The sequence below is a fragment of the Marmota monax genome, unplaced genomic scaffold, assembly GCF_021218885.2.
Source record: "Marmota monax isolate L192 unplaced genomic scaffold, Marmota_monax_Labrador192_F-V1.1 WCK01_AAM20220418_F8-fsc00174, whole genome shotgun sequence".
Classification (NCBI taxonomy): Eukaryota; Metazoa; Chordata; class Mammalia; order Rodentia; family Sciuridae; genus Marmota; species Marmota monax.
In genome coordinates, this window is record NW_026694860.1 from 2,766,194 (window position 1) to 2,838,282 (window position 72,089).

Consider the following 72,089-nt stretch of genomic DNA (forward strand, 5'->3'; position numbering starts at 1 on the left):
GGAAAGACAGTAGAATGAATCAGACATAACTCTCCTATGTTCATGTATGAATATACAACCGGTGTAACTCCATATCATCTACAACCAAAAGAATGGGAAGTCATACTCTATGTAAGCGTAATATGTCAAAATACACTCTACTGTCATGTATATCTAAAAAATAAAAAAATAAAAATAAAAAACACAAATAGATGCTATTTCTTCCAATTTAAGTTATAGAAAGGTTAAGTTCCCATTAGGAGAATGAGTCCAAATGCATCTGATTCCAAATTATTTTCCTTTTCCTCTTTAACTGAAGGCCTCCAGGCATGAAGATACTGTCATTCGGGAACTTCCTAAAATCTCTTTAGATATCATGTTTTTCTTTATTTTGGTAATATTTATCTATTTATTTATTTATTTTATCATGTTTTTCTTAAAACAGAATCAACTTTTACAGGTATTCTGGTAGATCTGTCAAACTATGTGCAGAATTTTATTTGTGTATACATAAAACATATTTACTATATAAACATAAAACATGACTATATTTATTCGCATTTCCCCCTGGGAATAAAGTTAATGGCATAAATAAAATTTTTAAAGAGACTATAAAAAAATTCTTTTTTTATTTGTTCTTTTTAGATATGCGTGACATCAGAATGTATTTTGACATATTATACTTATATATATTATACATATTATACATATATATAACTTCCCATTCCTGTGGTTGTATATCATATGGAGTTACACTGGTAGTGTATTCATATATGAATATAGGAAAGTTATATCTGATTCATCTGCTGTCTTTCTTATTCCCATCCTCCTGCCCTTCTCTTTATTCCCCTTTGTCTAACCCAATGAATTTCTATTTTCCCCCCTTTATTATGTGTTAGCATCTGCACATCAGAGAGAACTTTTGGCCTTTGGTTTTTTGGAATTGGCTTATTTCATTTAGCATGGTAGTCTCTAGTTCATACCCATTTACCAGCAAGTGCTTATTCTTCTTTATGGCTGAGCAATATTCAGTTGTGTTTATATACCACATTTTCTTTATCCATTCATCTGTTGAAAGGCATCTAGGTTGGTTCCATAGTTTAACTATTGTGAAATGAGCTGCTATAAACACTGATGTGGCTGCATCACTGTAGTATGCTGAGGAGTGGGATAACTGGGTCAAGTGGTGGTTCCATTCCAAGTTTTCTGAGGAATCTCCATATTGCTTTCCACAGCAGTTGCTCCAATTTGCTGTCCCACCAGCAATGTACTTTCCCCCCCACATCCATGCCAACATCTATTGTTACTTGTATTCTTGATTATTGCCATTTCTGATGGGAGTGAGAATCGAAGTGTAGTCTTAATTTGCATTTCTCTAATTGCTAGTGATGTTGAACATTTTTTTCATATATTTTTGTTGGTTAACTGTACTTCTGTAACGTATCTGTTCCATTCCTTTGCCCATTTATTGATTGGGTTTTTTGAAAAACCAAAATCTTAAGAATTGCTATTTTCAAATACCTTGCCCATTTTTACCTCTTTTCCTGCCTAGGACCTAATGACTTGCTTATCACTATTACTTCTCTAAAACAGTAATCTTTGCTTATTTAAGGTTTCACTTTCTGCAGTTTCAGTTACCCATGGCAAATCTCAATTCCAAAATATTGAATGAAAAATTCCAGAAATAATTTTAAGATGCACACTGTTTTGAGTAGCACAATGAAACCCTGTGCATCTCGTCTGGGACTAGAATCACCCTTTATCTAGCATACTTGCAGTGAATATGCTACCTGCCTTTTAGTCACTTAATGGCTGTGTGAGTTATTAGCTCCACTGTTTCAGTACTGTGGTGTTGTGTTCAAGTAACTCTTATTTTGTTTAATTGTGGCCCCAAAGTTCAAGGGTAATGCTGCAAAAGAGGCACTAGGATATAAAACAAAGGAAGACAGATTAACTGGTGTTATGTGGTAATGCCATAGGACATGCAGGAAAAAACAGCATATATAGGGTTTGGTACTAAGTATGGTCTCAAGCATCTTCTGAGAGTCTTAGAAGATATCTTCTGTGGATAATGGGGCAACCCCTATAACAGAAATGGCAACTTGGATGATGACAACTTTGTTTCCCTCCCCTGAGCATTGCTTTCACTGCATCCCATCAGTTTGGGAAGGTTGGCATTAATTCATTAAAATTTTAGTGTAAGTCACCATTGAAGGCTTCTTGTCCTGGGCTTTTTATGTTGGAAGTTTATTGATTACTGATTCAATCCCTTATTATATGTCTAATCAGATTTCCTAGTTTTGAAGAGAGGCACAAAAAGGTTTCATGGTAACTTTTTAGGTAGATAGTTCACTTAAAATTAAGGCACAAATGTTTACTTGGGGTCTTAAATGATCTTGGTTTGTGTTTTCATTAATCACTTCATTTGGGTAATTACTAGATATTCACCTAGTGTCTGTGTAACTTATACACACACAATATTTTTAAAAACTTAAAAAAAAGAAATTCCAATACATTTCCTGAATATTTTTCTCCTGGTTATGTGATATAAGTGGGTAGAGTTTTTTTCTGTACCCAAAATTAATCACCAGGACTTCCTTTACATAATGAGTCTGAAGGAGTCTTTGTAAAGGGGGAACATTCTAAATTTTAGCACTGAGCAAGCTCTGGGCCTTTCAGGGAATGGACACTGGTAATACAAGGGTGTCCTAGGGAAGGAATAGCCTAAGAGCTTTTGGTGTGTTGGTGAGTGGGTAGCCCCTACCAAACCCAGCAGCCAAAGGTACCAGGTAAGGAGAAAATCTCTGAAAGAGTATTGATGCCTTTCCCAACAAGTGATGCTAAAATTGGAGGTTCAAATTTAGCCATAAATTTTAACTGTTTTGTTAAAGCAATGCTCTTAGACTGTATTACTCCTCTCCATGATTGTACCTTCAATCACTCACCACCTTGGGTCTCATTTTTTTTCTATGCTCAATTTCAATATGATCAATTAATATTAAAGTTCAATGGTGATTTCTCTAACATTCCAGAAGAAGAAAACAGGTTAGGGGTGATGAGGCAATGTGATTCAAAGCAGGATCCGTGCTTTTCCTAGAGATCACTAGGGACAGGGTGTATTTGTCAAAAGAACAGAGGATGGAAGGAAGGGGAGATTGGGGTGTAATCTGGCAACAGGACCTCAATTCTCCACCCAGTGGAGTGCTTGTGCTTAAATGGAACACAAGTTTTTAACCTGCCACACCTATGTCACTTTGAAGTAGAAAATTATTGCGATTTCATTTTTCACTTAAACAAATGTTGGTCGCAGTACCGTTAAGCCTGAGAATGAGAAATCGTCAGGGACGGGAGTTTAAATTACATAATGCTGTAAGTGGGAACAGATGTACCTTTTCCTCTAAACTCAGGGCCACACCTCAGAAGGCTATGAGGCCCAGAAGTCAGAGCTCCTGTGCATCCGCGGGCAGATGGGCTGTGATGCAAATCACTGAAGTCCTCACAGACCCCTAAGATTATTCCGGGAACAAATACACTGGATCCAAGCTGTGCAAAGATGCAAACGTACTCTAGGCTTGCACAGTGAAGGCCGCTTGGCAGGGTGCCAAGCAAGGTGCCAGGTTTAGGTCTCCTGAAAGTAAGAGTGGGGACTGTTGAAGCTCCTCTTCCCACTGAGAGGAGTGAAACTTTCTGGGCTCTTTCTGGAAGTTTGGGTTGTGAAATACGTCCCAGCGTCAGCATAAAATGAGGGAAAGGGAAGGAGAAGGGGGAAGTAGGGCGGGGAATGGGACTCCCTAGTTCTGGGCGTGACGGGCTCAGGTGAGGAAGTGAGTTCTTAGGGAAGCATCTGCCGGGACAGCAGGCAGGTGGAGGAAGCCAGTCCCGCCTCCACCCGCCTCCACCCAGGGGCTGTCTGAACTGTACCAGTGCACCGCAGGGTCCCCGCTCTGACGTGCAGGGACTGGGGAGCTATAGGCCTCCTCCCCCGCCCGGGTGGCCCGGGTCTCCAGCCCCGCCCCGCCCCGCCCCGGGCTTGGGGCTCAGCTGGGGAGCTGGCCGAGCTGAGGGTGCCGAGGTGTCGCGGCCAGGAGCATGGCAAAGGTCCGGGAGCTGGAGGACGCCTTCCTGCAAGCTCAACCTTCGCCCCAACTCTCCCCCGAGATCCAGGAGGCGTGTTGTGTGCAGCTCCTGGACAAGGACTTGCTCGTCTACCCGGAGGAAAGAGCCTACCTGGTGGCTGAAGCGCAGCCTCGGGGCGAGCTGGGCAGCCTGGAGAAAGGGGAAGACCCGGAGCTGCTGGGGGGAATTAAATCAGGTGAGTGCTCGGTCTTCTCCCGCACTGAGATAGGTACGAGGATGCATTCTAAGGACATCCAATAACAAACATAAACACGCCTTAAAATGCATACACATATAATGTTCTGTCCAAATCATATTTCCCCAGGGAAAGTGTCCACTAGATATTGTTAATCTAAGGGATTTTTGCATAACTCCTCTGTCCTTCCTATAGGCACCCCATTCGAGGCAAACGTTGAGAGGCAATTTAATTGATTGTATATCCCTTTCCTCTCCTTTATCATTCCTTAAACTTGCGATCAGAAATGCATTTAAGCAACGGTAACTTTTCTTCTGAAGAAGAGGATGCAGATAACCACGACAGCAAAACAAAAGCAACCGATCAACACGTCTCTCAGAAGAAAACCATCACGCAGATTATGAAGGATAAAAAGAAGCAGACTCAGCTCACGCTGCAGTGGTAAGACTGGCCCCAGGAGTATACTTATGCACCTGTTGAAGTTGTTTCCACAATTTGTTTCTCTCTGAAACTTTGAGTAGGCAAATTTAAAAGACGGAATAGGAATTTATCAGATTTTTTTTTCACTGACCATTTAACATGGAGATAAATTCTAGTACAGATGAAACATCAGCTGCTCCACATTATGGACTAAAATGATAATTTCTTCAAATGTAAGCAACAATGAAGGTTTTTATGACTTATGTACTTAAATGCAATCTATTCAGTCCTCATATATTTGTTATTTGGCAGTTTTTCTTTTTTAATTTATAAAACATGATCCTTAAAAAACAGCTTAAAACATAGAAGGATTTTAATGTTGCCCAAATACATAATATTGGCCCTAAGATAGACAAATGTGTTTGAAGTAGAAGACTGAAAAATCAGGTAAGATATTACTATTAACTTAAACAAATGTTCAACTATTTTTATAGCACCTGTCATATGTGATTTATTATAGTGAAAAATCACAAGTTGGATTTTGTTCAAAATCTCTTAAAATCAGGAGTTTATCAGTAGACTTTCTACATATAGAGAACATTTTCCTAAAAAGAAGAGCTCTAAAGTAAAAATAAATATTGTACTTATCTGCATAGTATAAAAAAATAGAGGTATAAATTATCTCCCAAATTCCAAGCAATAAAACATATAAATATTACTTTTTTACTGATTAGTTACGTAACCTACCTCTCTCTCTTTCTCTCTCTCTCTCTCTCTCTCTCTCTCTCTCTGTATGTATATATATATATATATATATATATATATATATATATATATATATATGGCTTAGAAAAACACAACAGAAAAAATAGAATTTAAAAATACTAGCAATTTGTACTTTTATTTATTTAAATGTTAAATTACAATTTGTAATTTCTGTGATTATTTGTTTGTACCCTTTTAAACATTTGAAATATAGACCATATATTCCTCTAAAGTTATATTTTAACTACTGGAATTGATATCATGATTTCTAGTTAAGAATATACTAGAGCTGCAAACAATTGAGCTAATTATCTAGAATGTTTAAGACACAGTTATTTTCACAGTTATTTCAGTTATTTGGGATGATTGGGGCAAAAGTGTTTTGATTTCAGATATATTATGGAGGTGTTTTGATGATTACTCTCATTTTTTCAGTTCATATTGAGTGACTAAAAACATATTTAAACTTACCCCAAATTACTATTGTACTAATGTCTAGGATTACTCTGTATTTTGAAGACAAAATAGTGCTTACAACAATATCAAAATAGATGGAAAGTGGTCATAATATATATGTTATTAGATATAATTTCAAGTAGCTACATAGTTCTCATAAAAATATGCATATTTTTAAAACTGTAAAGCACTGTCCTTTTATTTGAATTTTCAACTATTCTAAAAAGTGTTATTCTTTAAAAAAACCTGAGTTACTGATATTTTTAGATTTTCATTTAAGGTTATAGATTATCTTGGTAGTATTAGAACTGAAAATCAGTGAAAAATCTGACTAACTTTAATTTTCAATGATAATTAGATATTTGATTTTATGTGTGCAAATTAATTTGTTTTGAAACACTGCATCTTAGTTTTGGAGTTTTTGATCCTCCTCCTCCTCCTCTTCCTCTTCCTCCTCTTCCTCCTCCTCCTCCTCCTCCTCCTCCTTCTCCTTCTTTTATTCTTCATAGGAAAATTGGTTTCTGATACTTTATCTGTTCAGGGAATACCTCCTTGAACTTTTTCTAAAATATTTAAATTAGAATTATTTAAACATTTTAAATATGTTAAATCAGAAAACTTGAAGGATTTCATCCTCAACATTAATCTCAATGCATACTCAATATTTCATTGTTATTGTATTATAAATAATTGTGATTTTGCTATACATAAATTTGGCATTAGTAAATTTAACCCCAAATCACCTATTGAAGTTTTAGAAAAACTTGGAATAGAATCTAGAAGTTCTAATTTCTAGATTGCTGTTCAGGTAGTCGTAACACAATATATTCATATTGCATTTATTTAAAAATGCAGTTAATTACAAGTCAAAGGGAATTACAAGTAAATTTTATCTATATATGTATATATATATATTTATGTATATTTATAATAAGATTTTATGTATTGTATGTTATGTTTAGAGATATCCACTGAGAGTTATATTATATTTCAAAAACACTTGGAGTTTTAGATAATCATAGTATTAGTTACATTTAAAAAGTATAAGGATGGAATAGATCAGTATTATTTCTGACTTAAGGGAATTGAATTTACCCTTATGAATTTCACAAGCAACTGCATCACTAATCTTTCCCTGGCTGTTCAGGATTCAGAAGTAGTTTGTGAATGAAAGTAAGGGAGTAGAAGCATTTGCCAACCTGAAGTCTGGCAGCCCTTTCATGTTGAGAATGTTCTTTTAAAAACCTGTCATCTTCAATTTCGCCACTGGTATTTGTATATCAAAGAGTAAATCATGATGAACAGAGAGGTGATTTGTATAGAAGTAAGACCTAATATTTGCAATGTGGACTAGGTAGGAGTGATTATACATTAGCCGTGATATTTTAATTGCACTAGCAGATGTTCACTGGGGTTCTTGCTCTTATAATATTAATCTTTGTGATTTGATTGTTGTTGTTGTTTTTTTTTTGCCTTAAAGCCACACAAATTTATTATCTCACAGTTTCTGTGGATTAGAAGTCTAGGATGGGTTATCTTGCTACTCAGTTTGTTGTCTCACCAGGCTAAAATCAAGAAGTCACTTGCTGAAATCTCATCGGAGGCTCTGGGTTTTCTTCAAATCTCACTGTTTTTTTCAGAGCATTTATTCCTTGCTCCTATTGAACTGAAGTCCTCAGCTCCTATTATTGTTAGTTATTATTTAAAGTGTTATTAACCAAGATGCAGTGTTTCAAAACAAATTAATTTGCACACATAAAATCAAATATCTAATTAATAGTGAAAATTGAAGTTAGTCAAGTTTTTCACTGATTTCCAGTTCTAATACTACCAAGATAATTTATAACTTTAAATGAAAATTCTAAAAATATCAGTAACTCAGGTTTTTTTTAAGGAATAGCACTTTAACTACTATCATTCTCTGAGAGGTGGCCCTCTTCAAAATATAACAATATGCTTCTTCAAGATCTTCAGGAGTTTGCTACTACTTTGGAATTTTTATGTCTTCTGTCTCTGACCTCTAGGCCTTCTTTTTAGAGCTTACTATATTGGTCAGGCTCATGCAGGGTAATCTCAATTAAAATTTTTGTTTATACATAATAATTGTACATATTTATGAGGTATAATGTGATGATTTGATTTGTGTGTACATATGGTAGTGATAACTCAGGATAATTAACATATTCATCACCTTAATATTTTATCATTTTTTTGATGAGTACATTCAAATTCCTCTCTTACAACTATTCTGAGATAGATAGTGAATTATTGTTAATTATATTCACCCTGATATGATTTTTAATAATATCCAAAATAAAGGAAATCTACTCATTAACTCATTTGTATAGTCTGTTTTCAAAATAAGCATTAAGTCATTGAGAAAGGAAAAAGAAAAGGAGTAATAAAGAAAAGCTAGGAAAAAAAGAAAGAAAGAAAGGTAGACCTAATTCTTTTACTTTTTCCTTAGGCTTGAAGAGAATTACATTGTGTGTGAAGGAGTTTGCTTACCTCGGTGCATCCTATATGCACACTATTTAGATTTCTGCAGGAAAGAGAAACTAGAGCCAGCTTGCGCTGCCACCTTTGGAAAGGTAAATGGCATATGTTGATTATACTACCTTACAACTAACTTTGTGTTTGATAGACAATATGGGAACAAATTTATCTGAGGAAGTTCCTTTAGAAAATGTTAAGACATTCATTTTACAACCATAAGTGAAATCTCTTAAGGACTGTGTTTGAAATTGCTATATAGTAATACCTTGATTTTGAGTTATTAGAACCCTGGCTGTCAAAAGATCTAATGTAAACTTCAAGTAAGCTCCATTTAACAGTAGCATTTTCCTTCAAAGAAGTATGCATCAAAGAGTGTGGTATGGCTAGTGTGGAGAAGCAAAATTAAATGGAAATGTTGATGCAATTAGCAGTTGTCTTTATTATTTAGGTTGTTTAAGCATGAGTTTTTAATAGAATTGTATTCCAATACCTAAATAGTTTTTCTAACTCTTGATTTCACTTGAAGTATGTGTATACCCGGTACGTGAAGATTTTATGATGGGATTGGTTAAATTTCTCTAATTTAAAAGCATTCCTTTTTGCCTACTCTGTATGGTTTCAATAGGAACCTATGGAACTGACATTACTATACTTACATATCATTGATATCATTTTGAGAATCAGGAAACAGTCTTTTGGGAAAGACTTGTTCTTTGAGATCCTTATCTTGATCTGTTTCCTGAGAACTAAGCTATCACAGAAAAACTGTAAGAGCTTTGGGTTTCAGATCTTATATATCTAATACAAAGTGAAATCCAAATTCTAACATATAGAGGGACTCATTGTCCAGAAAGTAATGAATGCTCTGGTCTAGCTCCTCAGTTTAAAAAAAATAAATAAATTTTTTTTTAAAATCCATCTGTTTATGGAAGAAGTATGATATGGGACATGTTAATACAGTGGCCTAGGTTCTGGCCAATAGGGTGACTAACTTGTGAAACTTTCTGCAAAGCCCTTAATCTTGCAAATGTAGTTCACTCAGCCTATAAAATGGGGAGGTTACTGGGAAGACCACTTACAGTATCCATGTTAGCATTACCATTTTGTAATTCTGCCTTATAGCAATAATTCTTAACCTAGGGTCATGGCACACCCTGAGAATCTGATAAAAACTGAATACATAATTAATACATAACAAAGAAATTAACACATAACAAAGTTTGGCATGGAGCCCTCTGAACTTCATAGACAGATCTCATAAGATCCAGGTGTCTCTTCAGTGTTGCGATGGATATTTAATTGTGGGTAATTCCCTAGATGATGGAATTATTATAAAGAAACCCAAACCATCCTGCTCTGTGCACAAAGAAAGTAATAATTACTTTGGTAGTAAGTTCAAGCAAAACTAGGTACTGGCAGGATCTGCGTTTGCAATTGACACAAGGGCAATAGAATATTTTAATTAAAAAAATATCTTCCTGTTCTGATGTATTGATGTATATTAATATGTATATTACTTTTTCCAGAGTATATATTAACTTGTAGCTCCCTTGGAGTTCAGCATTTACTTCCTTGAATTAATTGGTTATGAGTGGCTTGCATTAGAAACCCCAAACTTTTTAAAAACTAAAGTACTTTTCTACCCTTTTAGACAATTCGCCAGAAATTTCCCCTCCTAACCACACGGCGGCTTGGAACAAGAGGCCATTCAAAGTAAGATATAGGTGAACTATAGATTCTTCCCTTTTACATGAAGATGTAAAATAAATATTGTCTTTACCAGTGGTAGAACCAGGTATTTACTTTTTAATGAAGCAGACTTTTACAAACTCTAACACAAAAAAGTAGATTTATAACATTTAGAAATAATATTATAATAAAAATCGTAATATATTATTAATTCTTCTAAAAAAAAGTTAGATGAATCATTTTCATAATATTGATGCCTTTACTGAAAGAACCAGTGTCACAAAAGAGTTATGTATGACTCAATATAGTGACTAAATGGAATCCACAGGCTCCCAAAGATACAAGGTCAAAACCAGGGGGTGAAAAAACTATCAGTAGAAAGAACATCCCTCAGTGTAGGTGATGCTCTTCCTCTAGCTTTCTTTCCAGACCAAAATTTCTTAATATATCCTTTCCACTTCAAGACAAATGACATGCACAAATGGCCTCTTGGGTCATCTCTTAATGTGAATACAAAGATAAAGTGTCACCTATTCTCCATCTTTGTATCTTTAGCTTTTTATTTCTTTTATGGCTTTTGCTATAAAATCCTAGTTGCAGGTTCTTGTTCTTTGGTTATTCCCTCTGTTCACTGTGTTTTCCATTTTATCCTTTCTTGTAAATGTAAGCATGTAGAGATCTTTTTACACTGGAAAAAAATCATCTCAGAACTTCTATACCCTTTGCCATTTCTCTATTATTATTTTTCTTTATTATTTCTTGAAAGAGTATCACCTCACTTGTCTTACTACTGGTCATATTCCTCTGTCCTAGTCCATTTTACCAGAACAAAAATCCAATGGCTCATTTTCACTCCTACTCATCTTAACCTTTACTCTTGCCTAGTCTTTGTCCTTGTTGCTAATGCCTTCTTTTTTAAAAAAAATTTACATGACTTTTTTTTCATTTGTTTTAATTAGTTATACATGACAGTAGAAAAATTTTGACACATCATATATAAATGCAGTATAACTTCTCATTCGTCTGGTTGTACATGATGTAGGCTTACACAGGTCGTGTAATCATATATTGCTAATGCCCTCTTAAAATAAGTAAATACAGAAACTTTCCCTCTGTCCTCTCTGTCATGGCACTACCCAATTCCCCTTCTATCACTTTTTGCTTGTCCACTGTCTCCTGTTACAATGTCTAGTTATGTGATTCTAGTCCGGTGCTGAGCCACAGAATATTCATATATCTAATTGAAATGTTGCTAGTAGCCACATTAAAAAAAGTAAAAAGGAACAGATGAAATTAATTTCAATGAAGTTTTATTTAACCCACATATCCACAATGTTTTCATTTTACCATGTAATCATAACTAAGGAGATATTTTACATTTGTTTCATGCTAAGTTTTTGAAATCTGGTATATATTTTACACTGCTAGTACACCTCAGTTCAAACCTGGCTGCATTTCAAGAGCTCAGTAACCACAAGTGTTTAGTGGGTGCCTGACTGGCTAGCTTAGCTCTAATTATTTGCCAAGAAATAAGTCCTACTTTTCAAATTCTCTTGAACTTGTCTCTCCTCAGTCCCACTTTTATAACCTGACTATGACTCTGTCTTTCTAGTTCATTCAATAGGATTTCTCCAAACTGAATTTCTAAAGTTCAGATTCAATTATATCTTCCATACTCAGAATATTCTGCTTTCTTAATTTCTATTAGGGACAAATTTTTCTTCGCTTGACATTCAAGGTCTATTTAGTTCTAACCCATTTTCCTGTTTTATCGTTTACTTCTCAGTTTTCAGCATGTGGCCTCTGTTCTCACTTGATTCTTACCCACCCACCCCACTACCCTTTGCTTCACTCCAACTGTTCCCTCACTCAGAAGGCCCTTTCTCCTATGTGTATGTTGAAATCTTACCCATTTAAATGAATGCCTCATGAACTCTCTTTTTCAAATGTTTTCTTAATCTATTGATTTATTGTAGGCTCTTTGCATCCTCATTACAGATTTTTTGCTTTTGTTTTTGTTTTTGGTATCTATTTTAATGCGACATTAACTTATCTCAACCTCTGAGCAGATATTAAGTATTTCAAGGACTGGGACTCTGTCTAATTCAGGTTTATATTCTTTCTGTCGCCTGATAATGATAGATTATCAATTAATGCTAATTTAAGTTATTTCAACTAATGTTAACAGCATTGTGGCCTGGGCAGGAGAAATAAAATCACAGATTAAAAAGATAAAATTGGTCCTCTCCTTCTAACCTAGTCAGAGTTATTTCACAGTTGACTCCGTTTAGCCTGATTTTTACTGAATTTGATTCCTTCCAAATTGTGTAAGTAGAGTAGAGATCAGATAGTGTTTGAACTAGAAAGATATGTGAAAAGAGGCAAAGCAATACAGAGAAATCCTCTGGACAGGATCTGCAAGGGGTGGGCAGGCTGGCTGCACCGAAAGTAAATTAATCCTGGAAGGAGCCTTTAAGATTAGGGATGAATCATTAACCCTGTCCATTGTGACATGGTCAGGCTCTAGTACTTAGGTTGATATAGCAACATTTGGTGACTTCTGGCAATTTATTTGATATCTTAGAGTCATAGATGTGACCAAGGGCAAAGCATTAACAATTTGAATTTTTTTTCTGCCTTACTGATATACCATTTGCTTTTTATGGCATGACTATTACATTTTTTTGGTATTTTTAATATCATGAGGAAAAGGAAAATTTTTCTTTTATAAACTAAGTGTATTGGAAGAAATAACAAGATGTAACTTGTGTGTCTTAAAAATGGTAAAAGTTTTGATGTAATTATTCTTAACCACGTAATTTCTCTTTTTCTTTTTTTATTTCAAGAAATGTCCTTAGATTTTTATTTTGAAAACCAGTACATCAAAAGGTAGCATAGGGCCTGGGGTTGTGGCTCTGCAGTAGAGCACTTGCCTAGCCTGTGCATGGCCCCGGGTTTGATCCTCAGCACATATAAAAATAAAATAAAAGGCATACTATAAGTAAAAACAATATATATACATATATATATATATATATATATATATATATATAATCTCCCATACTCAGAATATTCTGCTTTCTTAATTTCTATTAAGGACAAATTTTTCTTTGCTTGACATTCAAGGTCTATTTAGTTCCAACCCATTTGGAAAATATATATTAGACTAGTGCTTAGGAACACTGGTTTGAAGTTGGACAAATCTAACTGTAAATCCTATACTTCCAGCTGTGGCTGTGTGACAACAGATTAATGAAGTGAGTATAGAATATCTCAAAACAATTGTTATGAGAATAAGTGAGAAAAGTATAGGAATAAATGGAGGAATAATATGCTTTTAACTTCAGTATCCTTAAAAATAGACATTAGTAACTGAGTGCATTCATAAATTGACAGTATAATTAAAAGTTATTATTTATTGAATAATACACAAATATACACATGTACTCATTTCTCTTTCCAGTAATGATACAATATAGGAATTGGTTTATTTTACAAATGAGGAAAGATTATTGACCTGCCCAAGGCCATAATGATACTACCCAATAACAATGTTGGCATTTATACTAATGTTTTTCTGACTTTAAATTTTATGCTTTGTCAACTATTAAAAGTAAAAAACCTACCTTTTTTCATATCAGTTGTTTCAACAAAACAATTATTATTAATTGAAATTTTGATTTTTTTGAAGTATGTTTTATTTTTTTAAATGAACAGTTCTTAAAATTTATTAATATATTGGATTCTTCCTCAAAAAGATAATAGCACTTTATTAAACCTCAATCATAAATTTTATTTGGAGGTATTTATGTTTTATATAAAAGTAAACTTGTAGCACCTATGAAATTTCACTGTGCCTTTTAATTTTTGTCCTAAATATTTTTCTTCTAGTATGTTATCTTCACATGTATCATCATTTCTAGACTGCTGGCAGCTGGAAGTTTGCTGGGGCCCCTTTGGCTGTGGCTCTCAACATCATCACTAGACTGTTTAATATTTTATAAATTTACATTTATGAAAAACATTTTTATGTCTATAGAACTGTGAACAATTGAATGAAATATAATTGAAGTACATATACCTTGGAGAATCAGGAAATCATAATTTCTCCAAATTTCATAAAACATTTTGCTTTTATTGTAGTGTTTAGTATAGTACCCTAAACATACTGTTATTAAATGTATAATGATTTATTTTATTATAATTATAAATTATTATTATATAACATTTTTAAATTGATATATCCTACTTTATTATTTATTTACCTCAACTTTGTTGGATTGAATATTAAAATATATTAATTTATATAACTTCTGATAAAGATTACTTACAAAATAAGTTTTTAATTTTTGCTAAATTTTCATAAAATAGCTTGAGTATGTCCAATCATTTCATTTGGGACTATCAGACAAAATTTATCTTAGATTATGATTGACTTAAAAGACTTTTCTGTATTGTGGGCACAAGGCAACATCGTAGTTTTTGAATCAGACCTTAGATATATTTGGGTTCATGGACCAAAGGCACTCTCAAGATTTCTCCTCTGCTCTGGTCCAAGAATGAAATCCAAAGTTTGGAAAACACTGATTTATGTGACTAAGAGATGGTTAGTAGAGTTCATTCTGTGTCTACTTTGTAGTCCTGTCTTTCTAAATTCTGAAATAACTGGCTCTTACAGTGACCCATTCTCCCAACTCACGCCTTGGCACAGGTTCTGCTATTTCTTCCCTTCATTAAAAAGTAAAAGAGAAAAAAGTTTAATTAAATAATATGAGCCAAACTTTTGTTCATTGAAAGGAAAAAATATTAAAAATATTTAAAAGAAGTAGATCTATTAAAATAAATTAAAAAACAATGGACATAATCATTATATAGGCCCCAATATTATATACGATCAAAATATACATAAATAAAAATGAAATAGTTCTGTTTCTACTGGTAAGTCTGATGTTCCACATACGAAACCACTTCTGGGGTTGTAACTCAGTGGTAGAGTGCTTGCCTTGCACATGTGAGGTGCTGGGTTCAATCCTCGGCACCACATAAAAATAAATAAATAAAAATATTGTGTCCATCTACAACTAAAAAAAATATTAAAAAACAAAACAAAACAAAAACCTATAAAGATTAACACACGGTGTCAGAAAGCCTCACTCCAGACCACTACACAAGTGTGGTTTTGGGACAAACCAGTCAATTCATATGTGGCACTAACCATTCAACTCTCCATCCATTTTTTTTTACTCATAGCGTGCCTTCCCTGCCAAGAAAACCAGCAACCCAATGGCAGATTATACATTCAACACTGACTTCACTTTCTTGTTTTTTCTTTTCTTCCTTTTGATTTCCACCAATGCCAAAAGTATACACCTGATTTTAGTCTCTGTAATATTTTTAAAGTTAGATTTTTAAATAAATAATAATTTTAAAAAATTGATGGGTACAATAAAATATTAATTAAGAGCAATTCTTGAATATTTAGCCCATTCATATTTTTATTGATGTACAAAGCATAGTTTTACAGAGTTTTTGGGATGCAAAGAATTGGAAGGTAGGATACCAGCTGTCAAAGAATTCTCATTATTAATATTAATTATTTAAAAAGCATTAACTGAGAAGGAATGCTATCTAGGCACTATAGGTACAATGGTGAGCAAAAAAGAGCCTGTATTCCCACTCCCCCACACAGAATAGATTAACAAAGCAAGGGAGAACATAAGTGAGCCCACAAATAGATTTCATGCACATGGTAGACTGTTTGATTTGAGGTTACATTTTAATTTATTATAGACATTATTCAACCAAATCTTGGTTTTTAGACATGATGGACAGAAGCTATTATCTTATTTATTAGTAGTGATTTAGTGGGTTAATAAAACTGATATGGCAGCTGCTCTTATCATAACAAGTTATTGCAAGTCCCTGAACAGCTTAATCCCATCATTTCCTTATCAGTTATCATTTGTGCAGTGTAAACTAACATCAGGGCTACTAGCTCAGTGGGAACATATGTTTCAGGAATTCTGTGAAAGGGCTGAAATGGAAAAGAAGAAATATAGTTACAGACTTAAATTGATCAGGAGATGAAGAGTATTAGACACAAGGTAAATATTTTAGTCGTTAAAAAAAGAATAACAATAATTAAATTTGTCTTATTAAAAATCTCAAGTTTTAGACCATGTTTACTTTAAAATCTGGACACAGCATTAAGTAATTATTTTTCTTTATTCATAAATTATAAACAAAATCAACCTCTTGATGTAAGGTATAAGACCAGGGACATGGATGATTATGAATGAACATAAATTTATTAGATAATTAGAAAGGTCACTTTGATGATGGAAACAGTTTCTTGGAGAAATTAGCCAACCATACTCAAGATTAATAAATAATTTATCATATATCTTTAAAAATATATATAATAATCATATAGGGAGAAAGAATTATGAAATGCTTGAAAACCTTATTCAGAATAATCTATAAGTCATGCCCCAGATAGGTGTACAAATTAAAATAGCTAGTTGTCCCACAGTGAAGCAAACCTCATTTTTTATTTAACAGGCACAGTATATGTTCTTGTTATATTGGAATATTTCTGGAAAACATTACCTAGCAAGATTTGTTTTAGGAAAATCTATTAACAACAGAATAGTCCTATAAAATTTTGCAAGGGGAATGAAAAATCCACGTGTACTCCTCATGAACTCACTCTTCCCAGTTTTATGAGGTTTATCTTTAGCTGCTAGGAAGAAGGAGCAGCTCATTTCTTATCTCTTCTCTGTTCTGAAAGACACTAAATCATCCCTGAGATGACAACATGTACCTAGTTAGACTAAAAGAAAGATTAAGTGGGAGGGATTATTTTATTGGCTCAAGAAGAACCTGGGTATGAAATGTGCCGGAGTATTACAATCATTGCAAAATATTGACAAAACATTGCACAATATTGTATTGCTAACAATGGTCTTTTCACCCAAATATACTGGTTTTATGCCTTTGTATAGAATATTTATTCCTACAACTTTTGGTTAACCCCAGTATTTTACTGTTACCATGGAAATGCACGGTGTAAATTGAAAACTACTGGCTTTAAAAAAGTTTAGTTTTGTTGATTTCCAAATTCCTAGAACACATTGACTAACTCAATAAATATTTGAAGTTTTTTTTTTTTTTACTGTAATTTCTAATGGGGGGATACAACTTAGAGAAAGATAAAATTCTCTTCCTCCACATCTTAGAGTTTATCAGGGAAGGTGAAAGTCGTGCACACACATACCAGTGACATAAGGGAAAATACTATATGGGATAAGACCAAGAGAGGAGTTCAGGGAACAGAAAGATTGGTTTTGCCTGAGAAACCAGGCAAACTTCATACATTAAAGTTATGGGTAAGAATTGAGGACATGTAGGTAGAAGGGTATTCCCAAAGGACAGTTCAACAAAACAGAGGCACCATCATGTAAAGCATAAGCTACTCATGGAGTACAAGTAACCCTAAGAGTAAATTATAAGATTTTATAGTGTTTGTAGTAGGGTTAAACGAGTTAGTACATTTCCTTACATCATGTTAAATAAGAGATTTTCAACCAAATTTCCAAATTGTGGTGGTAAAATATGCATATCTTTGACAGAATTTGTAGTTTCCTTTACATTATTATTTTTAACTTCTTCATATTATTCATGCAGTTATTCAATAGATGTTTATTGACTTATTATGGGAGTCTTACATTCTAGAAGGAGGCTTTGTTTATATTTGGAATGTCAAATATTAAGCCTCCAGATCAATGGTATTGGTCTTAATGACTCATGTTTAGCTCTGTTTACTACAACTCATAAGGAACCAGAAAAATGTGTGTCCCAGTTTCACTTTAGAATTTCCAATAGTAAACAAACTTGAGAGACAAATTAAATATTCCTTCTGCACCATCTTGAGTGTGGAGGCCACATGCATTATGGAAATTGTGCTCTGTGAAACTGTGGGTTTGAATTCTTATTTCAAATCCATAAATTTTTACATAACCTTTTTAAATAAAGTACATAATTTTTGAATGTCTGTTTTGAAACTGGAATATATTCTACTTGCAAGCTATGGAAAATTGAGGTCATAGATACACTTAAGTTCTTTGCATGTAATAGGTGATCCATAAATGGTAACTATTTATTATCTATCATAGTCTACTTCAATTGTATTACAATTCTTTTTTTTTTTTTTTTTTGCATGCTTTTCTTCCATAGAAGACTATCAACTCCTTCAGGGCAGAGAGCATTCTCTACCTCTTTTTTAATTCATTGCACAATAAGCAATGAACACAGTGGAAGAAAAGAAAGCACACTCTTTCAATGGTTGCTTATCTCCTGGCACACTTATAAAAGTTTATTGATAGAACATGTTCAGCTACATCAACATGTTTAAATCATGAGTCATTGCTGTAGAGCTGAATGTAGTTAACCAAGTCACTTCCTTTGTGTCTGGATTGATAGTGTCATTTTCATTTGATGTATGAATAAAATATATTACTGAAAAAAGACTTTTTTTTCACTAGATACAAAATATTGATTCTGAATGCAGGTGGAGGCATTAAATATTTCTGTTTGTAAAAATAGTCTTTTCTAATGTTTGGGAGTGAGATGAGGGGGACAACAGCAGTCATTTTATAAAACTAAGGAAAAAATAAATTGTATAAATGAAAATACTCTTTCCTTAAAAGTCAAAAGTAAGAAAAAAGAGGACAAATCCATAGTATATTTATTGGGTCCTGAAGGATGTTGTCATTTTTGAAAAAATGTGACCATCAGGTGGTTTTAAAAAGTAGAAGTAAACTTTGCCTCAGTGCTAGTTAGTGTGGTCAGTGCAAGCATCTGGTTCAGGAGGCCATGGACAGGGTGACATTCAAATGCATGACTTTCCTGACCAGATTTTCCACATTTTGTTCATGACTGTACTGACAGCTAGCACAGGGGTCAGACACAGCATGTACTCTGTTTATTGAACTTATGGTCACCTCTCATGACTTATCATGACTTTTGTCAACCACTTACGAAATCAATGTAATTTCTTCTCAGCCTGCATAGCAAACTGCTTTACTATGGTAGGATATTATTTGCACATTGAAAAAAAAATTAGAGACAAGAAACAAGAAAATTGAGGTTATTATAATAGGAGCTTATCAACTTTTAAAGCAATGCTTTAATATATATTGCTTTAGCAAATGTCTTATGTTATGTATAGTTATTTAAATTATAGTCTATAGAACAAAGAACAAGTTTTGTAAAAGAACATGAAATTATAATGTTCCATTGTAACAGATTCCTTTGTTTTCAAATATCTTTGGTATCTTAGTTCTAAAATCTAATAAAGTATAGAATACTTATAACATACACTCAGGTTCATTAATTCTTTTTTAATATTTATTTTTTAATTGTAGGTGGACACAATATCTTTATATCATTTTTATGTGGTGCTGAGGTTTGAACCCAGTGCCTCACATGTGCTAGGCAAGCATTCTACCACTGAGCCACAACCCCAGCCCAGGTTCATTAATTCTAATTTTACTAATATATGTGGAAGAATATCATCTAAACTACAAGGAAATCTGCTAATTTCCTTGTAGTTTTAGGTTATTTCCTTACTATTTCTGTTAACATAACTCTTTTTAGTATGATTTCTATGGAATAAGCTTCTTTTAGTTTCTATTTAGAGACATAAATCAGTTCAATATTTTGAGTTTTTAATAAGTTTTGTATTTCCAGCATTGCACTCTTTTTTCTAATATAACTTAGAGGTTCTTTTCTCTCATATATCATAGTATCTTTTTCCCTATTCTGTAAATGTAGCAGTTATAATTCTCCTTTGTTCAAGTTAATAGATTAATATTATCTTTATACCAAAACCAAAGATTTGAAAACTTCTTCCCAGTTTGCCACAATCATAATATATGTTCATTTATCTAGATCACTCCACATTACTGTTTCTTAACTATGACAGCTCTTTTTGAAAATATATTAGACATATATATTTGTAATATTAAAGTGTGCAAATCTCTAAATCAAGTAATCCCCAGACAATAGAGGCATCTCTGCTGCCACAGTCCTGCCCTTGGAGGGAGTGAGAACCTATCTCTGGGCCTCATGCATCAGAGAGTTCTGTTCCGACTGTCCTCACACTGTTGTCTCTCTATGGGGAAAGGAGTCCACAGCCTGAATGACCACACCCTCCTTCTGGGGTACCTAGAGCCTGCAGTTCCCCATCCGAACACCCAGGTATATGTTCTCGACCTCTGCAGGGCTTGTCCCCAGTCTGTCCTTAGGAGACCACACTGCCACCAGTGTACATAGTCCTGGACTGAAGAGTGGCCAGGGGCAGCTGTTTGTGGATACTGTGACTAGATCTTATGCATGCAGTCCCCTCACAGTGAAAAAGAAAAAAAAACGGGGCTAATAAGTTGGGTGAAGACGGGTTCCCCCCACCATTAGGGTTGTTCCCAAACATAACTCCAGTAATTGTAAATTCAGATTTGCCTAGAAGATCATTGTGGAGGTAAATTGTCAATTGAGGGGAGCAGGAATAGCTTATTTAGCAATTTGTTAGCTTATTTATATTTTTCAAATATATGGTATGAGGGCTTCCAATTGTTTTCATGTCCTGGGCTCTGAAAATATTTAGAAGTGGAACTACTTACCAAGTTTTTTTCTTTATTTTCAAGGTCAGAAAACAGGGCTTGAAACTTAGATCCTTCATTGTTTTGTCCACTTTAAACTGAGATGGTGAGGACAAAAAATGACATTTCAAGACATAGTTAGGTTAGAGTACACTGGAAATCTGCTCATTCCCTTTTATTTCCTTTCTTCTCTTGGATGAATGTAAATTGAAAAAATAGGCAAACAAGTGGGCAGTGGTGCTTCACAGGGAAGGCCATGAGGGGTGGCACTTCTTAGTGTAGCTGCTTCAGTTATAGCTCAGTCTCTTTTTCTTCTTCACAAGCTGCTTCATTAACATAGAGCTGGTTCCTGTCCTCATCCTAGGTATCATTACTATGGAATTGGAATCAAAGAGAGCAGTGCATATTACCACTCCGTTTATTCTGGAAAGGGCCTGACAAGGTAGAGTTGCACCATATTCAAGATAAATTCTCTGCATTTTTTTCAAGCATGCATGATATCTATTAAATAAATGGCTTTCTAATTTTGCTTATCAAATGTTTCCTTTTAATTATCAAACCTTGTTGTCAACTTTGGGCATTTTTAATTATGTAATCTAGAATACTAAGTATGTGATTTGTAATAATTAATGAGAAATTAAGGGTGAACTAAGTGTACCAGAGAGATGCAGAAGAAAAATCAAAGAAGTTGAATTGTTTTACAATTAGTATTTATTCATAAGTCTTACTCTATATTCAGGCTGAATTCAATAAAATAAAAGCAGAAAAATGTGGTTTTCTTCCCTCAGAGACAGCTTGTTTTAAAGATCTATATGCTTGACTAACATCTTACCAATATGAGAAGTTTATTATAATAATCATAATTACATATACTTTGAACATAACCTTACAATAGTAAGATGAAACTGCTGGCCTGTTTGGGTCTGTGTCTGTAAAAACATATGACTATAAAGATTCCAATGCTCTAACTTATATTAACTATCAGAAAGAGGTTATTAATAAATGAGGTGACAACCAATTAAATAATGATAATATTAAATTATTTTTTTTGAAAATACTGAAACTGAATAATTAACACAGCATCTGAGAGTGCCTTATGGTGTGATTTACTGAGAATTACTCTTATCTCTAAAAAAAAAGAAATAAAGAAATTATTTTTTTAAAATAAATTATCTTGTGAAAAAGAAATTTTAATCATTTGAGCTATACTATAATAAAATATAAATTCATATATTATAATGAACATAGTGGCAGTTTACTGTCCTCTACCCTCTATAAAATGTAAATACAGGCTGGAACATACACACTTTTTAATATGTAGTGTTCTTTGCTTGCCCCAACTCTTACCTGATTTCCCTAAATACCTTTCATTTTATTTTCCCCTAAAAGACATATCGTTAAAGTTGAGAAAGATGTTTGAGTTCCTTAGAAAGAAACTGATTTCTGCAGTTTATTTTGTTAGTCATGTTATGAAGTTACTACTTCTTTAGTTTCATTGTATTTCCTTGAATGTTATAACTCTAATTTCTTTTTGAACTAATGGAAAATATGCTGATTTTTAAGGTTTTCTGGGAGCAAGCTGAAGAATGAGGTAAGAATTATTTTCATCTCTATTTTACATCTGCTATAGTGTGTTACAAATTCAGTAATACATATTAATCATCCTGGTTGGCAAATATAGAAGTAAATGTTATTTATTAGGAGCCACTTCAATAACTGAGGACTTCAATGCAGCTCAGTCAGATTCAAGACAATAGATGAATCTTTACATGCACCTAATGACAATTCCCAGTTAACCTAGGAAGGATAATTTTTCAGCACTCCTTAATTCATGATTCAAGAAGTTTCCACTTAAATATAAACAAAAAGCCTAAGCTGAGGGTATTAATAGAATGAGTATTTGACTGAGCCCATTTAGAAACTTTAATAGTTATCAAGAAGGAAACTTTAATAGTTATCAAATGCTATGCTATACTATTTTTTTTACTACTTTGTGTACACACACACACACACACACACACACACACTACTCTTGTATATAATCTTTCTCCCTCTGTTTCCTCTCCACCTCCTCCTTAAAGAACAGATCAGCAAACTGACTTTATCTAAATGAGTTAGACTACCATTAGGGACTGCATGGCTAATTAGGCAGATGATAAGGCCTTCATTATCCTCAACTTAACTAATCATTAAAACAAGGTGCCACAGAACCAAGGGCACATGACAATGTGTTGCAGGGTAAATCTAGACCTAAGGTAAAGTGTAACTCCATTAGTTTGATGAAATGATGTGAGCATATTATCTTAAGAAATAACAAAAGCCCCTGATCCTCTGAAATGACCAATTTCTTTCCAGTAGTTTAAATGCAGTTAATTGCTAATTATATAATAAACTTCTCCAGATTGCTCTTTTAAATCAATGAAATAATAACTTTTTATTACATAAACAATTGTGAAACTGCAAAAATATTGATTTAGAAATACACTTTGATTCACTAAGGATTAGTTCAATAGGCATTGTAAGTAATTTCTCTCAGGTGTTCTTTCTCCCTGTTTGGAGAGGCTGAGGTTGTGAGTGAGCCATCAGGTGACATGAGTGTGGCATGTTTGGATTCATAGATACTAAGAGAAAAATGTTTCTCAAGCCTCTTTTATCCTCCTGAGAAGAATACACTACAAATTCTGTTGTAAATAAAGTTAAGAAGGGTAGGATAAAATTTAGGTAGACTGTAAAGCCTATATACTTACAAGAGAAACTGAAGGAATTAATAATGCACTTTTATGAAAAATGACTAAGAAAGGGCTTTCTCAAAGCTTAGAAATAAATGCTTTTTAAAAATGACAATAAAATATTTGCATAATAGAATAAAAATTTTAAAAAGTATTTTGTATTTGGTCACCTTCCCTGTTTGTTTAGTACATGGAAAATTCAGGGCAAATCTGAATCTACTTCAGGTTATTTGAACATTAATAACTGTGAGGTAGGGAGAATACGTGCTAGCACTGTTAATTTACCACTAAGGAAAATGAGGCTGAGAGGTTTATTTGCTTTTTTAAAAAATTCAAAGTAAAACTCTATTAAAAAAAAATTGTGGCCAAGATCTTAAAAAACAGATGTGTGATATTACAGGTTCTAGGGCACAAAGTTGTAAATGAATAGATTTGGTCCCACCCTCACATAACTTTATAGGGTAGCAGAAAAACATACCTTGAATAAGTGATTATTAGACATTATAAAGGATATCATGGGAGTGATGGTGTTAAGGGGGTTAAGGACATTTCTCACAGGAAATAATGTTTGAGGAAAGAACTAAAAACAAGTGGAAGTTTGGAAGAAGAGGAGAGTGGGGAAAGAGCGAAGAGGAAAGGTCCAGACAGATGGAATGTGCATAAGTGTTTCTTGGTTTCAGTAAACGGATATTTTGGTCCAGATAGTTCTGTTTGTGGGTAATGTCCTGTGCATTGTAGAATGTTTAGTAGCATCATATCATGTCTGGCCTCTACACACTAGATTCTAGTAGTAGCTCCTTCCCTCCACTGTGTCAACTAAAAATGTTTCTGACATAGCCAAATGTCAACCACTAGCATATGTGAGATAAAGAAAGAGAAATATCATGTTGTAATAAATAATCAATCAATAAAAGAAATTCCAGATGACTGTAATGTAGGAGGGGATGGAGAACAGAGCTGTATACTAGGCAGGTGATGGATTATGAACAGTTTTATTAGGTTATGGGAAGCAACTGAAGGGGAAAGACATCATCAGACTTGGTTCATATCAATTAGAAGAGTATGAAAGAAAGTCAGTAGATCCATTAGTGGCTATATGAATGCACTGAGTAAGAAAAAATTGGAATGAGAATAATAGCTTAAGGATGGAGAAAAATGACTAATTTTAGTTAGGAAATAGAAAAAAGAAGGGTTAAAAAATTAGAAAAATAAAAGATTCAGTTTGGGACTTGTCATATTTGATAAGCTTATAAAACATCCAGTGTAAATTTGAAGTGGGTAATTGGGGATATACATCTGGAAAAGAGAATTTACAAATAGAGGTTCATGGTGATTAAAAGCCATAGTAATAGATAAAATGACTGAAAGAGAAAACTAATGAGAAGAGGTTACTGGAAGAGAGTGATGGAAAGTGATTAAGAGGAAGGGCTAGAGGGCCAGCAAGATGACCAAGGAGAATCAGAGGGGCAAGAAGCAGTGGACCAGAGGTAGTGTCACAGATTCCAGAGAAATTCAACAGGAGGGAATGCTTGCTACTATTAAATGGTGCCGAAAAGTCATTGAGATAAGGACTGGGAAAGGACCTGTGGACTTAGTTAAGTGGAGATAATTAATGACCTCAAGGGGAGCTGGGATTCATTGGATTGTGAAATGAGTGCGAAGTGGTACTCAATGTAAAAAATTCAGTGAAGTGTAGTGCGATAGTTAGAAGAACAGTCAGAATTTAGTTTGGAAGGATGATTCTAGTAATGATCTAATGTTAATTAAAGAGATCCAGTAGAGAACGAAGACTGAAGATGTAAATGAGGGGAAAGTTGGGAGGGAGGATGTCGTAGGAAAGAACTGCAGGGTGAAGGAATTAGCTCCAGAAGAGAAAGGTGAATTCAAATGCAAACGAATTTGCAGATTTTATGTCAGGAAATTGAAGTAGCATTTGTTGTGGGTGGTTTTGGATTCTTCTCAGAAGGAATAGGTAAGATCATCTGCTCTCAGTGAAATCTTGGAGAGAATATAGAACTTTGAAGAATCTTATAGAAAAGTCCCAGCTATTCTCAAGCAGAATTCTCAGAGAGAACGTAGCCGTAATACCCTAAGGTACCCATTATATACAAGGAACCAACCCTAATACATGCGTAATGGTAGCAGCTACTCATCCTTGGAGAACTGAGAAAATGGACCATCAAATCATTTTCAGTAGGACTTCATTATCTCATAGATTTTCTTTTAAGAGAGTTGGGAATGGAATCGTAAAACTAAACTGGAAGGAGCTAGCAGAAATGTAAAAGTATTTAGAAGTCATAATAAGAGAAGCATACTACCTGTTTGAAAAAAAAATACAGGTATTAAAGAAAAATTTAAATGCAAATATATACCATGTGCCTGACTAGAAATGGTAGGTATTATAAATATGCCCTTTGTTCCTCAGTTTATGCATTTAGTATTCTAATAAAAATTTGGATGATTGATTTTGGAAAATGATTATAATCCTGATCTAGAAGAATAAAGAGGAAGTAATAGTTAAGAAATGCAGACAAGAAGAGTAAAAGAGGATTTGTTTAGTAGATATCAAAACATGACACTATGATATTGACTCAACTGTAGATACAACAAATCTGCAGCAAAGATTAAAGATCATATACATACATATGGATTAGTACGTGATTATGAGGAATTATAACCAAAAAATGAAAGAAATATTTTTCAATGAGTTGTTTTAAGTCCTTTCTGAAGGAAGGTGGAATACTAAATAAATAAAATCATTCAAGGCATATTGTTATGAAAATAGTCATACTGTTATGACTATAAAAACTATTCCTCACACATTATATGAATTTCATATAAACTATTAAATATAAAATGAATACTTAGAAAGAATATATGTATCTATCTCATTTAAGAAGAGGGCAGTTCACTTTTTAAGCATGAAAACAGTATAAGAAATTTCAAAGGAAAGAGAAAACACCAAAATTGGAAAATTCTTTACATCTAAGGCATCCTATGCAAAATTTGAAGTCAAAGGAAAAATTGGGGAAAGTACCTTCAACAAATATGATAATATCTCTACTACATGAATAAATCTTACAATTTATATGAACAATACAAAGACCATACTAAATATAGTAAACGAAATTAAATAGACAATTCACATAGTTAATAAATGCATGAAAATTGAAGAGTTAAAGAAATAATAATTAAAATTATGCTTTACTTTATAAAGTTATCAAATATTGAGAAATTATTGTGAAACTATGGTTAATGAATGATGAGATAAACTCATATATTGCTGGTGAGAGTAGAATGAACTTTCTGGAAAACAGTTGGAATATCTGTATTATGAGTCTTTAAAAAAAACGATGCCATTTTTCCTACTCTTTCTACTTTTAATGAATCTCATATAAAGAAATAAAAATAAAATATGCACACAAAGTATCATGCACAAAATTGTTAGTGACTTCAGTGAATAAGTATATGTAACAAAGGACTAATAATAAAAAAATATTACATTGTTGATAGTATTTATATGAGCTTCTTTTAATGATGTAGAGAAACATTAATTATAAAAAAGACAAGACATAGGGCTGGGGTTGTGGCTCAGCGGTAGAGCGCTCACCTAGCATGTGTGAGGCCCTGGATTTGATCCTCAATGCCACATAAAAATAAATAAACAAAATAAAGGTATTGTGTACAACTAAAAATAAATATTAAAAAAAGCCATGGTGGTCCCATCAAAAAAAAAAAGAAAAAGATAAGACATAAAAGCAAATGTAGAATCTATAACCTCAAATATGTAAAATGAAATTGAATATTTATAAATCATATAAATGGGAGAATTAATATCTGTAACTATGATATACAATATTGTAGTCACTAGTGATATTAATTAAATAAAATTTAAAATTTCAGTCACAAGCTATATTTTAAATGCTTAAAAGTCACATGTGACTAGTGGCAACTGTAGTGTACAGTATAGATATATAGAACATTTTTATTATTAAATGTTCTATTGAACATCACTATTCTCAAATATGTAAAGGATTCAAATAAATAATGAATATACAACCCACTAGAAATAAGCAAAATATATAGCCAGACAATTCACAGAGTAAAAAAAATGACTAATAAATTGTGCTGGTGTCCATGGCACCCATTCTGGTTGGCTAGTGTCCATAACACATGGACAGTAAATATTTTGAATACCAAAACTAAATAAAAGGTAATCAATATAAATATTAACCAGTGGAATGCAAATGAAAGCTATAGTGAGTGATCTTCCAGTTATTGGATCAGTAACGATTAAAAAGTCTTAAGATGTATTGTTGGTAAGGATGTGGAACAAATGAAACTTCATAAACAGGAGAAGGGCAGTGAGGTTGAAGGTGCATACACTTTATGCTCGAACTCATAGAAACCTTTCCAGTACTAGAGTGTGTGAGGATGTCCATTGTAACATTGTCAGACTGCAGAATGATGAAAAAAATTTAAATAATGATAAAATAAATGTTTATATATACAATGGAATACTGTTTGGGAAGTGAGGGAACTGTATTTATAAGAATCAATTTAGGGTCATCTCAGAGACCTAAAGTTGAATAAAAAAATGCATGTTGAATATAGGATACATACTGTATGGCTCCAGTTTTAAAGTGATAGTGTGTAGTAAGAACGTTTTCATGTGAGGTCAATTTTTAAAGCTTTGAATACGAATTAATGAAACCAAATCCAGAACATCAAGTATTTCTTGGGTGGAGGGAAAGGAAAAAAAGAAAGGCTAAAAAGGGGTTGGGGCTGTAGCTCAGAGGCAGAGTGCTTGCCTAGCATGTTCGAGGCACTGGGTTCGATCCTCAGCACCACATAAAAATAAACAAATAAAGGCATTCTGTCCATTTATAACTACAGAAAATAAATAAATAAAAAGACTGCATTAAAATTGGAAATATATCATGTCTTAATCAACATGGTAGGTATATTCTGTAGACCTATTTTTTTTTAAATTAAGTTTTAAATAGTTCCTAACATGAAAGCCAAATGATAACATAAGCTAAACAATCACCACCAAAATTTTTTTTTAAAACGGGAAGAGGATGGTAAGGGTAGTTATTTTTGTGGCAGTATGAATTTTGATGGCTTAAAATTTTTTATTTTTAAATGCAGTGGTTTAAGTTTCAGAAATGTTGTGCAAAATGTCTCCAAATCCTTTAATACCTAGGCATAAAACAAACCTAATTCTAATACTGCATCCTGATCAAAGAGAGCTTTTTGCTTTTTCTGAGACTCTTCAGGTATGGGCCATATTTTGTTTTACTCAGTTAGGATCATGAAGTTGTCATTATTTCTTAGAGAATAAGCCCCTTGATTTCAGACATTTCAACAGGAAATTTCTCTGATAGCCTGAGTTTCCTTCTTAACATCAACCATTCCTGGCCAGTTGAACAGCTTTGTATCAAGATCAATATCAGATCCTCTCTCCTTGGGATATGCTTCTCAAATATTTGTAGACTGTTATCATGCTCTCCTTTGTCATCACTTAGCCAGGCTGAGCTGCTTGACTCCTTTAATCTTTCCTCATAAATCAGACCCTCTTACCTTCTAATCATATTTGTCTCTTTTCTATAGGTCCCTTCTTGTTTTCCCTTAGAAATGAGATTCTTAATAATTCACTTAAGAGTACCAAAGTCATCAGTTGAGAAAGAAAAAACCCAAAACAAACCCCAACATCTGTGGCAACCTAGAAGCACCTCTTTTAATATAATTATAATAGCAAACATATTAGTGAAATTAAAATGAGCACATTTTACTTTTTGCAGATGACGGGTCCTTCCTTTATTTTTGTGTTACACATTCTGTACAGTATATCACTATTTGATTTATATGGCTCATACCATCTTAGTACACAATTGTTAACATAGCCCAAGACTCAATTCTTAAGGTTTTCCTTGGACTTTTTTTTTTTTTTTTGCCTTTTGTTGATGTTCCACACAGATTGCTAGCTTAGATTACACAAAAATATTATTATGAACATGAGAATTTTTAAAATATTAAAATGTCACATATTTTGCTCCTCAACACATGTTTCCTTAAAGTAATAATGATTTTATTTTTGTAGGGGGATGTATTATTTTTAACACCCCCCCACACACACATTTCTCACACACACACACACACACACACACACACACACAAAGTACAAAGAGTTTTAAAAAAAACTGTAAGATGAAAAATCAAGACCTGCCCTACAGCTTAAAAGAAAATCCTGTGCACTTACCCCCAATCATTTTCTCTTCCCTCCTTAACAAAGGTTACGACTGTCCGGAATTTAGCATTGCTCTTTTCTTTGTTTTCTCTAAAGTTCATCACTTTTGAATATATGCCTAAACAATAAAAAAGCAGTTTTAGCTACATAAAAATAGATTCTTTTTTATATCTTTCTTTACTCATTCAGTATTAGGGTTTGTGATTTTTTCAATGTAAATATGTGAAGTACTAGTCCTTTATTTGCTTTGCTGTATAATATTCCATGACAAAAACATTACAGTGCATTGTTCATTCCATTATTGATGGGATTTTTTTTTTAAATGAACTATTTAATAGTTAGGAAAAGAATATCTGTATGATGGGATTTTTTAACTTAAAAAACAGTGTTGATAGGAGTATTTTCCAGGTACATATGGTCAGGAGTGAAATTCCAGATCCTACTGTAGTCTCATTTTTAACTTTGCTAGTTAAGTCCAGTTGTATTCCAAAGTGGTTGTATTAATTTGTCTCTCCAGCTGTGTGTGAGCATTCTTTTCACACTTCATTTTTATACATTGTATTGAATGACATTTAAAAAAATTTTTTTTAGTTCTAGATGGAAACAATATCTTTATTTTATTTATTTTTATGTGGTGCTGAGGATCAAATCCAGTACCTCATGTATGCAAGGCAAGTGCTCTGCTACTGAGCTACAGCCCCAGCCCTTGAATGACATTTTTAAGTTTTACCAATCCTATGGGTGCTAAAGGATGTCTGGTTTTCATCTGAAAATTATTTCTAATGACCAGTGGGTTTGACAATCTTTTTGGATTTCTATTGGTTATTGTGTAAAACTCTTGTTCAGATCACAATTTTCTTTTTTATGGTTTGATTCTTAGGAGTTCTTTATATAATCTGGATACTAATACACTATAGGTTATGGGTAATTAATAACTTTCCCTATTGGCAACATAGCAACACTTTATAGCCTTTTGATGAAGATTTTTTTTTTTAATTTTATAGAGCTATTTCTAGTTTTTAAATTTAGGTATATTTCAAGATCATAAATTCTTTCATAAATTCTTCTGAAAGTATAAAGTCATTCTTAGTGTTTAAATAATTTCATCTATAATTGATTTTCTTTAAACTGAAATGCTATATACATCTCTCCTTTCCCTGGTCCCTGACAACCACCATTCCACTTCCTATCCCTGATTTTTACTATTTTAGGTGCCTCATACAAAAGGAATTACACATTTGTTTTGATCTTTTTTTTGACTGGCTTATTTTATCTCACATAGTGTTCTTCGTATTATAACATATATCAGAATTTCCTTCCCTTTTAAGGCTAATATCCCATCTTATGTATAAGCCATATTTTATTTATTCTTTATTGATGAAAACATGAATTCCTTCCATATTTGAACTATTTTGAGTAATGCCTCTATGAACATGTGTGTACAAATATCTCTCTGTGCCCCTGCTTTCAATTATTTTGTGTACACACCTAAATAAATACATAGATAATAAATAAATAAGCAATAGTATAAACAGAATGAAAAGGTGACTCTGGAATGGGAAAAAACATCTGCAAACCGTGTGCGGATAAGAGGTTAATGTCCAGAATATAAAGAGAACTGCTACAGCTCAACAACAACAAAACAAACATCTCAGTTGTTAAAGGACAAAGAACTTGACGTACGTTCCTCCAAAGAAGATACGTAAATGGCTAATAAACCCATGAAACTATACTGATTGTTACTAATCATTAGGAAAATGCAAATCAAAGCCACAAGATACCACCTCACATTTATGTTATCCACTTGATAACATAGCAATTCCATTTTCCATTTTTTGAGAAACCTCTATACTGGTTTGCACAGCAGCCGTATCATTTTATATTCCCACAAACAGTGCACAAGGATTCCAATTTCTCCACATTCTTGCCAACCCTTGTTTTCTGTATGTGTGGGTGTATGTGTTTATGGTAGCTGTCATAATGAATGTGAGGTGGTATCTTATGGCTTTGATTTGCATTTTCCTAATGATTAGTAACAACAACATAGCTTCATGTGTTTATTAGCCATTCATGTATCTTCTTTGGAGGAATGCACATCAAGTTCTTTGTCCATTTATGAATTGAAATGGTTTGCTTTGTTGTTGTTGAATTCTAAGAGTTGTCTTTATATTCTGGACATTAACCTCTTATCCACACACGATTTGCAGATGTTCTCCCATTCCAGAGGTCACCTTTTCATTCTGTTTATAGTATTGTTTATCTATCTATCTATCTATCTATCTATTATGTGGTCTTGGGAATTGAACCCAGCATCTTGAACATGCTAGGTAATCACTCTACAACTGAACTATATCCTCACCCTGTTTGTATTGTATTTTGATGAACAAAATTTTTTCATTTTTATTAAGTTCAGTTTTGTATATTTTTTTCTTTCATTGCCTGTGTTTTGTGCATATCCTAGAAATTGTTTTCAAATTCAAGGTCATGAATGTTTTATCATATTTCCTTCTAAGAGTTTTATAGTTTTAGCTCCTACATTTAGATTTTTTATCCCTTTTGGGCTAATTTTTGTAGAGAGTGTTAGATAAGAGTCTCACTTCCTTTTTTATATGTAAATATCCAGTTTGGGGGATAATTTATTGAAAAGAGTTCCCCATGGAATGGCCATGGCACCCTTATAGAAAATAAGTTGACAGTATATGTGGGAGTTTGTTTTGGGGCTATCTATTCTATTTCATTATTCTGAAGGTCTATCTTTATGACCGTACCACACTTTTTGATTATAGTAGCTTTGTAGTTTTTTTTTTCCTGATTATTTAGATATGAAAGGTCCATCTTATTATTAACTTTAAATCAAGCTTTTTGGAGTAAAAATTGTAGTAAGCTTTGAAATCATGAAGTGCGAATCCTCTGGCTTTCCTCTGCCTGTTCAAGACCATTTGGTTCTTTAGGATTTGGAATCACTTGAGATTCCATATGAATTTTAGGATGATTTTGTTTTTGTTTTTTTGATTTCTGAAAAAATGTCACTGGGATTTTACATTGAACCTATAGATGACTTTGGATATATTGACATCTTAACAATATTAAATTCTCCAATCTATGAACATTGAATGTCTTTCCATTTAACTCTTTAATTTCTTCTAGTACTGTTTTGTAGTTTTCATTGTGCAAGAATTCTACCCTTAGTTAATTTCTAAGTATTTTATTATTTTTATGCTATTGTAAATGTAATCCTTTCCTTGATTTTCTTTTCAAGTTGTTGTTATTGTACATAAGTGCAATTAATTTTCATATGCTAATTCTGAATCCTTCTACTTTGCCAATTTTATTGGTTCTAACAAGTTTGTGTGCATGTGTGTGTGTGTGTGCATGTGTGTAAAATCTTGAGGATTGTATACATATAAGATCATATTATCTATGAACAGTGATAATTATATTTCTTCCTTTCCAATTTGGATGTCTTTTCTTTCCTTGCTCTGGTTAGTATTTCCATTATGATGTACTATGAGTAACAGACATCCTTGTCTTGTCCTGATCTTAGAAGAAAACGCTATCAGTCTTTCACCATTAAGTGTGATGTTTACAGTGGGCTATTTATACATGTATTTTGTTATATTGGGTGGTTTCCTTCTATTAGTCTCCTTACTAATTATGCGTGTATTTAGGTTTCCATTTCTTCATGATTCAGTCTTGGTAGCTTTTGGAATTTGTCCATTTTATTTTAAGTTTGATATTACCTGTTTGCTGAATTCTTGATAAAACTTGTTAAATCTTTCAGGATTCTTACTTTTTTCTTTCAAGGAAAGATTTTTAATTACTATATTTTTCTTTAGCAAATATATTTCTTTAGCAAAAATGAGACTATTGTTCCTAATAAATTAACATAGTACTGTATATTATTGGATTTTTAGTTTGTTTACATTTTTTTCCCTTATATCACAATTACATCTTGGGATTAATAAACAAGATTTTTTTTGTCCAAGATAAAATGTATAAGAAAAAGTATAAACTTTTATAAAATTAGAATTTAGGTGCATTTTAGTCATGTTTATAAATTAAATGTTAGATTTATATTTTGTCCTACTTTTCCTTTCTTAAAGTTAGATTGTTTATTTTCTTTCATTCTGTTATTTTTTTTCCTATTGAATGACAGTATGCATTCTTTGACAGTGAAATGATAAATAGTGCTTATATGTGGTAAACCAAAAGCATGGAAAGTCTTTGAAAAATATCTTGAATACAGTTGCTTGAAATTATTATATCAGTTTATAATTATTATTTATGTCATAGTTCTTTGTTAATTAAAAGTTATTTTATCAGAATAACTCTTCACTCTACCTGATAATAGAAGTTAAGCCTAAAAATTGTAACCTAATTTTAAAGAAATGGATTTCTACTATATGTTTAATAAAAGGTTCCTTTAATACCTTATATCACATCAGTCAATGTGGAATCAGAGCTTCTAAATCTGGTGTTTAAGGACTCAAAATTTCTCCCAACTTTTTCTGCTATCCTGTAGGCCAGGATAAGTCTACAAAAGCCTACAAAGCCTGGGAATTATATGATAGGGTGGGGACCCATCCTATGCCTGTAATAAGTCCTTCTCTAGTAAACATGTTTAATATGACAAGAGATGAACATAAAATGTCCAGAAATAAAAATGAACAAACTGGGAAGTACAAAAATTTATCCTTTTCAGGAATACTTTACTTCATTTACAATATTCACAACTTCATTCTTTGCTCATACTTTTGATTATGATACAGTTTGCTTAAGTTTTGTTTGTGGAGCTGAAACAATCAGTGAATGTCCTGAGCACCATGATGAGGCTCCAGCTCTGTCATGAATATGAATTAATATTTTATGTAGGTTTCTTTAGATACATCAGCACTGCAGCATTTTATATTATTTATTTGTATTTTTTTCTGAATTTCTAAAAACTGGTAGAGGTCCATGTTCCCTAAAATATGTGAAAGAACAGCAAAAATATGCACTTAGGGTGGGGAAATGTTCATGTGGGGAAGTCTAGGTTCCTAGTTTAGAAATTGGAATACTTAAGTACCAGTCAAAATTTCACCTGTAATTACTTAATTACCTCTGAAACTGAGTTTATTTACTTCTAATCATCCCATTTACTTACTCTGTAAATGAAAAAGTTGGATTTGGACATTCCTGATCCTTTTGTAGTTAAAATAATTTTAGTAGCTCCATTAATATCAAAGGCAAATCTTCTGAAACATACAAATAACAAATGTGAACTTAAAAGTTGTGAAAATTAACAAATTTTTAAAACTAAAGTTCAAAATAGTAAGAAAAATATTCTATGAAGTTAAGATTCAGAAGTTGGCTGATGTGTTTAATTTATTCAGTTGCAAAGTCTAAACTATTTACCCAAATTTCCTCATTTATGATGGTTTTCAGGGTAATGAAGAATAAAATCTATGTGCTTCTAGTTTTATTAGAGTTGTATTTTGGATCCATACAATTAATAGTGATTTCTTTCTTTTTATTTTTTCTAAATTATAGGGTGGTTTCACCCGTAAATATTCACTTAGTTCAAAAACAGGAACACTTCTTCCAGAATTCCCCAGCGCTCAACACCTTGTGTACCAAGGATGCATTTCGAAGGACAAGGTATCAATTGAAAATACTTCTGCATTGATTTTCTGATATGTTGGTTCCACATCTCAATTTGCTAGGAATCTTATGACACTTGCAGGAAGCAGTTAGAAATCTGCATAACAAACAGAATTGATTGATTTATAGGAGAGACAAATGTTTACTAGCATTGATTAAACACTTTCCAATTAATTATTTACCATTTCTATGATAGTAGATAATCAGAAGTGGTAAAATAAACCTTAAAAGGCTGAAGATAATTTTTTATTTAAAACCCTATATTGAAGAAGAAATACTAGATCATGTCAATCACATGCAATTTTTTTCATTATTTATATTTTCAATTAACATCATTTTATTTCAATAATCATTATGCATTTCTGCAGGGCAGAATCTGCTCCTAGCACTGAGTGGGAGATAGTTAGAAAATGCAAGGACTGTACAAGATGATACCAAGACTTCTTTAAATTCTAAAATATTATGTTCCCCTACATTTGTAATTCTTTTAAAAGTTAAAGAAAACACATCTTCATTGAATTCAGTTTATAACTATTCCTCAATATGGCTTTTCAGTGCTTGTACAGTAAAGCCTAAGACAAATCCCCTTCTATTTCTGTACTTCTAGAATTAATTATTGAGGGCCTATTGGCTGTTTAAGAGCTAGAACCATTGTTAAATCAGAGTGTCATAATTTCTACATGTTTCTTTCAGCTAAAGATCATTCTTTTTTTAAAGTTTTTTTAATATTTATTTTTTTAGTTATAGTTGGACACAATATCTTTATTTTATTTATTTATTTTTATGTGGTGCTGAGGATGGAACCCAGGGTCTCACACGTGCTAGGCAAGTGCTCTACTGCTGAGCCACAACCCCAACCTTAAAGATCATTCTTTTTATTAACTTTTAAGGAAAATGTCTTTCATAGTTTATTTAGTCAATTTATATTTGGGGGGTACAAATATAGAGGGATATGAATAATGTCCAAACACATTAACAGTGGGATTTTTGTAGAAACAGTAAATAAAAACATCATGTAGATTTAAAAGAAAAAACAAAACTATCGATAAATAAGTAGATATGCAGAGTACCTGGTAGATTTAGTAGTGATGATACACATACTCTGCCAGTTGAGAGTAGGCAAAGTATTGAAGATGATTCTGAGATGCTAAATTCATGTGAATTTCCTAAAGTATGTCCACTTCCTTTTCTACTCCTGTCACATTCTCAAAGTCATCACCATTTTTAAACATACACACACAGTATGTGATATTATGACTTCATATTTCAGAAATGGACAACAAATACTAATGTGTGGCAGTTTGTGGAGAAAACCATGGAACTTGTGGAACCTCAGTTCTTTGAGGGAGTATTGTTAGTTGTTTTTTTTTTTTTTTTTTTTTGTGGAAAGTATTGCTTACATGCAAACATATCGTGAACATGTTTGCTGTGTACATGTTTGCTGTGAACATGTTTGTTTGGTGAGAGAAAGAGGAAGAGGGAGGGCAAGTAACAAAGGAAAATAGAGAAGCAAAGAACTTACTCCATGATTTTATTTTCTCTGCTACCCTCCAAAGAATTCCTTACTTCTTACTTTGAAAGACTGGTAAAACACTTGCCACTCAGGTACCAAGTGCTTTATGACTTCTGGTTTTTAAGTTCTTCCCTAGTAGACTCTGTCATGAGCACTAGGGACTGACATTCCTCTTGTCCCTTGAGGACAGCTGAGCCCTTTCACCTTCTAGCCAGAAGTCAAATTGCCCAGGTAACTTGTCAATTCTTAGAGTGTGTGGCTGAAGCTAAACACTTGAAATACCTGTTTCATTAAGGCAGATGAATGGAAACTGCTCAGTGAGAAGCTGACCCCAGGGAGATGAAGTACTAGTTGTAAGACTAAAAATTTTTGATGACTTGTGTACAAAGCTATTCATTTTGACACAAATAATTAGAAATTCTCATGAAGATAAGAGCTTATTTTTAGTTAGTAGGTTTTAGTGCTCAAAGGATAAATTTTTAATGGTGGTTATAACTTCCCTTCCATATTTCATTTTGTCTTCTTATTTAAAAAGTGTGTCTTGGTGTTACATATAAAAATAAAATAGCATTGCCTACCAAATAGCAAGTGTCATGTGCATTGATCATAAAATATCCTGCTAGTGGTTTCCTGTAGTTAACTACTCTCATCATCACCACCTACACCATTGTGAACTAGACCACACAGATGTGTGCTCTCACTTGGTAGCAGGAATAGAGACAAGAATGCAAAGTGTTGAGATGGACAGCCCCATCACACACCACTACCCAAGGTACTATTGTGATCCATTAATTTTTTGACATGTACTGCAGATCACTCTGACCACGCTATATGTGCTAATTCATTTATACCTCATAACAACTCTATTATATTTTTACCAATATGTCACATCAGCTTCACAAAAGAGGAAATGAAAGCACATAAATGTTAAGTAGCTTGTCTAATATCACATAGGAAGGAGCAGTTTAGAGCTAGGATTCAAATTCAGGTAATGGAGAAATAAAGCTCTCATTTTTAACATTTTTGAATTTATCTTGTTCTAATCCACTATAAGTTTTATAATATGTTTAAAGATTTTTATATTTATTACTAGTTTTTTATTTTTGGCCATGCTGGGGGTGAACCTAGGGCCTCACATTTGCCTGGCAAATGCTGCTGTGACACTGTGCTACATCCCCAGCCAAACTGTTCAGAATTGTTTAAACTATGCAGTCCAAATATCCATGGTAATTTGGAAATAGAGACTGTTCATAATAGACACTCAATATGTGAAGCATCTTTTTTTTTCTGGTAAATGCATCATTTAATGTTATTGCTAATTCTAGATAATATTTAGTAAGCTCTCATTATTTGCCAGGCACAGTTCTCTGTATTGCTCCTCATACTTTATTTGGCTTTCTTAACACCATATGAGTAATATAGTGTTAATACTTAAAGATAAAAAGCTTGGGGCTCATAAATAGAGCAAATTGGGGCTGGGGCTGGGATTCAGCAGTAGCACACTTGCCTAGCATGTGTGAGGCACTGGGTTAGAATTCTCAGCACCACATATAAATACATAAATAAAATAAAGGTCTATCAACAACTTAAAAAAAAAAAGAAATAGAGAAAATTGTGTAATCACATCAGGTCAGTCATATAGGGGAGCTTGGCACTCAAGTTGAGCTGTCTCCAGAATCAAAACTTGAAACCACTGTGCCACACTGTTTCAAGCATCCATTCAATAAAACTGTGTGAAGAGTTCATGTATTTTACTTTTTGGGGGTGTTACCAGGGATTAAATTCAGGGGCACTTGACCACTGAGTCACATCCCAGCCCTATTTTTTAATTTTATTTAGAAACAGGGTCTCACTGGTTGCATAGCACTTTGCTGTTGCTGAGGCTGGCTTTGAACACGAGATCCTCCTGCCTCAGCCTCCCAAGCCACTGGGATTACAAGCATGTACCACAGCACCCAGCTCATGTATTTTACTATTTAATGTTTATTTTCCTAATAAAAAGTCATTTTCTTATTAGGCAGAATATTAGGATGTTGATTTAGACCACAGTTTCCTGGATAACTACTTTTTTCCCCATTGTTCTTATCTGTTACTATAGTCACTAATTTTCTTGCCTTTCTCCCCTCACAAGGCAGAGAGTCCCTTGAAATAAAGATTTTTGCCTTCATTTTTGATCCTCAGCATTGAACATAAAGCCAAGTGCACAACATAAAGCCAAGCTTATAAAATGTGTCTAGAATAAATGAACAAATAAAGGCACTATTTATTACAGAAGCTTTTGTTAAGTTTTTTTCTTTCTTGAAATAGGTTGATACTCTCATAATGATGTACAAAACTCACTGCCAGTGTATCCTGGACAATGCAATTAATGGAAACTTTGAGGAGGTAAGGATGACAAACGAATGCTTTCTTGACTATATTAAACATGTTTTCAGGCCCTGTTCTTAATGAGGTCATACTAAAGGAAAATTTTAACATATGCATTTTGCTCTACAACTAGATCCAGCACTTCTTATTACACTTTTGGCAAGGAATGCCTGATCACCTTCTTCCCCTGCTTGAAAATCCTGTTATCATTGACATATTCTGTGTTTGTGACTCAATTCTTTATAAGGTAAACTCTTTAGAGTGTTTTTAATGTGAACCATTTATTTCTTTAAAATAACATTTTAATATAAATTCTTGTAATGCATACAATATCTATAAGCAATTTAATCATGCATGTTTAATGGTTTATGTATTTTAATAGAAATTTATATCAAGCAAAACAAATTTAATTTCTGTTTATAACCAAGAATGATTCTAAATGTGACATATTTGCCAAAATATGAAAACTTAGTTAATTTTTATTAACTCTCTAATGTATTTTCAGATTAAAATAATATAGTGACTATTTCACAATAGTGTTTTCAGGAAAAGCAGAATTTTAGGACTAATAACTAATAACTATTCTGAAAAATTCTAACTTTAATGCATTTATGTCCTATTCTGTTCTTAACCCAAATAAGAGTCCCCAGATCTGAGTTAGCATGAAAAAGCAAGTTTATTAGCAAGCTAGTTGCCATTTCCAGGTTCTCAGCTTTACAGAAATTAAAGCAGAAGCTAGGCAGACTCTGTCCAGGTACACATTTGCAGATCCAATAAAGGTGGATTGGCCTAAGCCAGAATGTGGGAGCTCATATTTTCATTTTCATTTTAGTTATCACTCATCACAGGAGAAGACAATGGAGAAATAAGTGCAGGATTTTCTTTGCCGTTAGTTGAAGATGGGAAAAAGTGAGCAAGGAGTGTCTGCTTTTCTGGATTGAATAAGAATACCATTATTCAGAGAGAGAGAAGATTCAATTTGCACCAACTTATCATCTTTAATGCTTAACACTCAAAGCAGGCAACCAGAGGTGAAACAGAGGCAGTAGCTCTGAAAGAGTATCAAAAAAGTCCTGGGCTCATGCACATGCACACACATTTGCCACCATCAAAGCAAAACTGTTTGGACTGTAGTTCAGCTTTTAACTAAGACATACTTTTAAAACATACCATGTTCATTTGTGTTTTTTTTTATTCCTACACAAAAATCCTGAGTTTAATATCATTAAATAAACTTAGTTTCTCCTCCGCATGTTGGACCCATGGATGCACAGTGAGCACAGTAAATAGAACAGTGCAAAGTGGGCTTCTGCCAGATCTTCATCCCACTTCTAGAGTGGTCAGCTTCTATTCCATAAACAGTATGTGCTTACCAAGGCCAATCTATTGGTAATTAACATATGCATCCACATATAACTCACACATTCATTTTAGAGATAAATTAATTTCTGTTTATAACCAAAATAAAATTGGTTATAAAATTTCTGTTTATAACCAAAATAAAATTGGATTGAAAGGAGTAACCATGTTACTATGTAGGAAGCTAATAAAAAAAGCAATTAACGAGTAATGTATCTTTAGCCATAGAAATACTAAGGAAAGATTTATGTTAATTCATTTCTGCTTGTTATTAAGGTTCTTACAGATGTTCTCATTCCTGCAACAATGCAAGAAATGCCTGAAAGGTACGTTCAGTAAATAAAAAATAATAATTTCACTTTATACCTTTATACATTAAAGGAAAACATTAAGCAGTAATTAATTTATTTATCAAGGAGAATCTGTTTTTCTACTTCTGTTTTTTTTAATTGGCTGGAGGAGATGTACCTCAATCCTTATGTTTGAACCCCATTGAACAAAATGAGTGGAATCCCTGAAATTTCTTTAAGAGTCACCAAAATGTGGTACTTAAATGGGACTGACCTTCAAGGTACAGAGAAAGTCCTTCAATGGAAATTAACTGGAGGAAGATAATTGCAGATAATTGATGGAAAATAACCACAATAATAAAAACTATAAGGAAAGTTATTCTGTTTTCATTATGAACTTTGATCTTAATTGTAAAAATCAGGAGGCCGACATAATAAAATCATTACCTTCTTTTAACAAAGAAATAAGATCTCAAATAGTTTATTGAAATGATACCTGAAGATTTTTCACAAAGCTTTTCCAATGTGTGAACAAGAGGAACTAGAAAAAAAAACAGCCTTTTTTTCCCTTGAAAACAAATCTAATGAAATAAGGAAAATTATTTTAATATTGGGAGAAGACAAATTTATTTAGGGATGGACATATCTGGCCCTCAAATTTTGATTTATCTTTTTCTCTGGATTGTTTGATTTGTTTATGTAATAAATTATATTGATCTGGTTCCTAGTCATTTAATTATCTATTATAGTCTTTAAACATCTAAACTGTACTCTGCTTTATGTATGTATTTATTTATTTGTTGGTATTGTGGATTGAACTCTAATCTGTGCTCTCTGTCAGATATATCTAGCATTTCTGGGTCATAGCAGGATATCTGTGCTAACTTAGTGGCAGGCATCTGATCACAAGACTGTTTCAAATAGTAATAATAGCTGACTGGTAGTAAATACAACATAGGCTTTGAGACTACATAAATCATTTAATTCTTATAACAAATCTGAGCTGTTCATTGTTGAGAAGAAAAACATACATAAATGCATATTAAAGCTTCAAACTTACCATATTCTTAATATCTGAGATTATTGTCTCACAGACATTCTTCAAGGTATATCTAGAAATATACACCTTTTTACAAATAGAACCATAGTACTCATACTACAGTGGTACAACTTAAGAACATTTCCATTTCAATAGATGGAGATCAACATTATCTTTTCGAGTGGTATCATAAATTTCCAGCATCAGAGAACACTGTACTTTAACCAATTTATTATCTTTGAATAATTGGATTTTTTTCTTTACACACAATGTGTCATCTGACTCTGAAGTACTGTATGTTCCCAAAATTCTCAAATGAGGAACCTGGGAGCAGAAAGAAGTTAATTTATCTTCCCAGAGTAAAAAGCAAAACCTCGATTTTGACTCCAAACCCTACCTACTCTTTTTCTGTATCATGTAACTGATCCTCAAAACATGTACCATCCCAAATATATTTATATTTGTTGAGATAAGATATGAAGTTTTTAGACTGATTTTTAATATCTTATAATATCTCTATAGTCAATATTAATAGTTTTCTAGATTGGGCCTAAAATTAGTATGCTTTTGGTAATTCATTATCAAAATTATATTTGGATTATAGAAGTATGTTACTAATATTAGTAATAACAGATATTTAGTAATAACAGATATCCTGCTATTACTAAAATTATTAATTTTAGTAATGTGTATTAAATATTAAAATCAATATTAAATGCACAAAATGTTGTTATGATCCTAATGTGATGTCTCTCAATAAGCTAAGATATATAAAACATCAAGCTTATACTTACATTTTCCCAGGAATATATTTTATAGAAAATGATTAAACTGTGAGCTAATGTTAATAGTAAAGCATTAGCCGAGTGTGGTGGCGCACGCCTGTAATCCCAGCAGCTGAGGAGGCTGAGGCAGGAGGATGGAGAGTTCAAAGCCAGTCTCAGCAATCATGAGATGCTAAGCAACTCAGTGAGACCCTGACTCTAAATAAAATGCAAAATAGAGCTGGGGGTGTGGCTCAGTGGTCAAGTGCCCCAAGTTCAATCCCTGGTATCCCCCTTTATCCCCCCCCCCCAAAAGCATTAATTATTAGGTATTCCCTGAATTCCAGAGTTTAACCTGGGCATTTTCCATGAATTATTTCATATAATCCTCACAATAATCCTGTGACCAGATGCTGTTCTTATTCCTATTTAACAAACGAGGAACTTGAGAAAATTGAATATTTTGATCAAGATGATAAATGGCAAACCCAGGCTGAGGCTGTCTCACTTCAAATTCATGCTTTTATATAAAACTAATATAAAACACCCTTAATGCTTTTTTCTTTTTTTAAAACAATGTAGCTTTAACACATAGTTTTCTTTTTAGCTTACTAGCAGATATAAGAAATTTTGCTAAAAATTGGGAACAGTGGGTTGTTTCATCCTTGGAAAACTTGCCAGAAGCCCTAACTGACAAGAAAATACCCATTGTGCGAAGATTTGTATCTTCTCTGAAGCGACAAACATCTTTTTTACATCTTGCTCAGGTAGGTGGGTAAGTTTAGTGTTGAGTAACCAAATAAAAAATGAATCTTTTGATCAGAGAAGATAGAGGAACTTTCATAGACTAAAGGAAACTAAACAGATAGCATGCAAAATGCAGTATGTAATTCTAGAGTCAATATCAGAGCTAAAAAGGATGTTAATGGGAAAATGTTGAAATTTGAATTCCTGCCATAGTTGAGTTAACACTATTGTGCCAATGAAATATTGATATTGGTAATGTACCATGCTTATGCCACAGAAAAAAGCTGAATGGAGGGTATGTGAAAAGTCGGCACTATCTTTGCAACTTTTCTGTGACTTAAAATTATTTTAAAATCAAAAGTTAAAAAAAAACACATGCAAACAAAACATGAAATACTTATCGTGTGAATCCAATGGATACAAGTTAAGGTTGTAAGGAATGAGAAATCTGATATTGTGAAACTCACACACGCAACACACTTTAAACTGCTACTAATTATGGTTCTTTTAGATAAGAGAAGAACAGACATAATTCTTAAATTAGGAATACCATGTATTATTAAATAAGTTTTACTGCCCCAAATGATTACTTACTTTCTAAAGGTTTTTAGTCTCCTAAATTTTAAAAGACTAGCTGGAGATAGTTTCAGAAAAGAAATGCAACATTTTAATATCCTTAGTGTGTGACAAATGGGCAAATTAAATAAATAAATAAATAAATTTTAAATTTAAAAATAAATTTTCAAATCTTTAACAGAGATGATCATAAGTCACAGCTATTGCTTTGAATTTTAAGACGAAAAAATAATTTATGCATGATTCTTTTCCCTCAAGGAATTATTTTTGTTGAAGATAAAACTTTAGATAGATGATAAATGATATAGTGTAGTATCTTTTTACTTTTTCTGTGCAGATTGCAAGACCAGCTCTCTTTGACCAGCATGTTGTGAATTCTATGATATCTGATATTGAAAAGGTTGACTTGAATAGTATTGGATCTCAGGCCCTTCTTACCATTTCTGGTAGCGCAGACACTGAATCTGATATCTATAGTGAACGTAAGTCCATTTTCTTTATAAAGAACAAGGTTTCTGAACTTTGGCCCTATTGGCATTGTTGAGAAATGTGTTGTACATTGTAGGATGTTTTAGGAGCATTCCTGGCCTCTCTCCACTAGACACCAGTGGCAGCATCCCCTAGTTATGACAACCAAAAACATCATATTTGCCAAATGGCTCTTGGCTCCAAAGTGAAATCTGAGAAGCTCTCTTTATAGACAAGTTTTTAACTTCTAAAGAATCAAGGATCTTCAGAAAGAAGGAAATTAATTATCTTGACTTGGTTATTTCACTAGCTTTCAACTAATCTGTTCCATATAATAAAAACACCAAGTTAAAAATGAATATTTAACGATATTAATTTTCTTATTCTCCAGTATCTGAATATATCTATACATATATACATATATAACACATAAACCTATATTTGAATGATATTAAGGTAGACATACTTATTAAAATTAAAGTGTAGGCATTTTTTGTTACTGTTCTTAGGCTATTGAATAAGTTCTCTTCATGCATTTCACTTAATCTGTCTTTCCTTTTTGTGACATAAAATTATTAATGATTTGTAAATTCTAGGTTTTCTCTTGGGTTCAAAGTAGATGCAATGTTCTTCTTTCTTCTCTTTTCTTTTTTGACATGGCAGAAGACTCTGTCATTGTGTTCCAAGAACTGAAGGATCTCCTTAAGAAGAATGCCACTGTGGAGGCTTTTATTGAATGGTTGGATACAGTAGTAGAACAGAGAGTTATTAAGGTACTTTATTTTTTTAAAAAAATTTTTTTAGTTGTCTCTGTCCCTTTATTTTATTTATTTTACACATGCTAGGCAAGTGTTCTACCACTGAGCTACAGCTTCAGCACTGTTAAGATACCTTTTAATAACAGATTTGAGAAAATAATTTTTTTTTGTTAAGAATAAATGCTAAATTGGATATAATCTCTTGACTTTTTTTTAAAGGTGGAAGACTGTATAAAAAATGTTTTGAGGGAAATTCTGAAGCTCTACAAATAAGGCCGCCCAAATATCTAAATTAGGAAGATGCCAGATTTGAAAGCCCTGGGCCTGGGTTTAATACTGTTTCTCCTTTCCCAACCAAGAGCAATATTCCTTCCCTGTCAGTCAAGAAAGTTACACCTGAGTAACTTCATTAGTGAAAGATAAACTCAGAAACTGGAAAGATATAGTCCTTTTTTTTTTAAAAGCAAGTTTTCATAAATGCTGAAAGAAAATATTCTTTTCAATATTACCTTTTTGTAATACTAAATTTTAAAAGCTCAGTATTTTTTGTTTTCTATTTGTCTTCTTCATTTTTTTTTTCTGTTAACCTTCAAGCCATCCATCATGAAGCAAGGCAATAAGAACAAATATATCCTTCACTAGTTGGGGTGAGCTATTCATATCAAGAAAACCAGTTATAGTCTGGGGACGTTTTTTCATTCTGGAAGGAAAACAGATTTTCATTCAAGACCTGAGAAGTCTGTTAATCATTCACGGAAATATATAACCCCCTTTCACACTTTATATTATGTTCTTTTAAACCCTCTATCAGAAAATTAAAAGATAAAAACATTTTGTAAAGTATCTCATTTTGTTGTCTAATTCTATTGAGAAACAATGTTATTTAGAGTATACTTTTTAACCCTTAAAATGGAAGCAAAGACAGGCCAAAATTAAAATCCCTGGACAGGTCATGTTATTTGATGAAACAAAGAACATGTCGTGCCATCTGTCCATTTAGACAGTGTATCTACCTTGATCTAACATAGGATACATGGAATGATGAAATGACAGATTTTGTAGTTCCATTTTGTTTCTTTTCTTTTAGACCAGCAAACAAAATGGAAGATCATTAAAGAAGAGGGCCCAGGACTTTTTGCTGAAGTGGAGCTTTCTTGGTGCTCGAGTCATGCATAACCTCACCTTGAACAATGCATCCAGTTTTGGTATCCTATGTGCCTTATAAAAGCCTTACATGAGTTATACCATTCATTCCCAGTCACATCTTGTGTCTATTTTTAAGTCTATTACCATATCACTTCTCAAAGAGTGTCTGAATATCAGCTAGTGAAAAATAGTATTTATAACAATATATCTCTTTTGAACTTAAAATGATATAAAGCTAATAAAATCTATTGTTTGAAAAATTTAAATGTCACTAAAATAAAACTGTAAATGGAAAACTAGTAATGCAAATGCATTAATATTAATAACACTTGGAAATTTTATTCAATAAAAGAAAGTTTATTAACTATTATAAAAAAAATAAAATGGTAGTTATGAGCTTGGCTGTAGAGTCAGATTTCATGTTGGGTTAAATCCTACACTTTCTCTCCAGCTGTGGCTTTACCTAAGCCAGGCTGCTCACTGAAGAAGGTGCAGAATACTCGTTTCCTAAGAACTATGTAGATGCTTTAGTAAAATGATGTATACAAAAACAAGTTGCTAAACTCAGTAGATACTTAATGAACAGCAGCCATTATCATTAAATCACACTGGTACTTGGATAAATTGTCTTTGTTAAACCAACAAACAATAACTAACATTATTTTCAAGATAGTGCTTATTTTAATACGGCCATTTTTTTTTTTTTACATCTGTTTTCCTGGTATCTGTGTAGTTGTATTCCAGGAGTGGAAGAGCAACACTCTATTAAATTTATGAACTCCCTTTCCTGATCTCTATGACTTATAAATCAGATCAAATTAGCTTTTTCAAAAATTGGCTACTCTCTTTTTTCTAAAACTTCTGAGATTCCCATTGTATAGTTACAATGCTAAAGTTATGGACAGTAACTCTGTGTTTAGTAGTTGCTGATTTCAAGAAATCTTCACATTATCAAATAGATTGCAATTAACTAAGTTTTAAAATTTAACGTCCAATGAAGTTAAATAAAACCAGCAAACTTGTGCTGAAGGATGAACAAAATACACTGTGTCTATTATTTAAAATAAACTTGCTTATATTTTAGATTTCTTAAAATATATAAGATTGAAACCTGATCTTATTATGATAAAAAGACTTGTTGGGAAATCCGTCGAATAGCTAAAAAGACATTTAAAATTTTCCAGTATATCTTTCATGTGAAAATTACTTTTTTTTTTCAAACCAAATAATATTTGTTTCAAGCTAGAAAGACATCTTTTCTTGATACTTTTCTCAGACTATTCTGGCCATTGTCTGATTATTCAGTACAAAGTAAACAGAAATAGAGCAGAGTAGAGCTCATTCTCCTCAGGTTAAACCTTATCACACTCTAGTGTGTGCCCTCTTAAAGCATAAAGCATGTCTCACTTTCATCCGTATTTTCCTTTGATGTAATTAGTGGCCAAAGAGCTGGCAGGACAGTATACACAGTGAGCTAGGCAGGCGGTACACAGAAAGATTAGAGACCCAAGTTAAGCATGTTGGTCTTTGCAGGTCATTTAAAGTCCAACAAGTATTTGTTTATTTCAGTTGCTCCTTGTAAAGTGTGGTGAGATGGTCACAAAGATAACTTCACTTTTCTTTCTCTTTCCCTCTCTCTCCTCGGTCCCTCTTTCTTCTTTCCACCTCACCATGTGCTCTCCCCTCTTCCCATTCATAAACAAGGTTCATTCCATTTGATCCGAATGCTTCTCGATGAATACATTCTCCTGGCCATGGAGACCCAGTTTAATAATGACAAAGAGCAGGAGTTACAGAATTTATTGGACAAGTATATGAAGAATTCAGGTACTATAAATAAGTAGTACGATTTTTATGTTTCTCTGTTTAAACTTAAGTTGAAAAATTCGCATGTGTACAAGTTAAGTGGGTTCATAATAGTCTCAGAGTTTTTTTCCAAACATGCCACTACTAACATCAGATACTAACATGAACAGAATGCTGTTTCTCTTCCATTTATACATAGATTAGTCAAAGTTTTTTCATTGGAAACTTTGAAGTTAACAAAATTGACATTCTTAACTTCTGAAAAATTAAATGAAGCTGGAGAAGTGACTGTAGTTCAAAAAAACTATTATATTTCAGAATAACCCATGTGGTATATTTCACATATAAGTAAGCTTTTCAGGAATTTAGAGAAAGAAGGAAACACATCTATTTGAGATGTGAAAACTTTCATTTTGAAGACTTCGGAGTGGACTATTTGGTGTCTCTCAGAACACATGTACACCCACAAATAACCAGCTAATAAAACCCAGCACCACACTGCCAAGAACAAAGGTCTACCCCACTTATTTCCCACAGAAAACTTGGCTTATGAATTTCCAGATTAATTACTTTACCTATGAAACATTCTCAGTGTCTTTTATTTGCTGGCTTATCAACTAGGAATATGGGAATGAATGAAGCTTCCTCACTTTAAAAAACTCTTTCCAGATGCAAGTAAAGCTGCCTTCACTGCCTCGCCAAGCTCATGCTTTCTGGCCAATCGGAATAAAGGAAGCTCTGTTTCCAGTGACACTGTGAAGAATGAAAGCCATGTGGACACAGCCTGCCTTCCTCTGCCATCCAGTCACCCTGGAGCCCTACCCCCTGCTCTTCACCCCTTCCCTGCTGGAAACACAGATAATATGCCACTCACAGGTACCTGTGGAACAACAACGAGAATCACCTAGACTTCCACACGTCTCAGAGGAGCTTATTCCTTTACTTTCCTTAAAACGCCTAACCTCTAGGGATTCCAAGAATAAAAAGGGTTTCCTTAATTGGTTTGCAATATTTTATAGGATTTAAAATATTTTAGTTAAAATTTTGTGTAATTTTTTAGTGTTTTTGTATTTAAAGCAATTACCATTCACATTTTAACTAATGCTATTATTAACATGAGTATCATATTTGGGTGCTTGGTAAGTTATATTAGAAATATGAATAGTCCTCTTCATTTAGTGGGAGGAAAAACTAGATTAGGTAACCATAAAATCCTTAAGATGCTTTAAAGATCAAAAAGGGAACACTTATTTGTTTGGGGGTTTTGATGAGATTTCTCTTTCATTAAGAAGTAGATTTGGTCATTCTAGGATAATTACTACAATAATTTTGTCCTTTGGTCTAGGGTCCACTTTGTGTCAAAGAATGTTCAATGGCTTGAACTAACTACTTGGAATATTTTAAATTTGCTTATTGCCTTGTGTCTTTTTTGAAACCCTTTTATATACATTAATTCATTAGATATACAGAATTTTGAACCTGGAAGGGCCTTATCCTTCAGTGGTCTAATTCCTGCCCATGGAAAATCAAAGACACAGGGAGTTGTTGCCATTCATAAACCACATTGCTCATCAGTTGTATTCACAAGATGTTTTGAATTGATGGCTTTGAAGCCATGCCATTTTGACATTAGTGCATTTTTCTTTCACCCGAAAGATCAAACCATTTCACATTCAGCTTGCTTTTAATTATGGAGAGATTTGAGCATCTGACTCCCTTGCCCTTTGCAAGTGTGAGTACTAAATATCTTCATATCTATAGGAGTACAAAGCTATCCCAGACTCTCTCTGGGAGACTCACTCTGGCTGTAACGTATATCTGCATTGTGAAGATGTGCGTATATTTTTAATTTGCATTTTCATGCTCTCCATTCTAGTTAATTTTGGGGAGTAGGAATAAACCAAGTTGGGGGAAAAAGGCATACTAGTACATTTACAAATATTTCTTAGAGATCCAAGCCCATATACTTTAATATGCCACTAAATGAATGCTCTGCTAATTCCTTTCCAGGTCAAATGGAGCTTTCACAGGGTACTGGACATTTGATGACACCACCTATTTCTCCAGCCATGGCCAGTCGAGGAAGTGTCATTAACCAAGGGCCAATGGCAGGGAGACCCCCAAGTGTGGGCCCGGTACTCTCAGTTGCATCACATTGCTCAACATACCCAGAGACCATTTATCCTACTCTCTCTCAAAACAACCATGACTTTTATGGGGCCAACTCTAACTATCAGACTGTGTTTAGGGCACAGCCCCACCCCACACCAGGACTCTATCCTCATCGTGCTGAGCATGGTCGATGCATGGCCTGGACTGAACAGCAGCTTTCTAGAGACTTTTTCAGTGGCAGCTGTGCTGGGTCTCCATATAATTCTCGGCCACCTTCCAGCTATGGACCATCCTCACATGCCCAAGATTCACATAGTATGCAGTTTTTTAATACAGGAAGCTTCAATTTCCTGAACAACACAGGGGCTGCCAGCTGCCAAGGAGCAACATTGCCTTCTAATTCACCTAATGGTATGAATTTTTTAAAGAATTTTCCTGGCTTTTGAGTAGACAGTAAGTCAACATCAGCCATTGGGTTTCTGCCAAGTAGTATGTCATCTCATGTAAGACTTCTAAAGACCATGGAGTCTTAGACATCTAGGGCTGATATGTTCACAAAGAAGATTATTCCCTATTTTTTGTGGCTTTATTGAAGTTGTACACATTATTTAAAAATGCCACACATTATGAAAAAAGACCTTATGTCAAACTACATACATGAAACCAGCCTTAACAGGCAGGGAAAAGAATGTTCTTTCCTTTGATTGTTTTTTTAATGGAGAATGTTCTTCAAAAGAACTAAAAGCAGATTTAAGACTGAGACCAAAACTGTGTCCATTGTTAGGCCGATAAAATCTTGAAGGGCGCTATAAAGACCTGTGGATGCCTTCAGTCACCAAAATTGGCTTTGTGTAGTCAGACCTTATTAATTTGGATAAGTAAATTATAACAAAGGTACAGTCTATGTCTCAAAGTTATAATGTGACAATTCCTCTTTGAAAAAAAGCACAAACCTAGCATAGTAAACCATATCCATATAAGCACAAATCCAAGTTTATAATAAACAGATGTAATATTTATAGTTTGATATCTTTAAGGTTCTGCCCAATTGCCTTGTGGCTTTTTCCTTCCTGGACTGTTCTTTGTAATAAGCTAATGGCACATTCTCAACACTTTCTCTTCTAGGCTACTACGGAAGCAATATAAACTACCCAGAGTCTCATAGGCTCGGGTCAATGGTGAATCAACACGTTTCTGTCATCAGCAGCATCCGCTCACTCCCTCCATACAGTGACATCCATGACCCACTTAACATTTTAGATGACAGCAGTAGAAAGCAGACCAGTTCGTTCTATGCAGATGCATCATCTCCAGCTGCCTGTCGGACTCCAGTAGTAGGTAAGTTACTTTAGTAGTTCTTGAAAATGTTTTTTAAAAAGTGGCTTTTAAGTGGGGCTTACCTCAAATATGCAGCATCACTTAGTAGAAACTGTTGAGGTGAACTGGGCATGTACCTTTCTGCTGCCAGTTTGTTATTTTGGATCTGAAGTTGCATCTTTATATCTGAATATACTGTTAGTAACAATTTTCTAGGTCTCTTTCCACATATCACTGCTGTGAGATCTACTGCCGGGTCTATTTTTCTTTCCAAAAAGAATAGTTGGCATCTTTTATGAATAGTTGGCATCTTTTATGAATATAACCTGTCAAGTGCAGTTTAAAAGACAGTAAAATTTAGGAGGACTGTGATGATGTCTTTTTTTCTAATTGTCTCTTGATTACTGTTGGACTCTTTTCTCTTTTAGGTCCCATAATAGCCATCACTACCTGAAACCACTCTGAAACCTTTTTTTTTTTAAAGTTGTAGAGGGTCATAATATCTTTATTTAATTTATTTATTATGTGTTGCTGAGGATCAAACCCAGTGCCTCACACATTCTAGGCAAGTGCTCTACCACTGAGTTACAACCCCAGCCCCACCCCCAAATTTTAAAAATGGTGTCCTATTAAGGAATTACTAGAATTTTCTCAATTTTGTATCAAATGAAATTAAACATCTCTATAAAAATGTTTCTATTTAATTTAATTTACTATTTAAATAAAAATGTGGAAATTAATGGACTTGCCTTGTAGAACCCTAGCTGCTTCTTCCAACCAGTTTGCTATTCCTGAGCCCCACTTATGAAGAAATTCATCAGCTTGTACTAGATGTATCACCAGCACTTCTTAAACTCTCTGCCACATAGTAGGAATTCAATAAATCAGTGAATGAAAAAGGAGGAAAAACTAAATCTAGGGACTAGAGGTGTAGCTCAATAGCACATGTTTGCATGTGCAAGGCCCTGGGTTCAATCCTTAACCCCAAAAGCAAACATAAAATAAAAATTGAAATTTATACATATATTTTGTCTAATTAATTAGCATGTTATCACTGAAAACATAGATTTTGAAACTAAATATATAAATTAGTTTCTGAAATTACTAATGAGGTATCACAGGGTAAGTATATATTCAGCAAGTATCAATCAGAGTGTTAATATTTATATCAGATGTTTGAAATCATCCAGTGGAATTGATTTTAGACTAGCATAAGTAAAGGGCATTGGCACCCAAGCAGAGCAAAAGGGAAAATGAGATAAATTCCATCTCTCCTCACTCAGTGTACTTTTCTAATAATTCAGTAGGAAGCACTTCTTCCCTTCCTGTGACTGTCACAAATGCTCCCTGAGCAGAGTCTGAGAACTCATCTCCTGCTATCTGTAAATAGTCATTGCTTCTAGGTTACTCTAATGAAGCAGAAAATTCCACTTCAGGAAGTTTCCTCACCGTGAGACTGAAACGTGCCACGTTGCCATTGCTACTATTAGTTGTGTTTACCTGTAGAGATAATGGGCACTTTGATGGAACACAGGTTGGGAGCAGGGTAGATTCCAAGCTGAAGTTGTCAGAGCCGGCTTTCGAGTACATTGCAAAGTGGGTTTGAAAAGAGGGAGCAGTGTAAGTAAGTAAATGCTACAGGGGTAATCCGGACCCACAATAGGCTTCCTTAATTGTATAGCTTGGTTCTTAGTTGTCATGAATGTGTCATCTCACAGTGAGAAGGCAGCGGCCACACCTGAGGGAAATGCCGAGCTGGAGAGGAAGTTAGTGAGCTGTTTTTAGAATGGTCCATTTGTCAGAGTCCATTCTAGGCTTGAGGATATGGGGGTGATTAGGCTATAGTTCCTGTCTCGAGGAAGTTTAAAACATTCTAGGAAGGGGAAAGTAAGGCAATGGATATGTGGACACAGGCCTTAAAATGATAATTTCAGGTTCTCTGAGTTCCATTAAATAGGGCAACATGGCAGGTGGTAACAGAGGAGCTGCTCTGGTAGGATGGTTGGGATAGGAATCCTGAGGCAGAAACATTTAAGTTGAAAGAAGAGTGATAAGGAAGCAAGACATGAAGATCTGATGGTTGAGTTTGAGGAAGGAGGAACAGCAATTGCAGGGCCTCTGAAATTGGAGCACAACTGACAATTTCAATGGGCAGAGAGAAAGCCTGTGTGGCTTGAGCGTAGTAAAGAAGGGAAAAAGGAACAAAACAAATCAAAAAGCAAGGATTTGCCTATGAAGAGTTTTATGAACCAGGGACAACAGCTGGGATTTTCTTCCAAGAGTATGAGCAACCATTATACCATTTGAAAAGAAAGAGTATGGTTTTGCTTTACATTTTGGCAAGATCGTTGCAGTTGTTCTCTGGAGAATGAGCGAATGAGGCAAAGGCAAAAGTCATGAGAACAGTTAGGAGGCAAACTGTATCAGTCCAGGGAAGAGAAGGTAGTGGTTTGAACTACAACTGAGGAACTAGAGTAGGGGATAAGGGAAAATGAGATAAATTCCATCTCTCCTCACTCAGTGTACTTTTCTAATAATCCAGGAACTAGAGTAGGGGATATATTTTGTGGTAGGACTTAAGATGATATTGAGTTTCCTTTGTGAAATATTTACAAAAAAACAACAATTTCTGGGAAAGTAGCCAATTGAAAAAAAGGTAGAATAAAAGATGATTGCCCTGGCAAATTATATACATTCAAATTTTGAACAGGTAGGTGTACACTAAATGCAAAAATAAATACAGAGGCTCAGCTTAAAGAGAGTGTCACTGGCAGAGAAAAGAAAATGTCAATTGGTTTTCAATTGGTGATTATATTTTCCTCCTTTACAGCTTCCAACTTGCAAACCCCAATTCCTTCTTCTTCATCCCAGTGTATGTATGGAACTTCCAATCAGTATCCAGCGCAAGAAACCTTGGACTCCCATGGAGCAAGCAGTAGAGAAATGGTGTCATCTTTGCCACCCATCAACACTGTGTTTATGGGAACAGCAGCTGGAGGCACTTAAATTGATAATGTTGGGTGGGATTGAAACTAAAAATCTCTACTGTGCAGATATCATTATTCACTCAGTCTACAATAAGAATAAACAAAATGGAGCAGGCAGTGACTGGACACTGTTTTTCAAGTCACTGGTATTTGGATAACTCCAAAGTGATTGGACATTCTTGCATAGTTTGCCTTGCACACAAATAGTTTTAAATGTGATCTCATTATTAATCATAGTTTACAACATTATTAAATGAAACCAGTGGAGAATTGAACATGCAAACATTTCAACTATGAAGATTTAATATTTCACTTTCTAATTTATTGAGAATCTTTATGCTCCTACATTTTTGGTTTCTAAAAAAGAGAAAAGTATATTTAATGCCTTTACAATACCTTTAATTTATTAGGATCTCAGAATCATTGTTTACTATTCCCTTATTTGACAAACAGTCAAATATATATGTTCTACCTCCTATGGAAATGTTTACGACATCAAGACTTAATTCAATTCAGCCTAGACCAAAGTCGCTTGACCTTTAATTCCTCTGCATTAGTGATGATTTCTGTTACATAGCAGTATTCCAATTATATGTAACTGAATAGAGATGATAAATGCTTACTCTTCTTTTCAAAAAGACAAGAAATAAAAGAAATAATGGATGGAAACATTTTTAAAGGCTTGATTGCTGTCAGGCCTGGTGCCATTTTTGAAGGATGCTGGAGATTTGCAGGAAGAGCTGCTTTGGATATCAAATGAAAGAGTGAAGTTGGTTGATTGAGACGCTATAATTCAAGAATATTTGCATATCAAATTAAAGTGCATAACAGTAAAGAAATTGTGACCTGTAGACTAAAATTCCTCAGATGTGGAAGTAGTCTTTTATCAAGTACTTTAATTACTTGATTACAAATTAAGAGTGAATGAGTATTCAGGGATCATCTGGATGCAAAGGCTAATTCACAAGTGAAGGATTCATTATATATAAATTAATACAATTTGATATGACCCTCTGCCTTTTTTTTCTTTTCCATATGCCTTGGCTGAAAGATCTGTTGTAAGATTTATAGCCTATAATAGGATACTTCTATGAACTTGACAAGACTTCTATAATCTTATGATAGTCCTCATTTACTTGTATTAAGTATTGGGTTATACTGTTGGCCTCAGGTACATCATAAAATGATCAGTAAGCTCTAAATATCCATTATATGTCATGATGTAATTTGGTAAAACAAACTGTGGAATTGTTTTCAGCAAGCAATAAATACCTGAGGACTTGTCAAATTGTTGCTGCTGTTTGCTTAGTAGCATGCTCAGTAATATCTAGTTATTTAAGCAGAAAAAGATTGGAAAGGTAACAAATTATGAGAAATAGAAAACTAAATATTCTCTTTCTTGCACTAGTAATATTGTGAGAGTACAAAGGAAGGAAAAATTAAAATCTTGGAATGAAATAGTGAACAAAACAGCTTTAAGAATTTTGGCTACAAGTTTTGAGTAAGGAACCAAAATTAAATGTATAATGATTCAATATATATTTAGCATCTAATATGTGTCAGACATTACTAGACAACACGGAAAATGCAAAGATGAAAAAAAATCACTGTTATACCTTTAAAATGTTTTGATGTAATTACAAGGGTATAATGTGATAGGAAATAGAGCTCACTGAAGATTTTTGAGTAGAAAAGCAATGTGGGGAAGTGATGTTTAGGTAACATTTAGCAACAATTGGAGGGAGGAAGTAGATTGAATAGTGGAGGAATTAGCCAGAGAAGGGCCATGTGGGAGGTAAGTGTCTCATCTAGATGTGTAGCTGATAAGCATTTAGGAGCAGAAGGTAGGAGATGTGGGAGAGAGGAAGAAGCATGAGAATCATTTTGAAGAAACATTAGCATCATTTCAAAGAATATATTAAAGAATTTTTCCTAACCTTATTTGCAAAGATTTTCCCCACCCTATTTGAAAGTACTACAGTGGAAATAGTTGACCCTGGGATGGGGAGAAACTTAGAAGACAGGTGAGCTGTGTCTCTGGGTTTCATAACAGCAAAGTGTTTGGCACTGACTTTAGAAGAGACAAACCACCAACTTGCTAAGCAAAGGAACTTGAGTTTGCATCTGTTAGATGTATAATTGTATGTTTCTCAGGGAAAACACAACTGGCTTTCATGCAGAACAGTTCTTTGTTTTGTAAGACTATTCTGCATATTGCACAAGATTCAGTATCACAGGCCCTCAAACACTAAATGCTGAAAGAAGCCCTCTCCTCATCACTTATGACAATCAAAAACACCTCACATATTTTTAAATGTCACTAGACAATCAGTGCTAGTCCTGTCTACTGGCATTAATACTAGTACTAATCCCTAGTACTGCAAACAAGCAAACAAACAAAAAATTACTTAAAAGGAGCATGTGATGACATATTACCTCTCTGCCCTTCAGTTATGCTCATGTAAGAATTGTTCCTTAATTGATCTAAAGCCCAGATGCTCAAGGTATTTTCTGATACTCTTTTTGATAATTTAAATATAGTTAAAGAACTTTGTCTCATTTTATGGTGTTTCTGTTTTCAAAAGTAAACTCTCTTAGAGTAATTTTTAGTTTTAATTTTGGGCGGGGGGTCCCAGGGATTGAACTCAGCACTCGACTACTGAGCCACATTCCTAGCCCTATTTTTTGTATTTTATTTAGAGACAGGGTCTCACTGAGTTGCTTAGCACCTCGCTGTTGCTGAGGCTGGCTTTGAACTCTCAATCCTCCTGCCTCAGCCTCCTGAGCTTCTGGGATTACAGGCATGTGCCATTGAGCCTGGATCAAGTAATTTTTCTTTTCTTTCTTTTTTTTTTTTTTTGAATGGATAAACAAATTTTAACATACACTCACTCAAAAATTAGTGCTAAAATGGAAGGCATGGATACCCACAATATGTGAAACTCAAAAATATGCTAGAAGATGGACAAAAATACATGGAACGTATGATTATATAACATTAAAAATTTATAGTGAGAGCGCTAGGGTCACAGCTCATTGGTAGAGTGCTTGTCTAGCATGAGTGAGGCACTGGGTTCCCGTCTCAACTCTGCATATAAGTAAATTAATAATAAAATAAAGGCCCATTGACCACAAAAATATTTTTTTAAAAAATTATAGTGAGAAAAGGCACAGCAGTAGTTTCTGGCAAACAAGAGAGTAAGAAAGGGGGGGGCAGAAAAATTCTGGGCAGAATTGATACATTTACTATGATGGATGTGCTGAAGGTTCTTCAGGGCACAACCTAAACCTGTGCAATTTATTATAAATCAATTGTACCTCAACAAAGTATAAGGAAAAAACCCAGCCACGTCATGTAGTATAAGTTTAAATAAAACAAGGGACCAAGTAACTAAAGGCTTGAGTAGGAAGGTAATCACAAGAACAAAACAAATATTTCTAAATAAAAGATATTTATATACAAACAAGCCACTGTGAGCACTAACACATGGTAAAAAGCAATGATCTATAGTGGCAATGTCAAAGCAGGTCCTGGGACAACAGAGTTGCTTCTAGGGGACCACACGTTCAAAGTTATTTTATTGTAATAGAAAAATGCTATTTGCCTTTTTAATTCTAATTCTCTCAAGAGTATAGCATTGATTTTTCCACAGATTACATGACACAAGTTGAACATAAAATGTAAAAAGAGGGGATTCTGGCTATATTCTAATTAGCCAAACAGCAAGATTTGCAAAACTTTACAAAATGGCACTCTTTCTGTTGATTTTTTGTTTGTTTGTTTGGTGATCAAAATATATTTTACTAGTAATACTATGTATGTTAACATGTAATATGTTTACAATATTTTAAGTGAATGTAGTGTTTTTTAGATTCTCAGTTTTAATTCCCAACAGGGCAAATATTGGTAGATAACCTAAACATAAATAAAAGCTCTTTGGGATTTTCACTGTCAGAGAAGGGCTATTAATCTACCATCAATTAGCTCTCAGGCAGGCCCCTTGAGAGGGGCAACTGCACTGCTAAGGCATGGCCTACCACCCTGAGGGAGGATCCCCACATTCTAGAGGGATGTTTCTTCACATGTAGGCTGTTTTCATCTCATTTTTCTACATATGCATTTTCACTGTATTTCATCTGAGTGTTGTTCTACAACAGTTTGGAATTGTTTAAAAATTGTTCTTCACCATGGAACCATGGAGAAACAGTGAACTACATATATTTCAATAAGTAGCAATTAGTATGATCCCTAAAGCAAAATGTTATGAGTAGAAAGTAATTCTACTTCATTAACAACAATGAAGAGGGTTTCCTCTGTATATACACTATTTCTCATATAATTACCAATGCAATCACACTTACAATGTGAATTGGCAATGACAGAAAACTATACATTCTCTTTTCAGTGAAAAACTTTTCCAATGGGTCTCACAAATGCATTGATTTCATGAAATTCACCTTTGCTATGTTCTCTCAGGGTGCTTTAGATGCAGGAATTAGGTAAAAGACTCCACCTCCTTTCTCAGACAGGTTTATTCCTGATTTGGATCAGTTTCCTTCTAGCTTCTGTCCAGTAAGAACTCTTTGGCACAAACTACCCTACAGCCTCTCGCCCTGGAGTCCAGCACAATCACTCTGTCTGCTGTGGAGTAAGAGCTCCTGCAGCCACTCACATGGCCCACCTGTGCTGGCTACAGAAGGTGCCATCACTACCCGAGAGGCACCGCACTCTCAAGTAGTTTTTGAAGTTGTAGTAGTAATTGAAAAGAAATGACCTGATCAAGGTAATGCTTATATAAAATAAAAAAATTATATAGATTAAAGACATAATGACAAATAAATACTCCAATTAGGTCAGTGAATTCTTGATAGAATTTAAAGAATATGTTTTGTGACAACTTAAAACCCAACTCTGTCATTATCATAGAAACACAGGAAAAAAAGTGTCCTGATTTACTTTCTCTCTCCAGGTAGGTTTTACTAAGAAAAAATTAGGGTTCTCCTTAACTATAGATTCCCATGTATATTTTCAGGATAGAAAGGCTTTTTTTTTTTTTTTTAAGCAGCCTGGATTACCTAGGCTCGCCTTGAGTTTGTAATCCTTCTGCATCAATCTCCAGACTAGTACAGTGTGCGCCCCTGCACCTGGCTTTTTTTTTTTAAATTTAAACTAAATTCTAATTATAGTTGTGATATTAAAATTTTTCTTTGTTCCTGCTACAAGAAAGTAGAATCCATGAGACCCTCAAGGTCTCACACATTAAAGTACCGTCCGACTTCAAAAGGCAGCAGTTACTGTCATGGAGGCATGAAGATAGACCAGCAGGCAGTGAGGTTATTGTCCCAACTTTCCCCAGTAGTGCTGTTATGCATTAAACAGTGTCCAACCAACTAAATCATTATGTCAGGAATCATGACTGCAAACCTTACACACACAGCTGAAAAAAATAAGCAGGCACAGGAGTTGGGCTAGAATGAGAGAGAGAGAAGCAGAGGCAGAGAGGGACTGAATTGAGAGAGGAGTCTCAGTGGGCAGCAATGAATGTGTTCCTCCAGTGGAACGCTGGTATGACAGGTTCTCAGACCAGCCACAGAGCACCAGAGCAGCAGCTATGCTGTTCTGACCAGTGAGAAGCACTGCCTAGTTCTCTTCTGTCCACTCAAATTAGCCCTTGGAGCCTTTGATAGATGCGGTCTCCATTTAGCCATTCAAGGTACAGCTGCTTTAACCCACACTTCTAGGTCCCCTATGGTATGGTTCTACTTCTGCAGATAACCTTGATTAAACAATAAGTTAGAGGCACATTGATTTTATTTTTGAAAGAATCAATCTATTCTTATACAAATGCAGTCCCTATAAAAGGACAAAAAATATTATCATTCTCTTTAAGTTTAAATTTATTTTAACTGATAATATAAAAACAAAAGTTGGACCTATTTCTTGAGTTCCATGTGATATTTCCATACACGCCTATGTTATGTAATATCTAAATCAGTCTAAACACATGTATCTTCTTGAATGTTTATCATTTATTTATTCATGGTGAAAACTCTTTTCTCCTAGCTTTTAAAATATACAGTTCTTGAAAGTCAGCTTAGGTAGTATACTTTCCTTCTGCAGTTCCCCAAAAAATTAAAAGAAAAAGAAAGGAAAGTGAAAGAGAGTAGGGGAAAAAAGGAAGGGAGGGAGGAGAGTAAGAGAGAGAGATGAAGGAGAAAGGAAAAATATTTGGGATAAATGAATTCTGAAACCCAAACCAAAGTTCCAACTTTTCAAAAAAGCAGGAGGTAAATGAGATTGATATGCTTGAATCCCCTGGAAAGGACTACCCATCAGGTTTCTTTATAATAGGGAGTGAAATGAATTTCCATACAGATATCACAATAGCAGCTACAGTTCTGAAAAGGCCTGGACTAGTAAACTGTTCACCCAGTATTTTGAGGGCAGATTTACAATCCAGGGTGAGTTATAGAAATTTAAACAAAAATCTTCCAGAAAAGTCAACAATAGTCATTATGGCACAGAGAACATTTTGTTCTTTGGGAAAGATAAGAAACGATGAATTTATATGAAAGGTTATTGTACCATCTCATTCAATTATTGAATTCTAAATTAAATCCTTGAGTTTGTAAATGGCAGAAAACACAACCTATCTGTTCCCAAAGCACACTGATTAAATGAAAAGAAAATAAATTTCAGTTACTCCTTGATTACAGGCATTAGCAATAGCTGGAAAAGACTGGTTGTTGTAAGTGGACTTTGGTAAATGATTTAGTTACCAATTTTGAGATATTTGCTTATAAAATAAAGTCTTACCTCTGTTATAATTGATAAAAGATTTTCAAGTAGTTTTCTAATATAAAATTCTTGCGAACAGTGCTTAATTTTTGCTGATTGTGGCTACATTATACTGTGATAAAAATGCTTCCTGTTATAAAAACTACGTATTTTCCAGAATGAGAAAATTAAATTTTATTTAGGTTTTTTTTTTTGTATAGTTTGATTGGAGAGGTCTCTACTTTTTTTTTTGCAAACATTATATTTAAATATTTAGATTTTCCATCATATTTATGTAAAAATTGTAAGGATAAAATTTACCCTTCATGATTTTATCCCTTTTACATTTCACATGGTTCTAGTGGAAACCTTTCTGTTCATTGAATGGCATGCGAAGCTTTGACATAAAAATGTAGAATACTGCTAGATTCCTTTTCATTTTAAAAACTTAGTCTCATTGTTTACAAATACTTCATTTATTCTCAAGAATTAAATTTTTCTCATTTCTTGACTTTTTTTTTTTTTTTTTTTTTTGGTATTGGGACTTAACCCAGGAGTATTTTACTACTAAGCTACATCCTCAACCCTTTTTATTTTTCATTTTGAGAAAGAGTCTCACTAAATTGCTTAGGGCCTCACCAAATTGTTGAGGTTGGCTTCCAACTTGTGATCTTCCTCCCTCAGGCTCCTGAGTTGCTGGAATTACAGGTGTGTACCACCATACCCAGTGTATTTCTTGAATACTCTTAATGACATATCTTGATAGTGTTCTTAAGTGTGGTTGGGTTTTGTCATAGAGTTAATGTGCTAAAGTTTCCAAGAGATATTATCTTTTATGCCACATCTTAACAAATCTCACCACATCTTATGCTCACACTGGTGGTGATAACAAAACCAGACAAGGTACCTTCTCTCATAGAGTTTAATGTATGAAGGAGAGCAAACATTAAACTAATTAAGGGAGAGAAGAACTTAAAAGGCTAAATATTCACATTTTTGGTAACAGTAAGAAATGATTTCAAGTGAGAAAAGTGAAGCCTGCTCAGAAAGCTATGACATAGGGTTAAGCTCATGGAGGTCTATGCAGGGAAGTGGGTTGTAGAGAGAGCTAGGCAGGGCAGCTGCCTGGGACAAGTGATGTACTGGCTGAGACCTCAAGGAAGTAGATGATGATAGGGAAGGATTAGGGTGGGGAATGAATGGCAGTGGTGAGCAGCAGAACAGGTTTCAGGACAGGAATCCTGCACATGAGAAACCCACAACTGATTGAAAAAGGTGGGAAGATATGGTAGAACATGAGAGTCTGGAAGAACAGCTAAAGGGGTATGCAGACTACTGAAGCTTTTGAACTTTAGTGATCATTTGAGCCATCTGTTGACAGCATAAGAGACCCATAGAACTGTGAAGATATCTAAAGAATTACAATGTCAAACCAAGATTTTTATGAACTCTGAAAATGCTGAACCATTTTCATGAGGACAACAGCTTTGCATGCCTAGCTTCCACAGTCAAAACTTGTTTAATAACCTTTAAGCCCCTTTCATATCTCCTTTGGCAGCTCATAATCAGGGAAATTAATTTCATGGGATTCTTTATAAAGGTTTTTATTCAAATCTCTTGTAGGGGGTTGATGATTTCAGCCAATATGAACAAGTCATAGTAGAATTCTCTATTTTTTCCCCCACAAGTTTAATCTCAGACTTCCTTTCTCAAAAATGCAATTGGAAAACAGGAAAAGGGAAAATACAGCAATGCTGTTAAATGACATTTCTTGTATTGTTGTTGTAACTGATCTTAATCCTAAAGTTAAAGGGGACAGAAGGTCAGGAGGTCAAAAAGGATTTCTCAGTGTGATGTGTGACTTTACTTCTTTCCTTGAAATAGAGCCTCCAACTAAGAATCTGGTGAGAAGCACATTTACAAAAGTGAAAAATTAACTACCTAATATGATACCTGCTCTAAAGCAAAGAGAAACCATTGTTTTTATTAGTTAAAATGAGGGCGGTATTCTTACCAATCAATAGTCAGAATGAGGGTCAGAGGTTTACAGCCTTCAAGCATCTTTAAACACACCGGGGCAAATATGAGCTTCACGGGCAGTTTGTTAATCAAGATTTGTCATTTGGCTTTGTGTACTTTAGCTTATTAATGCTTTACACATGACCGCCATAAAGAATAAAACTGTCCCCATTTTATATTACAAAGGGGCAAGATTTCTTGCCTTTGGATTTTGAGGATAATATATTTGTGCTATTTGCCACTGCTCTTACCACCCCCCCCCATACACAGTTTTTCATTTATTTATTATTCATTGATTGCCTGGACTCCTGCATGAGTTATGACATCATTCTGACTCTGCTTCTCAAAGGAAAAAACTTCTCCCAGAAAATGTGCTTAAAAGTGGTATCTGGTGTTTTTTCACAAGAAGCTGAATATTCATTTGTCTGGGGAATTAGATACTTGAATACCAAAGCCAGCAGAGAAAGCCCTCTGAGCGCACATTGAACCTTGGATGAAGGACAACTCATTGACATATTAGTGATTCTTTCACAGGCAGATGCTACTCAGGAGCATAAGCCAAGAACTGACTGGTGAATCCTTGAAACCAGAGGTGGGGAGGTAGGGAGAGCACACACTTGAGAGAGTGCACTAGTTTTTGGCACACACTTTAGTGGCTTGACCTAATGAAACTCCTGTATGGCTTTTCCTGGGCTACCTGCACTTCAGAGTCAGGAAGGGTGCAGCAGGGAGCAAGATGCATCTGTACATTGTGAGCAAGTCTCCAGATCTTCTAAGAAAGGCATCGCCCAAGGATCCCAGACTCGTCTCTATATAACCACACTGAAGTGGCTACTATAGTTTCTATGAAGATGTAAAGCCAGAATTAACACAGAATATGGTTTCAAAGTAAACACAAAATATAAAACAACTGAAAGCACCACAGAGTTAGATCTGTGTTTGGTATGACATTAATTTTGTGACAAGTTAGGTTATTTCTCAGAGGTTCATCCTTCTCATCTGAAAAAAATGAGCTTATTAGTAGTATTTTCCACAGACAGTGATTGTGATCTTACTTGACCTATTAGCTTAGAGGTTCCTGGTATGTACAGACTTGATAAGTAGTAACTTACTATTTGTTATTATTAGTCCCATGGAATCAGTAGCATTGTTTAAAGTAATGCATTCTTTTGTGTTTTTATCTGTAATATAGACTGCTCTAATGCTAAAGTTTCCTAGTAAAATAACCTAGTCCTGGGCGAATTATGTAAGGACTTATCATGTAAAAGTAAAGAAATAAAAGAAAAATTTAGAAAATTATTAATCAAAAATGATTTCATAGAGGCAACACTCAAAGGATACAGTATGATGTGATTGTTAGATACGAAAAAAAAGACTGCATTTAAGAACAATTTGTATTTATACACATTTTATCAGTTGCATAGAATGATACAAATTCTTCCTCTATTAATCAGAAATTCTGAGAGGGGAATTGCCAATGTTAATTTTAGTCTGATTGCCTCTATTTTCACAGATCTATAATAAAGTCATAAAAATATAAGATTTTCTGTGAAATTTTCCATTAAAAAGAAAGTATTTTTGATTAAATTTCTTCCTCCATAAAAGTCAATTAAACCTGTATTTAAAAAAATAGAATTGATAAATAGAAATTATTAACGTGTTGAACATTTCTGATGCATCATAACTACAAGGTTTCAGACAAGGTACTTCTGTTCTCTTTATTGCTAATACAAGAAAAATCTTTGCTCTAACCAAGAGTGCTCTCCCAAGCTACTAAGCAGAACATCAACAGTCAGTTATTGTAAATCTCCCTGTCAATGCTCTGCAGGAACCTAAGGCTCAAGTATGTACAGCCTGGAATAGTTTGCTTCATTCTCAAATGACATCTGCGGCTTGCATTCCTCTCATCCTATGGTGCAAAGGAAGCCAGAAACCTGGGAATCATCCTGAACTCTCCCTCACAGTCTCCTCTTCTGATCACCCTATTGCTCCTAATGATCCTTTTGAACACTCTTACCCTCTTTATCCTCATGTATAACCCAGTGAAAATTCTTATCTTTTGCCAGGGTTATGGTATTAGCCACAACTCCATTAGCTCCTCCATCATGTCTGGAGGGATCTTTCTTAAACACAAAACTATAGTTCTCAAGATCCTTTCCCAGCTCCTCCTTGACCTCAGAACAAGGCCCACACTTGTCTGTGTGGGGCTAAGGCTTTCTCCTCACTTTTCCTGCCTGGGGCTAGTATTAATTAAATATAATATATGAGCCCTTTGGGACTTTGTCTGCAACTGCAAGGTTTATAGAATTTTTAGATGGTGAAAGTAATCACTCAGTAGATACTGGGATTTTCTTTAAATGTAATGGTCAGAGTAGAAAGTATGGTAAAATGAATGATAAATGGTCAACAGAGATGAAAATGCTAATAAAAATCAATAGTTTTAATGGTTCTAAAATATTTCAGGACATTAGCATTTGACACAAACAACATTGAAGAAACCCTATTTAATGGAAATTTTTGGCTCAATTTTCAGTCTTTTTAATGTGTGACAAAGTGATATTGAAAGCCTTAGGAAAGGCCTGGATAGAACTCTAAGTCGTGTAGGCACACAAAGGCCTAACCAAAGCTATGGCTGAGATGAGATAGTTAAAACTTAGGAACTTGATGAAGTCTCCTCGTCTTCCTTCTTTATTCCTTGTGCATGACTGATACATACACAACCTTCTAGTACATATGTCAGATTCACTAAGAAGTCCCTTTAAATTTCAAAGTCAAGATTGGCATACCTCCCATGTGGTCCTTTTAGGCCCTATATTTCCCCAACGTGACACTTACGTTTTTTCCTGTATCCTTAAATAAATTATATTCTCTGGGATGGCCGAGGCAATTGTCAGGTTTATTGATGTAGTCCCACAATAAATCCATGCTTAGTTAAAATTACATGTAAGGAACACCTTTTAACTCAGAATGCATAATCATCTATGAGTCCATTGCTCAAGATGCTGTGCACCAAATAACATCCTGAGGCTAGAACTCGGGCTGGATAACAATCATTGTAATCTTATTATAAATGTGAACACTTTTTTGGTGTGTGTTATTTAGTTCCCTTTGACAGAATATTGTTAACAGTCACGCAGAGTTTCTTCATATGGTTAAGTTAAAACTTAACCAATTCCAAACTACTGTATTTTTAAGTGATTTACAGACTTTAAAAAGAAAGGTAATGATTTCCTGGTTTATTGGAAATGATATGGTCCAACATACCCTTCAATCCCTGCAGTTTTCATAGAAATTTAACATAAACACACAGTTAATTTCTTTAACATGAGGAATTGTCCAGATGATGGAATAAATTTCCCAATTATTTTCAGCATGTATGATGCCCAGAAAATAGAACCATTGTAATATCCTGGCCAGCTATTAGCATCTCTGGGGGCGTGGCATCCCTAAGGTGCACCTATGTTGCATGATGATTTTTAACCTGCCTCTTTTGGAAGTTGTGGAAAGGGACATGACACTAAACATGTTTAAAATAAAATTGTTTAAATATTCTCAAATGGGAGTTCTTTCTAAAATATTAATAATATGATTAATGGACATATTTTATAATCCTCATAGCAACTCTATGTGACATACCACATTTATATTCCTGCTAAATGTTAGAAAAAAACTGCTTTATGATATCTTTACGATAGACTGTTGCAAAATAATTTTGTTGACCTTAATGAAAAAAAAGACCTTTGAAACATGAAAATCCATTTGCATTCAAAATAACTATGGGCATTACCTTTGGATAAAAGGAGGTCTCTGAGGATACGGCAATACTCCGGGTGGAATACGGTGAACACAATACACAGTAGAGAATGTGAGTGAGTAAAGTGTAAGGGAAATGCAAATGCCATTACATAACCATGCTTAGTGAAATTCAGACTCTATGGAGAGCATCATTTGATCCACTATCAATGGTAATGTCAATTCATTCTTTCAAGTTCAGTTAATATTGATGAGGTTATAAACACATGGTTTCCTCCCTTGAAATTATTTCTCCATGCAAACACACCTCTCAATAGCCTAGCAACTCATCTGCCTCTGCTTTCAAGGCTAGATGCATCACACATTCCCTCAGATAAAAGGAATGATTCAGACACATCGTCCACATGTCCCTTCCCAAGGAATCAAATCCAAATTTCCATCAAAGGTCAGTGCAAACAAAGTCTAATGATCACAGACTTTTTTTCTAAATTATTTTAAGGAGATCAACTCTTGCCTGGACTTTTCTCTGAGTCAGGTCTATGTATTCACGTTTCTGTTGCTGTACAAATAAATGTGTGGTTTAAAAGCTGTTTTTAGTGCTTAGAATTCCTTGGGTTACTACAGCTTTTATAACCAGTGACAAATATGCTGCAATATTGCAAATGAAGACGGTTGAGGCCTTGAGTCTTGTGATGTATTTAAAAGGTTATAAAAGAGAAAACTTGATTAAGTGGTGGTCATAAGAGAGGTGGGAAAAACAACTTGATCTAGGAGCCTGGGTATTTGGCGATGCTAGCGACTGAATAAGGACGATAAAAGTTGAGTTCTTCTCTGGGGTAGGGGGATATTCTGAGACAAAATTACTTTAAGAAAATTAATTTTGAGGTGCCTTTGTGCCATACCTGGACTTGTTTGTTTCTTGTTTGAAATTCAGGGGAACCATAATATCTAGAAATGTGTAGTTGATAGTCATGAAGATAAGTTGTTACTAAATCATAAAAGAAAAAAAAGTATTGCCCAAGGAGAGTACATACATTGAGCAGAACAGTGCGTCACAAGAAGATCACCAGGAGACACCCCTCCCATGACACTCTCTATTCATATGTTCTTGACCATCATCTGTTCACATACTGCGGTGGGATCTACAGCATGACTTGTCGGTTGATGAATCTTGTTCTTTCAAGCTCTTCTTCAAATCCTGGTGATTAGTGGGAAAAAGCAGAATTCACTCCAGATATATTTCCATATTTTTTTTTTGGCTGTGAGTATATTTTTCTAAATTGCTACATCAGGAGTAAAATAACCCAATCAGGTTGTGTATCCCACACTCATGATTCGGTATTCCTCATGCAAAAGAAAAGCTCCATTATAAAGCCAACACACCCACAATGTCTTCACAATAAGGTGGAGTTTTCTACAAAATATAAGTTGATGGGCATAACTCATGATATTCACTGACTGAATTCAATTCAATTTGCCTGAATTGAATTAGAGTAGGTTTTAAACTACTGTACCATACACACACATATAAACCCTATAAAGATATGTCATTTTCCTGAAGGAACAGGAAGTTTGGATATAACAAGCCACAGACACATTTAAGCTAATCAAAAGGCAGGCATTAAACTTTCAGCCTTTCATCACCTAGTAAAATGCACAGTAAACAAGGTGCTCCATTGCCGAGTTCCACCCCCAGCATGTGTGACCTGCCTGAATTGACAGAGTGAGGCTTAGCAATACGTAGAGGTGGTCTGCTTTGTGAACTGAAAGCCTAATGCTTTGTCTTTTTGGCTTCATGTCTATGTAAAATGGTCACAATGTGAACACATCAATATCAAAACATCCTCATCAGAGAAATATATGATTTCCTCATATTCCTGTGTTCTAGCTTCTCCTTATTCCTCAAATAATCACACCTTTGTCAAGGACCATCTCCTGTTCATTTAATTTTTTTCATTTTCATTTTTCCCCTTTGAAGTTTATAACTGATATAACAATTCTTTATCTACTGTCCCCACTGCATTGCAAACTGTCTCTATCTTCTGATTATCAGTTCTAGAAGCTTTTTCCAGATTGACTAGTCAATATATCAACCAACAACTATGGTTAAGCACCAGGAACTACTATAAAGGGAATGGAAATATTGGGTTTCTAGGACCAACAGCCATTGGCAGCTATGTCTCATTTTTTCCCTTGGTACTTGTTATTCAGAGAGAAATATAAATAATTAAAATTTCAGCCCTGAGCCCCAGAAACAGTACAGACAATCAGACAGAGGCAAGAAAGGTATTTGTAGCATCAGAATAGCCTAAAAGCTCAGAGGCACTTAATAGTTTTGTACATTAATGCTTGAGAGATCTGAAATATTACCATCATCTGAATGACTTGACTCTGAAAAAAAAAAAGCCAGATTTATAGGATTTCCAAGATACTATACAAATTTTCCTTAAATGCTAGTAGCAAATACCCACTGAGCCCTGGAGTGAATTTCCACTTTTTGTCAGTCTTCTTCACAGGTAAGAAACATATGTTCTGGGAATATTGATTAAAATATCATTGCTGCTAATATTGTAGAAGACATGGACGGATTTTTGGTGTTTCTTGCCACAAACCCGAGAATTGTGCCTCCTGTTTAAAATTTAAAAAGATAAAAGAGAAACATACAGACAAATAATGATGCAGGAGAAGAAAATAAAAGGCAAAATAAGCTAACAAATAACAAAAGAAGCCAATCTATGATTCTTTAGGTTTACAGAAGTAAGCATAGGACACATGTCTCTTCACAGAATAGCAATTCCTACATAAGCACATGAAAAGCAACTTTAAATGTTCAGTTCCTGATGGCAAGACACTGTATTTCTGTATTTTTTTTCTTTCCTGATAGTGGCACAGATGGACTCACAATTGGGGAGAACGTAAAAAGATTCTATTAAGCAGGTGAACTAGGAAAGCTGACCTATCTTCCTCTGGGCTTAGTTGATCATTACCTTTGATCAAACAAAAGCCCACATGTTCCAGCTGCCCTTATGCCCTGGTTACTGCAGTGGGTAGGAGGAGGAGGAGGAGAGAGAGAGAGAGAGAGAGAGAGAGAGAGAGAGAGAGAGAGAGAGAGATCTTAAGACAAAATAGATATTACATAAATTTGCATAGCATCTTGAATTCAAGCAATTTTCATGTTTCCAAGTTCTTCATTAAGAAAAAGAACATTTAAATGGGATGATGAAAATGACTCAAAATAAGTCATTACTCTTTCTATAGTAGAAATGATTATCTCAAAATAAATTTAAGTATTTAAAATTAGAAATATTATGTAATGTGTACATAGACAAAGATCTGCATAAGGTATGAGGCAGAAAAAGGTGAGGGCAGAAAAGAAGAAATATGGAAAAAGCCAGTGAGCAATTACTCCTCATGACTTTATACTGAATTTTTGTCAGACACAGATTTGCAGAAATCCATACAACTGTCTCTGTAGACTACCCAGTTATAGTAATGATGAAGGAATTGTTGGCTTTTTTCTATGTTCTTTGAGCCTTTGGAAATGCAATCACTTAACAAGGATTAGACAGTGACTGAACAATATCTTTTTGTTTTCTGATTCAGCTTATCACATTTGGTAGATATTTGGATTTACTTTAGTTATTTCTGCAAGCCAATACTTTACAAAATGAGTTGATATTTTGGTTTGTTTTCCTAAAATAAGTATTAAAACTTGGTGTCTTCTGAGCCACATTAAAAGATATCTAAATGTGGTGAAGTACGGGAAAACAGTTTACAAATTAATATGCATGGATATCATGTTTTTCTTAAAAATATGTAAACTTTTTGGTAAGTATATAAAAAAAATCCTTCTCTTACACCTGGCACAAATCAACTCAAAATGGATCAAAGACCTAGGAATTAGACCAGAAACTATGCAACACCTAGAATAAAACATGGTGTCAACACTTCAGCATATAGGCATAGACAACGACTTTCTCAATAGAACCCCTATGGTCAGGAAATAATGCCAAGAGTTAATAAATGGGAAAGCATCAAATTAAAAAGCTTCTGCACAGCAAAGGAAACGATTTAAAATGTGAAGATAGAACCTATAGAACTGGAGAAAATTTTTGCTCACTTCTCTTCTGACAGATGATTTCCAGAATATATAGAGAAATTAAAAGCTGAACACCAACAAAACAAAACAAATAAACAAACAACCCACTTAATAAATGGACAAATGAACTAAATAGACACTTCTCAAAAGAAGGAATTCAAATGGCCAACAAATACATGAAAAAATTTTCAACCTCTTTAGTTACAGGGAAATACAAATCAAAACTACTCTGAGATTTCATTCACTCTAGTTAGAATGCTGACCATCAAGATACAAACAATAATAAATGCTGGAGAGGATATGGAGAAAAAGAAACATTATATGGCTGGTGGGATTGTAAATTAGTACAGCCACTATGGAAATACGTATGGAAATTCCTCAAAAGAGTAGGAATGGAACCACTATATGACCCAGGTATACCACTCCTTGGTATCTATCCTAAAGAATTAATGTCATCATATTATAGCAATGCATACATATCTATATTTATAGCAGCAAAATTCACAATAGCCAAACTGTGGAACCAGCTTAGTTATCTGTCAATGTATAACTGGATAAAGAAAATGTGATATATATATACACACAATGGAGTTTTATAAGCCATAAAGAAAGAATGAAATTACATTATTTGCCAGGGAATGGATAGAATTTGAGAATATTATGTTAAGCAAAATAAACCAAATTCACAAAGTCAAGAATTGTATATTTTCTCTTATATGAAAGCTAGAGAGGAAACGGGAAAAGAAAAGCGGGAAGGGTGGAAATTTCATGAAAATCTAAGTGAGATCAGTAGAGTG

The 72,089-nt window shown here is 34.0% G+C and overlaps 1 protein-coding gene across 1 annotated transcript; it reads left to right on the top strand.

Annotated features, from left to right (window-relative positions):
- Positions 1–3,823: 3,823 nt before the first annotated feature.
- Rfx6 (regulatory factor X6) lies at positions 3,824–55,316 on the top strand. The gene is made up of 19 exons (XM_046426430.2): positions 3,824–4,291; positions 4,576–4,732; positions 8,400–8,523; positions 10,080–10,141; positions 21,140–21,217; positions 22,339–22,366; positions 35,284–35,391; positions 39,215–39,292; positions 39,408–39,521; positions 40,910–40,959; positions 43,334–43,493; positions 44,387–44,531; positions 45,181–45,290; positions 46,363–46,480; positions 48,126–48,248; positions 48,897–49,103; positions 50,238–50,750; positions 51,465–51,677; positions 54,487–55,316. Exons 1-19 carry the CDS (start codon positions 4,069–4,071, stop codon positions 54,660–54,662), a joined length of 2,787 nt encoding a protein of 928 aa, XP_046282386.1. The 5' UTR covers positions 3,824–4,068; the 3' UTR covers positions 54,663–55,316.
- Positions 55,317–72,089: the final 16,773 nt, after the last annotated feature.

Bases quoted from the DNA above. Each gene is read 5' to 3' on its own strand.
- Rfx6 (XM_046426430.2), top strand. From the start codon at position 4,069: ATGGCAAAGGTCCGGGAGCTGGAGGACGCCTTCCTGCAAGCTCAACCT. The intron at 8,524-10,079 runs GTAAATGGCATA...CTACCCTTTTAG, and splicing joins GCGCTGCCACCTTTGGAAAG to ACAATTCGCCAGAAATTTCC. The intron at 51,678-54,486 runs GTAAGTTACTTT...CCTCCTTTACAG, and splicing joins CTGTCGGACTCCAGTAGTAG to CTTCCAACTTGCAAACCCCA.